The sequence below is a fragment of the Lepidochelys kempii genome, chromosome 1 (genome assembly GCF_965140265.1).
Source record: "Lepidochelys kempii isolate rLepKem1 chromosome 1, rLepKem1.hap2, whole genome shotgun sequence".
Taxonomy (NCBI): Eukaryota; Metazoa; Chordata; order Testudines; family Cheloniidae; genus Lepidochelys; species Lepidochelys kempii.
This window is the reverse complement of record NC_133256.1, coordinates 162,678,488-162,742,927: the sequence shown is the minus strand read 5'-3', so window position 1 is coordinate 162,742,927 and position 64,440 is coordinate 162,678,488. Positions and strand designations below refer to the sequence as shown.

The 64,440-nt window shown below is 42.3% G+C and overlaps 1 protein-coding gene across 2 annotated transcripts; it reads left to right on the top strand.

Annotated features, from left to right (window-relative positions):
* Positions 1-12,424: 12,424 nt before the first annotated feature.
* On the top strand, positions 12,425-63,710 carry CLIC6 (chloride intracellular channel 6). Of its 2 annotated transcripts, XR_012161033.1 has the most exons (9): positions 12,425-13,681; positions 47,689-47,798; positions 48,347-48,472; positions 50,330-50,436; positions 56,215-56,396; positions 59,092-59,832; positions 61,104-61,213; positions 61,430-61,545; positions 62,013-63,710. XR_012161033.1 is itself a non-coding variant. In XM_073361411.1 (6 exons), exons 1-6 carry the CDS (start codon positions 12,503-12,505, stop codon positions 59,251-59,253), a joined length of 1,866 nt encoding a protein of 621 aa, XP_073217512.1. In that variant the 5' UTR covers positions 12,425-12,502; the 3' UTR covers positions 59,254-61,071. The 2 variants fall into 2 exon arrangements, 1 of the variants encoding a protein (XP_073217512.1); XM_073361411.1 differs by lacking the exons at positions 61,104-61,213; positions 61,430-61,545; positions 62,013-63,710 and having other exon boundaries at positions 59,092-61,071.
* The last annotated feature ends 730 nt before the right edge of the window (positions 63,711-64,440 follow it).

The window sequence follows — 64,440 nt, the reverse complement described above, 5'->3', positions numbered from 1 at the left end:
GGGCATATGAATGTTTAGCATCTCTGGCATGTAAATACCTTGCAATGCCAGCTACAAAAGTGCCATGCAAATACCTGTTCTCACTTTCTAGTAACATTGTAAATAAGAAGAGGTCAGCATTATTTCTTGTAAATGTGAACAAACTTGTTTGTCTTAGCAACTTGTTGAACAAGAAGTAGGAATGAGTGGACTTGTAGGCTCTGAAGTTTTACATTGTTTTGTTTTTGAGTGTAGTTATTTAACCAAAAAAAACCCAACCCTACATTTGTAAGTTGCACTTTCACAATGAAGAGATTGCACTGCAGTACGTGTACAAGGTGAATTGAAAAATACTATTTCTTTTGTTTATCTTTTACAGTGCAAATATTGTAATAAAAATAATATACACTTTAATTTCAATTACAACACAGAATACTATACGAAAATGTAGAAAAACATCCAAAATATGTAATAAATTGCAATTGGTATTTTCTTGTTTAACAGTGCGATTCATTTTTTTAATCACAATTAATTTGAGTTAATCACGTGAATTAACTGCGATTAATCAGCAGCCCTAATAAAAATACAAAACTTTCACAGCACGCTATTACTGAAAAATTGCTTAGTTTCTACTTTTTACCATATAATTATAAAATAAATCAATTAGAATGTAAATATTGTATTTACGTTTCAGTGTATAGTATATAGAGCAGCATAAACAACTCATTGTCTGTATGGAATTTTAGTTTGTACTGACTTTGCCAGTGCTTTTTGTGTAGCCTGTTGTAAAACTAGGCAAATATCTAGATGAGTTGCTGTACCCCCATAACACCTCTCCGTACCCTTGGTTGAGAACCACTGTCATAGAGTACTATTCAACATAACTAACTTGTATGGACTTCAGTGGGCCTACCTGTGGGATTAGGTACAACTCAGTGCTATGGGCCACAATGTTTCACAAACTAAGGTCAACAGTTTCACACAGATCTTTAAGTAAGTTAATCACTTAAATCGAAACTGAGGAACCTAACCAAATAGTGCCTGATTTTCAGAGATACTGGGCATCCACAACTCCCAGTGAATTTAGTGCAGATGCTCAGCACCTCTCAGAACCCAATAGGTGTTTAATTTGCTGTATTTAGGTTAGAAAGTTTTGGCCTGTGACTATGTAGCTTCATCAGTGATTGTAGACATCTCTGCAGTAGAAAGCAGAAGTCAGGTGGACAAGGAGCATGCAGGCTGCTACACAATAGTGAGAGGAAGGAAAGTTATAATCTAAGTCAGTAAGGGCTTGTTTACGTTACCCGCAGGATCGAGGGGCAGCGATCAATCCAGTGTGTGGGGGGGTGTCGATTTATCGCGTCTAGTCTAGACTCGATAAATCGACCGCCGAGCGCTCTCCCGTCGACTCCAGTACTCCATCGGAGCAAGAGGCTCAGGCGGAGTCGATGGGGGAGTGTCAGCACAGAACAGAACAGATATTGTTTTTTCAGATATCACACAAAAGATCACCTCCCCCATGACTTTTCGCTAGTCAAATGAATGCAGTTATTCAATACTTTGATCAAATGTAGGGTTAAATTAATGCTGCAGCATTTGAACAGTGGTTTTAGTTATTTCCATGATGCTTAGGCCACAGAACCATCATTTTTATTGACAACACTATAATATCCTTCACAGCAGAGCCTCAGTTTGGTCATATAATGTAATATAAATTCCAGGCTCTCCATTTTTATTCCTAATTCCAGGCTCTTCCAGTTTATTCACTATAAACCATAAACTGGTTAAAGGAAAAAATCTGAGGTGTAATCTAGACAGAATGGCAAAACTTAGCAGTTGGAGTGCTTTCCATACAAGAATCTTCAGTGCTTTACAATCAATTAATTTACCTTCATAAATATGAATGTCATCTTCCTTTCGCAGTTGAAGAAACTGAGGCATAGACAGCGTAAGTGAATTTTCCAAGATCACAAAGGAAGTCCATGGCAGAGCTGACAATAAAATCCTGGGGTCCTATTTTTACCCGCAAAGAATATGAGTAATTCTTTTATGGAAGTTACTATTATCCTGCAGAGAAAGAGTAGGGTCTGGGCTTCCTGACTTCCCATTTTGTATCCCTTATCACAAAGCCTTCCCTCCTGAACCATGAGCAAAAGAAATCTGAATAGGGTTTTGAGATTAAATATTGTATCTCACTCCAAGAGCAAATTGGTGTGGTCTGACAGGTCTCTGTAGGGATATAATATGCATTCTACAACACATTGTAAAGGGATCTTGAAAGTATCTCTCGTTAGGTCTTTCATTAGGATTTCTGCCCATACTTTCGGCTATGTATTAACTGCTGTATTAATTTATTTTCAAAATGAACATAAGGATGCAATAATCTTTTCTAAGCCCAAGATGGCTGAATCATAAGGGCAATATCTATTAGAAAAACCCTTCTTTAGGGTTGTAGGGGCAAGTTTTAGTGACAGACAGAGCATGAAATGTGTGAAGGTTACATAGCAATACAAAAAATGAGTCTGCAGTGGGAGCAGAGTAATCTTCAAGCCATTAAGATGTAGGGCTAAGTCTTTCAGTAAACACAGTTTGTCATTCTATGCTCGATGTAAAGTGCCAGATTTCATTGATTTGGTCTATTAAAATCAGATCCATCTCCAAATCTGACGCCAAGGAACTTGGGGGCCCTCTACTGGGCTGATTGGTTGACTCATAGCTGCCTCCCAGCTCCCATGCTTTCTGCTTCAGTCGTTTACTTACATATACCTCTAAATGCAAGCAATGAGTCATGGAGTTGGGAAGGGTAAAAAAAAAAAAAAAAAGCAAGACATAACAATAGCTACTGAAAAAGCCCTTCAGTGACAGGAAAGGAGAAGATGGGGAAAGGACCAGCGGAGAAAAAGGCTGAGGAGGCAGTGAAATATAAATAAGGGTTCCAAGGAGGAAAGAAAAAGGCACTCAGGACCATGATTAGGAGGTCAAGAGATTAGAGGACCCATGGGACAGGGAAAGCATGAGACATAGGGAACGAGTTTGTGGGGGATGAGACAAAAAAGATGCTAGAGCCAAGTAGAAGACAGAAAGAGGCTGGAAAAGGGGAAGAAGGAAGAGAGATGGGAAGCCAGAGGGAAAGTGAAATAGAGAAAAGGAAAGCAGAACTGGTAGGGAGTGTGGGAAAGATAAATGCGGGATCAGGGAGAGAATGGAAGCATCTAGGATCTATGGGGTAGAAAGAATAGAGGACTGATCTAAAATCCTTACACACAGTGTAGGCATAGAGATTACCCCAGCATGCTCCCTGTGGTCAGGCAGGATACCACAGGTGAGCCCTTGCCTCAGTTTCTCCTCACTCCGAATATAAGCAAGTCCAAGCAGGCCTTGCTAGTATTTACAGTGCACCCTCTTCAGAGGGTCTCATTTCTATAATAAAAACATAAATAAAAACTTCAGTCAACTACTCTACTAAAAACTCTCTCCTCTGGGTTAATAGGTCTTAAGTCTTGCTCCTCTATCCATGGTTGAATTCCCTGCCTGGAGCTTGTACCTCTGCTGGGCATTCAGCTAAATGCTATTTTTCTCCTGACAGTTCATTGTTCTTTGCCAAGCAAGTCTCTACTAGTTCCCTAGGAGGTCCCAAACTCACTTCATTCTCTTGGGTAGCACCAGTCCCTTACGTGGGAACATTTTCTCCCCAGGCTTGTTCCTCTGTCTGAGAGCCTATACTCTCCAGGGAGGCACTGCTGGGAGTAGCTTCCTAACTAGCTCCCATGAGGGGTCTTCCTCCTTAGGAGTCTCCTCTATTCTGGCTTTCTGACTGAACCTTCATTAACCTTTATTAGGCCTAGGCGTTCCTTAACTAATTAACTGGCACCCAGCCACCTAGGTAATTAACTACTCACAGGTGGATCTGGGTTGGCTCATTTTTCTTAACGGAGCCAGTCACAGAAAGGCTGGGTGCCTGATCCCCTCAGGCACCCGCTAGCCTGTGGCACACAGCATGCCACTTACAGTGAGCCAGTCAATAACTTAATTAATTGGTAATTAATTGATCTTTAAATATTCATGGTAAATAGGCCTAATGACCTGTGATGGGATGTTAGATGGGGTGGGATCTGAGTTACCCAGGAAAGAATTTTCTGTAGTATCTGGCTGGTGAATCTTGCCCATATGCTTAGGGTTTAGCTGATTGCCATATTTTTACATATTTTTACAGAGGTTTTTCACCTTCCTCTGTCGCATGGGGCACAGGTCACTTGCTGGAGGATTCTCTGCTCCTTGAAGTCTTTAAACCATGATTTGAGGACTTCAGTAGCTCAGGCATAGGTGAGAGGTTTTTCGCAGGAGTGGGTGGGTGAGATTCTGTGGCCTGCGTTGCGCAGGAGGTCAGACTAGATGATTATATTGGTCCCGTCTGACCTTAGTATCTATGAATCTATAACAAACATTGCAAAAAACTTTAATTGAAAAATAATGTGTCTAATAATCTGTACTGTGTGTTTTAAGATCTATGCATGTGTGAGTTTGTGGGCATAGAGGAGGAGAAAAGGGAAAACATTAGAGAGATGTGAGTGCTAAATTAAGGCTTGTAGTGAAACTCTGATTTCAACCTTAATAAGGAAGCCATGCCCCTTCCCCTCCTTATAAATATTAGATCATTTATCATAGATGAATGTAAGAAAGAATACATTATAGTGGAATATGATATACAGACTACATCGGCATAAATTAGGGAAGCCTGCATTATTTGTGAATGGCTACATCGTGAGTGAGCAGTTTAACACACCATCTGTACCACATTGCTTTATAGTGTACCATACCATCATTATGTTTTTCCCCCATCTGTCAAGGTTCCTCCCCCACTCTGAACTCTAGGGTACAGATGTGGGGACCTGCATGAAAAACCTCCTAAGCTTATCTTTACCAGCTTAGGTCAAAACTTTCCCAAGGTACAAAATATTCCACCCTTTGTCCTTGGATTGGCCGCTACCACCACCAAACTAATACTGGTTACTGGGGAAGAGCTGTTTGGACGCGTCTTTCCCCCCAAAATACTTCCCAAAACCTTGCACCCCACTTCCTGGACAAGGTTTGGTAAAAAGCCTCACCAATTTGCCTAGGTGACTACAGACCCAGACCCTTGGATCTTAAGAACAGTGAACAATCCTCCCAACACTTGCACCCCCCCTTTCCAGGGAAATGTTGGATAAAAAGCCTCACCAATTTGCATAGATGACCACAGACCCAAACCCTTGGATCTGAGAACAATGAAAAAGCATTCAGTTTTCTTACAAGAAGACTTTTAATAAAAATAGTAGTAAATAGAAATAAAGAAATCCCCCCTGTAAAATCAGGATGGTAGATACCTTACAGGGTAATTAGATTCAAAAACATAGAGAACCCCTCTAGGCAAAACCTTAAGTTACAAAAAAGATACACAGACAGAAATAGTTATTCTATTCAGCACAGTTCTTTTCTCAGCCATTTAAAGAAATCATAATCTAACACGTACCTAGTTAGATTACTTACTAAAAGTTCTAAGACTCCATTCCTGGTCTATCCCCGACAAAGACAGACTATCGACAGACACACAGACCCTTTGTTTCTCTCCGTCCTCCCAACTTTTGAAAGTATCTTGTCTCCTCATTGGTCATTTTGGTCAGGTGCCAGCAAGGTTACCTTTAGCTTCTTAACCCTTTACAGGTGAGAGGAGCTTTCCCCTGGCCAGGAGGGATTTCAAAGGGGTTTACCCTTCCCTTTATATTTATGACACCATCTAAACCACATCTTTTACAGAAAATCTATTTTGTGAATGCTTTAGAAAGTTTACAAAATTGTTACTGGTGAGAACATAAGAACAGCCATACTGGGTCAGACCAATGAACAGAACAGACAATCATCAAGTGATCCTTTCCCAGCTTCTGTCAAATAGGGGCTAAGGACATCATCCCTGCCCATCTTGGCTAATAGCCATTGATGGACCTACCCTCCATGAACTTATCTATTTTTTTAAACCCTGTTATAGTTTCGGCCTTCACAACATCCTCTGGCAAAGAGTTCCACAGGTTAACTGTGTGTTGTGTGAAGAAATATTTCCTTCTGTTTGTCTGAAACCTGCTGCCTATTAATTTCATTTGGTGACCCCTAGTTCTTCTGTTATGAGTAAATAACACTTCCTTATTTACTTTCTCCACAGCAGTCATGATTTTATAGACCTTTATCTTATCCCTTCTTAGTCATCTCTTTTCCAGGCTGAAAAGTCCCAGTTTGATTCATCTCTCCTCATGTGGAATCTGGTACCAGGTCCTTGGATGATGTAAATGCCTATAGTTCCTTGTAGTCCAATGGACCAAAACCAACTTATAACAGCTGAAGATCTGGCCCATTATGTCAGACTTCCTTACTCCTGGGAGACCTCTGTGGTAGAAAATAATTCTCACTAACATATTCCATATACCTGTACAAAGGTACCTTCTCCATATATAAGCATGGGGCAAATTTGAAGACTGATATTTCAAGGTTTAATAGGGCTAAACCCAAAAACCTTATCCTTTTGGAAAAGGAGGATTCCTGGCTTTCTAATGTTATAAAGCTCCAGTTCCAGCTGTGATGTGTTGACAGATACTAGTCTTCACATCTCTCACTGGTCCAGGATTAAATGTTGCCCATTCTGCTCTTCCAACTTGGCAGTCAAATAATATTTAACATATGGGTCTGCAATTTATCACATGACTGTCACCATATATATGGTAGGTACATATATATCACATCAACCCTCCATTTAGAGTCCTTTCACTTGTAGATACTAGGAAGAGCTAATATAGAAACTATCAAAATATTTTTTCATTGAAAAAATATATGTGCATTTTAAGAATAGATTACTTGATTTCAGTATAGAAAGAATAGAGGAAAAGTACTTAAATCAGTTTGAAAAAACAAACAAAAAATGCACAAACCACATTGTTAATGTATCTACCCTGGATCCACAAAAGATCTTGATTCAACACTTAACGTGTCCAAAAACCCATCCAAAAATTTATTTTCTTTGCACTCGAAGAATACTGTTCGCTAGATGTCTGAAAATATCATTGCCAAACCTTAGCTATGTCATGGTGAGAAACATTTATGGGATTATAATTAAGGAGAATACAATGGGATTTGTCACAAGTTATTTATCCATTTCTCCATAAAATTGCCAATTTTATTAAATGTTATACGGTACCTATGCTCTTCCCCATGGTACAAAGATAATAATTAACAGCTTTCCAATGTCAGCTTGTAGTCTTTTTCCACTTTGCCTTTGTCTCACTCTCACAAGTATTTAAATAGCTAATCTATTGTTGTATGTAAAATTGCCTAACATTTATAAGCAAACAGTGTTAATCTTTGGAAGTTTTTTTGCTAACCTTGAAAGCCAGTGATTGCTTGAGACCCACAGATCAGCCTTCAGAAAGATACAGAAGTATGGGTAATATAGAAATTAAAACTGATCTACAATGAATGAGCATTGGCCAGAGCCAATTATTTTTCACGTAGTAGGCCAAAATCAGCTTGAAGAAGGTGGGTTCATCTTCCATTGAAAACAATGGGAGTTACACCCACCTAAGCAAAGATATAATTTGCCACACACTCACCATCCCAGAATACCAAACTGGTGTAAATTATCCTTTTTCAGTCACCCACTCATGACTAAAATGGTGTAAATTCTACTACTAACCTACTTCCAACTCACCTATCTTTGGCTGATTTACACTTGGCGCATAACTTATATCATTATTGAATTTGGGCCCATTAGCCAAAATTCATCTCCATTCTAAATCCATTATAAACAAAGGGCTTGATTGGGTGCAGAGCTGATCTTCCATGCTACCATGTTGGAATGGCAATCTGAAGACAAACTGAAATTAAGACTAAAATAGACAATTGGACAAGTGAAGATTTGCTATCCAGAGGACAGTTTGAAAGAAGAAGCCTCCTATAAGCACTTAGAACAAACGAGTAGGAGCTAACAGGATGCTATGGTGCCTATTGCCACACAAAACTAGAGAACCATGCTGATTGAAACTGGATTGTCATGGATACTGGTAAGGAATCACCACTTAAGAAAAGCACAAAGCATGCAATACCCACTTTCAGAAGCAAAGGGACCATTCAGGAGCTACTAAGAGAACATTGCTGAACACAGTGGATTTTTGGAGTCAGACAGAAGCTGAGAAGTGCTGTGCTGAAGTTGAAGGAATACACAGTCAGGCTGAAAGGCAAACAAGACATCTGAAAGGACATTGGAGTGGTCCATGAAAGTGAAAAGCAAGGTCGAAGAACCTGAAGAAAATCTCCAGAGGTGCCTAAGCAAATTCTGCCTCACCCCCTTCCCTCCCTGATAGCGAGCCAGTAAAGAAGTACCAGAGACAGGGGAAGATCCCAGATTCAGAGAAATAGACTAGAAAAGAAAATAAACCGTTAGGAAAATTCAGAGTTCAAATTGTTTGATATATTTTTCAAGTTTAAATTTTAAAAGGGAAAGCAAGCTGGTTTTTAGAATAATAAACTGATAAAAGGTGCAAGGGAAGATATGGATGGCAATAGAAACAACTGGGTTTCACTGTGATATATGAAAATAAGTAATTGTTTTGTATATGTGTATGTGCCTATAAGCAAAACGGGAACAAGGATACAATCAGTGGGCAGCTACCTCAACAGCTTGTTTCTCCTTGTGTGTTATGAAATAGGAGAAATAGTGGTGCTAACATGTGAAGGGGACCCTATTTTGGCAAGATAATTTCTTCTATGTTTAATTATATATTTAAACAAGTGGGGCCTCATTAGTGCTTTCAGTGAAGTCAATCTGTTTACTTCAATGGCTGTGTGTACACTAGCATTTGTCTACAAATTGCCCACTATGACTGTACCATTGATTGTTGCATCACAATTTGTAGCTCTGGTGGGAGCACCACGGTAGACTAATCATCATCCTTTTAGCCACTTTGCCATCTAACCTGAATCCAAGCAGATCAGACAACATGATGGCTAAGGCTAGTGGCCTACCTTTACTATTGTCTTCAGCTGCACTCCATGTAACACCTGAAACTTTTGCAAAATAATTCGGGGAGCAATGTATGGTGTGCATGGTGACTGGGGGACCTGACCAATCTTCAGTTAACCAGAGATAAGACAAATGGAGCTATGGAAATACTCACAAATGACTATGAATTAAGAGGCTATACATTTATCAAAGGATGCTAGTGACCTGAGAAACTAAGAGAGCAAAGCTATTCTTTATCCCACCATTATATATTTTTTTTGTTCACCATTAAACTTACTATAAACACATGGAAACTACTACTAAGTTATATGACAGGTTTTAGAGTAACAGCCGTGTTAATCTGTATTCGCAAAAAGAAAAGGAGTGCATCCGATGAATCGGATGCATCCGATGAAGTGAGCTGTAGCTCACGAAAGCTTAAATAAATTGGTTACTCTCTAAGGTGCTACAAGTACTCCTTTTCTTTTTAATAAGTTATATGGTAATTTATTTGCATCATTACTGAATAGTTTTAAATAGAGTTGAGCTTTCACTTCATCCTGTGATTTATTCCTCCAGATCTTCCACTCTTTCCCAGATCTTATTATCTCTCCAGACTCCAGTTCTTCTCTCTTCCCATCTCTCCCAGAGTCCTATGCTAAGAATCTCTCCTCCCTCTACCCCCGAAACACTGTTACTCTTATTTTTAAACTCAGTTACTCTCCTCTTTAAAATCTGGCATCTCATTCCTGGAGACCTTTCCTCCTAATGAATCCAGCCCTGCATATAAGAAGATGAGAGGATGTTTCTGATAAACTGATCAGCCATGAAATAGTTAATGTTGGCATTTAAATTGTCATCACTAGACTTCTCTGGTCACACCTCTCTTTGGTCACAATTCTCCGAAATCCCTAATTTCAGACCATCTACAAACAAATGTTCACATCAATTCACATTAATTGGAAGGTTATCTTTATAACAAAAACAGCTAAAAACTTTGTAAAACGTTTAAATTATGCCATGAGTAAGAGAAGTACAAAAAAACAAGCAAACAAGCAAAAAACTGCTGAGATACCCTAAATCAGTGCTATATAACCGAATTTATGCACCCTGAATCTTCGTATCCCTATCATAATTTAAAGATACTGGTAATCCCGCCTTACTATATTTTTGTATCCATTTCAATTCAGTCTGTAAACTCACAACGCGTACAGAGTATTATTGTAATATATAGCTAGATAATATCTGAATGCTACTTAGAGTAAGCATTGCAAGGCTAGTGTTTTTCACAGCATGATGCAATGCTCATTCTTATGACTGCATGCAAATTGGTATAAATACTTGAACTGCTTTATGCAAGGTTAATATTAATATAAAAGTAGGTTTGCTTCAGGAAAAAAAAAACTTAGCGCAGCCCACAAACTGTTTGGGAATATACTTCAGCTTCGAGGAAACAATTGAAATTATGTAAGTGTTCTTTAGCTGTCTTTTTTTAAATATTTTTTTTGCACAGGACCTGCGGCGTTGTGCGCTCTTCTGCTTCTCGGTGATCAAGTGGTTATTTTTTGGCACAAGAATTTTGAGAATTTGATGTACGTTGCCAAATAGATAACAATTTGAATGGATACTGGTACGTTTGATAAACTTGGATTTATGCAAATGAAGTCATTCTCCTTGTTCTCACTGCAGCCTGTGGCACTGTGGAACACTGCTGGACCGTGTACATAGCTATGCAGGCAACTCTGGTTCCCTCTAGCTATCAAACCACACTAGCTATGATAGCGGCTCCACTTCTGCACCACAATCCTTAGCCCATGACGTTCAGTTCTGTACTCTCTGCTATCCACCTTCTTATTCTTGGCCATATTATCCAGAGCCTTGAGTTTAGTTCCCATACAGGAGTTCAGAAATGTAATCAAAATGAAAAATCAGATATCCCAATTTAGCTATCAATCACAGTAACCTTGGTGCCATTCTTTCCTCTGTACCCTCTTTTTCCACATCAGCTATGCCTGCAAGTCTGCCTGTCGCCACCTTTGCAACGTTATAAGCATTAGCTTCCCATTTCTTTCCAAATATCATCTGTAGAATTAGCTTTCTTCTTCTTCATTTCCCTCTGCCTTGGCTATTGTTTATACTGTAGCCCAATCGTTTTATTATTGAACTCCGTGAAGCATTTTGGGATACAGTTACAGTTTGGGCTACTTTCTTACGTTCGTCAATAACAGGCCACCCAAAAGGTTACATCCTGCCCAAAGCACAATAAAGGTATGAAGGTTGCTTCAAGGACTTGTGGGCAGGATACGTCCCAAACACTTGTAGTCAGGCAAGGGCAGGATATTTGAAGGGCAGCAAAGGGCGAGTTATTAAAACTTGGCAAGGGGAAACCAGAGCGGGAACCGGAGAAGCAAATGCAGCTCGAGCACAGCGAGCGGATTTCGGTCCCCGGTTGGGAGCTTGCCGGGGAGGCCTGCTGCGCTGAACCCGAGAGTATTTAGGTGCCGAGTTGGGAGCAGAGCAACTCACGCGGCGCAGATTTGACTGCGGCCAAGATCCTCGTGAAGGATCGATCCCTAAGTGTCTTGGCTGCTCTAGCGAACACGTGTTGCCCACTGAGAGCTCTGACCCGCCGGTGAGAAAAAAATCAAGGGGTTTGGTCCTAGAGAAACACGTCTGTTTTGTGCCAGCAGCAGTTCCCCACCAGTTTCCTGCCTGTGCTCTGCATGCAGAGGGGCTACTGGCTCCTCCGCTCCCTCCCCCCAAGCAGTGTTGTTGTAGCCCTGTGAGTCCCAGCACGGCATTGGCCGGGAAGCCTTTTTCACCCCAAAAACCCCACAACAGAAAGTGCTGAGTCTTGGGGGGGGGAGGGGGCTAGCTAATAGCTTAGCTGCCACAGCTCAGTGCAGAGATAAAATGGCTAAGGAGGACCGCAAGCCCAACTACTCCCAGCTAGGGTGACCAGGCAGCAAGTGTGAGAAATCAGGAGGGGGGTTGGGGTAATAGGAGCCTATATAAGAAAAAGACCCGCAAATCGGGACATCTGGTCATCCTACTCCCAAGCCCCCATTTCTGCCCCTGCATCCCCCGTTTCCCCACCCCCACTCCCCAATCTTCTCTATCGTGTCTCCCTTTTCCCTCGCCCCGCAGGGTGGCTGGGACAATTTGTACAGTGGGGGTGCTGAGAGCCATTCCACCGAACTGCGAAGCTGGTCTATAATGGAAAGCCAGGGGGGTGCGGCAGTGACAACCCCCTCCCCCCCCCCCCCGCACCGATAGTTCCAGCACCTATGTCGCCCCCTGGTGTTGCGCCCCCTCCCCCCCCCCCGGGCTGTCCCCGCCTGGCTCGGGGAGCCGGTTCCGAGGGCGACTTAGGGTCGAGCTAGGGCAGCGGCGGCTAGGGAGCATGCGCAGACGGCCCCGTGGCGCTCTGGGGCGCCGAGCAGGTGCTGCTGGCCCTGGGCGCGGGCCAGTCGCTAATCCCCGCGGGTGCAGCGAGGAGTCGCCATGGCCAAGCGGCTGGAGTCCCCGGCGGCGGCGGCGCCTCTCGCAGGACCCACGCTCCGGCCCCTTGCCATGGAGAGCAGCCCCCCTTCTCCCGCAGAAGAGCCCCGCTCCGCGGTGGGGCTCAGCGGGGCGCAGAGCCCGGAGCCGCTCGGGCCAGAGCGCTCCCAAGAGCCGGAGGAGGGAGGGAGCGAGGAAGGGGTGGCGGCGGCGGCGAAGCCCCCCGGGCCCCGGCCGGAGGAGGATGCAGCAGAAGGAGCAGCTGAAGGGAAGGACCGGGAGGCGCCCGGGGAAGGGGGCGGCGAGGGCAGCCCGCGGGAGGGAGGAGCGGGGGAAGAGGAGGCAGGAGCAGGGAGCCCCGAGGGGCAGCTGCAGGAGCCTGCCCCCGCGCACAGCCCAGCTGGGGAGCGCGCGGCGGAAAGGGGCGAAGGAGACGCAGGGGGCAGCGGGGAGGGCGAAAGACCTGCAGAGCCCCCCGCGGAGGAGGGCCCCGGAGGGGAGAGCCCGGGGCCGAGCCCCGCGGAAGGGGGAGGCGCAGAACGGGTTGCCCCCGGGGCAGAACCGCCCCAGGCAGAAGATCCTGCAGAGGCTGCCGAGGAGGAAGAAGACCCTGAAGGAGAAGGAGACCCTGGGGAGGACGTGAGAGAGGAAGAAAAGCCTGGGGAGGTGGCAGGGGGGGAAGGAGCCCTCGAAGGAGAAGAGCGCGAAGAGGAGGAGAGAGAGGAAGAGGACGGCAAAGCAGATGCAACGGCAGAAGCGAAGCCCGAGGAAGGGGAGGACGAAACTGGGGCAGGACAAAGTCTGGGAAGCACTGCACCAGCGGGAGCAAATCCCGAAGGCACTGGGACAAGCGAAGTACCCCCCGCGGCAGGAGACGCCGCAGGCCATGCCACCGAGGAAATACCACCAGCAGCAGAACACGCAAGTACAGAGGACGCTGCTACAGGAGAAAGCCCAGAGGGCACCCCAGGTGGGGATGAACTGAGCAACCACCTAACAGAGCCGCATGCAGCCGGAGACCCCGAGGAGCCTGCGGGAGCGGAGAGAGGCGAGGAAGCCATGAACCTGAACGGCATGCAGGCCAGGGGAGCGGAAGAAGAAGAAGAGGAGGAGGAGGAGGCGAGCACACCTGATGAACCCGGGGAAGAGGCGCAAGAGCATGACATTTCCCTCTTCGTCAAGGTAAAACTGCCTGATCAGTCAATCCGCTTGTACCCTTGCTCTTCCCTTAGACCAGTAGCCGGCTCCCTGCTGGCGATCCTCAAGCTTGGGGAAGATTTGTTGTGTAGATCATGCTTGCCGGTCATGGGCTGGTGTTAGCAGTTTCCTATAATTACGGGTGGTCGGGGGAGATCTAGATAAAGCGATCGCCCTGTGACACAGCCTAAATGAATGCAGTGACTCCTCTGTCCAACCATATGTGTATGCAGTTTTACCAAAAAAGGTGACACTGTGCAGCTCAGCGTTACAATAACGTGGAGTAGTTTGAGGGAGCTCTATCTAGTCGCCCCCCCCCCCAGCCCCATATTCCTTACAGAGCGCAGCTATACGGGAGAGAGCCTTTGGTTGTGCATTTGCTGTTACTAGTGTCATTTAAATCTGCCAGACGCAAATCCAGTTTTGTTAAGATGGTTTGGTTATTATTTAATCCCGAGATAAATTTCCTTTGACTTTTCATTTCTTCCTGGTTAAATAAAGTCATGGTGCAAAGTTTTCCACTCTCCGTTGTGCTGAAAATAGTGGTTTTATCATTCTAATAGTTACAATAATTAATAATAACACCAACAAGAAAGGTTTCAGAGTAACAGCCGTGTTAGTCTGTATTTGCAAAAAGAAAAGGAGTACTTGTGGCACCTTAGAGACTAACCAATTTATTTGAGCATGAGCTTTCTTGAGCTACAGCTCACTTCATCGGATGCATCCGATGAAGTGAGCTGTAGCTCAAGAAAGCTCATGCTCAAATAAATTGGTTAGTCTCTAAGGTGCCACAAGTACTCCTTTTTTTTTTTTTTACCAACAAGAAAAGGGAAAGTGCAAAACTGGCAGTAAGGTCTTTCACCGACAACTATTTTGATGTGTTTTGCCTTTTTTGTCTAGATATCTCCATATGTTTAAATGAAACGTGTATGAGAATCTAGGTATCACTCTGGATTGTTCAGGGGCTTCTCTGTGGTGCTAATTATCGTAGTATCTGAGCACATGAAGTACTTGAATGTGATAATTCATTCTCGCAACATTTTGTGAAGTAGAGAAATACCTGTTAAAGGTCCCTGGAGAGTTTAAAATCTCCAAAGGAGGAGGAGATAGAAGATACACCACAGTTACCCCTAGAGAAAAATACATAAGGTGTGACATTATAGGGACTTACTTGGAAGAAAATAGAAAATTCCTTTTTAAGAGCATTGATAATATGTCACATTTATATAGCATGTTTTATGCTAAAAGATCAGGAAGTGTTTGACAGATACGGAAAATTGAAATTAATTTCAGATAATAAATGTAGATAAATGTGGCAATTCTGGATTCAGAAATTTTTCTTTTTTAAAACAACCAACCCCATGTTGCTGTGTAATATGTTAGTATGTCAGTTAAAGATACACAATTTACATACGTTCAAAATACCTATAATTCAAGCAGGTGAAATCTAGGTTAGAAAAAAAACCCAGGCAAAATAAAAAAAGACTGTAACATTTATGACATGTTACCTGAAATTAATTTCTGCCTACTTGCTCAGTTTTACAAAGTATGGCCTTGATCCTGAAGTCAGACCAGCATGGGTAGACCCTTGGGTCAGCACCATGAAAACCAAGTCCCCCACTGTTGGAGGGCAACAACCACATTTAGCAGGCACAACAGTGAGCAGCATGGAATAGTTTGACCAAGTCAGGGCTAGTCTTATAAACAAAGAAAACAAGGGGCCACTTTGGGTCTTAACTTACTGGAAGTAATATTTCCCACGCAGAATGTGCAACTCATTCATGGGTTGACCCAGTCTCATCCACCAGCACAAGAATGAAGTCAGAACAAAAAACTCACCGTTTGGCAATGAATCCAGAAGACCAAGCAATTTATGCCTTGATTTCTCCCCCTTTCTTGAAGCTTAGGACTGCATATATAAAGCTAGGTCTATAACAAACAGCAAACAAAAACAGGGGAAAAACCCTATTTTTACAAGTGCTATTGAGTTTTGAATATCCAATGTACTGTATAGTGCCATACTGAAAAGATAAATGTTCTCTATTTTTATGTCCCCCGCCCCACAGCTTTTTCTTAAAATACAAGCTTGGTTGTGATATAAAGTTACTGGAAATAACTTATCTCTACCATATTGATCTCCATTAGCTGAATGTGGAGGCTAGAGTTGAAATTAATATTTCTGGGACAAAGTAGAAATCTATACAGCAGAAGTTGTGTAGTACAATTTTACTCTGAAAAGTGACCGTGAAAAAATGTTACCTTCTTACTCAGTAGATCTGCACCCTGTGCATATTCAGTCGTTTGTGCTTTCTTTAATGACAGTTACATTTTTACTGCTGTCAGCCCTGCAGGGCCAACTCAGATCTGGCAGAGAGAACTCCATTCTATTTTTGCTCATAGGTTGAGTAAACTGTTAACTACCATTTGTAGGGCCACTTATGCAACTTCCTTTTTGTTTTGTATTATGATCATAGATCCATCCACAAATGGAGCAGGATTGCACAGGTGTAATTAAGGTCATAATGTGGCAGCGGTTTCATCAGTATTAATGAGAACAATTTCTGATTTTCAAATCCCAAGCAGAGATTGAAGGGCTGCCAGTCAGAAAAACATATTTTTGTATGTCAAAAACTGATAGTATTTGATACGGATTATCATTGAGACATCATAAATGCAGAATCCCATGTTGTCACTTTCATAAAGTCACTTTGCAAAGGCAAACCACACTTGGAGCATGATTCCAGTCCTTGTAGAATATCTGAGGGATCAGAATTGGAGAGCCGGACATAATAAGGATAAGAATGTGAATTTGCTTATAATCCAAAAATATAAGGTTTAAGCATAGTTAATTGAAATATTTGTGAACTTCTAAAAGGAAGGAGGAACATTTTCATGACTGATTTAACATTAGTAATTTAAGAATGCTTTGAAAATAATGCATTCGTCATTCTAATGACTTCACTGGCAGGATATAACCAGATCCGAACATTTTACTGTACACCTACTTGGTAAAGGACTAAATTTATTAGCTAAGACTGGTCTCTTGTTTTTCCACCTCTCAGCCTGGCATCCTAGAGCAGTACTGTATTGGGAGCCCAGCATCTCCCCCTTCACCAAACCACTCACAGCATTCGAGAGTACAGGGAGCCCCGCTCTTTTCTACTGCTGGAAGGAATCATGCCTCTTTCTCTCTACTGCTGTGAGGAGCTGCACCGTCTCTCTGTACTCCTCCTGCCCACTGGGAAGGGATGGGAAAGAGAAGGTGGGTCCCCATCGTGGCTCAGAGTGGGCTCAAGATATTTAAAAATACAGGTACAATAATACAGGGATACACAGGAAGTCTGTTGCATACCTGAAAACATTAGTTTGAAGCATATCTTTACATAAAGTATTAAAAAGTTACCATTGTTACCTATTTTTCTGAATTACCAGCACCATTATCTCTCAACAGACACCTCATAATATTTAAAAATTAAATTGCCAACCTGTCCAGTGTAGTAAAAACAGCTACCTATCTCATTCTAGGGCACCTTCATGCTTCAGCTGGATTCCTTGGTGGCTGTACTGTCACCATCCTCAGGCATACTGGGAGATCACTCATGGGAACCAGGGATCTGTGACTTCAGGGGCCATAAAACAATCATAAAGAAGGGTGAAGGAGATTTTCAAAGGCACAAATGGCTGTGATGCACTTAACTCCCATTGACTTTCTGTGGGATGTGGGCATCTAACCACCAGATGTGTCTTTGCAGATCTTCTCTGGTAAGTTTAAAATTGCCTAGGAATTGAATACTGCTTTTAAACTTACTATTTAGGATATTCAGGACATAATTCTACACCTGGTTCATTTAAAAACATACTTGCAAGTCACCTTTATTCCAGGTAAGATCAAAATTGACAGGTTTCAGAGTAACAGCCGTGTTAGTCTGTATTCTCAAAAAGAAAAGGAGTACTTGTGGCACCTTAGAGACTAAACAATTTATTTGAGCATAAGCTTTCATGAGCTGTAGCTCACGAAAGCTTATGCTCAAATAAATTGGTTAGTCTCTAAGGTGCCACAAGTACTCCTTTTCTTTTTAAGATCAAAATTAAACCTCATAGTTTTAACTACAAATTTCAGTGATTCTGAAGATCAGAGGGTCTAGTAATTTGGCTGTAAGTGCAGAACTCAAACAGCTGGACTACTCATTTCAGTACGGGATCTTCCATCAAATTTGTTCTTGCTCAGATTCTGGTTAACAATAAATGGTGTATCTTAAGAGCTCTTCAAAAGGCTAAGATTAAAATAACAGATTTCATCCAATCTTTGTAACCTTTTTGGTCTCTTATTCACGGGGTGATTCATTTCATTCATCCTTCCAATGGGTGAGGTTTTGATCTCAGTTACATTTGTGTAATCTGAAGTAACTCCATTGATTTCCAGCCTTCATTGCACCTTTCCTGAGAAGTATTGTGCACCAAATAGCTGATTCCGAGGATCTGGCCCTATAGTTTTAGAATTTTGCTGAATTATCAGGAATTCTGATACACAAGAAAGTAAACAAGGCAGACACATTTTGGCCACTGAAAGAAAGAGTAGGAAAAAACTAGCTACTGCACCATGCTTACAGATATTTCACCTGATGCATGCTTTATAATACAGAAGAGGAGGAACCTTTTGTGATGGGTTGGATCACAGAAACCCCTTTGGGACTGCCACCTGATGTGCCTAGACTACCTCTGAACACATTTTCCCTGCCATCTTGGGACTTCAGTACCTTGCCTTGTTAGAGCCAGACACGCTTGCCTGCTGCAAACACAGATCCAAGTCTGAACCATGTCCCCTTACAAGCTGCAGGCTTAACTGAAAAGAGCTTAAGAAGTACTCCTGTCTCCAGCACTCAGATACCCAGCTCCCAATGGGGTCCAAACCCCAAATAAATCAGTTTTACCCCTGTATAAAGCTTATACAGAGCAAACTCAAATTGTTCGTCCTCTATAACACTGATAGAGAGATATGCACAGCTGTTTGTCGTCTCCCCCCCACCCCGTATTAATACTTACTCTGGGTTAATTAATAAGTAAAAAGTGATTTTATTAAATACAAAAAGTAGGATTTAAGTGGTTCCAAGTAGTAACAGACAGAACAAAGTAAATTACCAAGCAAAATAAAATAAAACACGCAAGTCTAAGCCTAATACAGTAAGAAGCTGAATACAGATAAAATATCACCCTCAGAGATGTTTCAATAAGCTTCTTTCACAGGCTGGATGTCTTCCGAGTCTGGGCCCAATCCTTTCCCCTGATACAGGCCTTGTTCCAGCTCAGGTGGTAGCTAGGGGATTTCTCATGACTGCAGCCCCCTTTGTTCTGTTCCATCCCCTTATATAGCTTTGGCACAAGGCGGAAATCTTTTGTCTCTCTGGGTCCCCACCCCTCCTCCTAAATGGAAAAGCCCCAGGTTTAAGATGGATTCCAGTACCAGGTGACATGGTCACATGTCCTGTGAGAACCCAAGCCTTCATTCGTCGGAGCCTGTCTCACAGGAAGGCTTGCAAATAAACAGAGCCATCTACAGTCAATTGTCCTAGTTGATGGGAGCCATCAAGATTCCAAACCACCATTAATGGCCCACACTTTGCATAATTACAATAGGATCTCAGAGTTATATTTCATATTTCTAGTTTCAGATACAAGAATGATACATTTATACAAATAGGATGAGCACACTCAATAGATTATAAGCTTTGTAATATACCTTACAAGAGACCTTTTGCATGAAGCATATTCCAGTTACATTGTATTTACACTCATTAGGATATTTTCATAAAATCATATGGAGTGCAATGTCACACCTTTACTTTCCATGAAATGTTTATAGATCCAGTTATGGAACTGTGGTCTAGCCTATGTATTAAGAAAAAAGACTATCCTAAAATTAAATTATTTGGACTTAATATCTTTCTTTAAGTACTGTGGCTGTGATTTTCAAAGGAGCCCGTAGGAATTAGGTGCTCAAATTCCATTGGAAAAAAAAATCACAGCCTGTATTCCCATCTGATGTACTTCACTCTGTATCTGACGTTTGACATGCAGATTTCCAGGAAAATCACAGAGGAAAGATTTATACCTCAGATTTGGATTTTTGCTCATCCATGGGGTTATATACTGGTGAAAATCAATTTGATTGAGTATGGTTTATGAGGAGAGCAACTGACTTCTGTTACCCAAACAAATATATGTAAAAAAAGAGAAAAAATCACTTTAATCTTTATGATACAGACACATTGTTATCGGGGGCCAGAATTTAGATCACCTTTAAAGGGTATAAATACATATGCAAGTATGTGGGGTTACATTGCCCTGTTTTTTATGGATTTCTGTTCTTGTTAATATATGAAATACAGGGAATCTCACAAAAGGCCTCTTATTGTGAAGCTTTGAGCCCATTTTGCAAACTAAAAGTTTTTGGGAAAGTTCAGATAAGCTTGCATTGCTGATCCAGAGCAAAGCAAATCATTTGAGATTTGCCTAAGGTGACTGGATTTGTTAAATGCAAAGCCAGGACATGACATTGTGGAGTGAGTAGAGGAACATTTGATTAGGTTAGACAACAGTGGAAAAGGTCCCCGGTTCTTTTCCTCAACCTCCTCCCTAATAGGGTTGCCAACTTTCTAATTGCACAAAATGGAACACCCTTGTCCCGTCCCTTTCCTGCCCTTTCTCCAAGGTCCCACCCCTGCCCCACTCGTTCTCTGAGGCCCCACACCCCCACACACTCCAGCCCTCCTACCTCTGTCGCTCGCTCTCCCCCACCCTCACTCACTTTCACTGCACTGGGGCAGGGCTGAGGTGAGGGCTCCAGCTGGGGGTGTGGGCTCTGAAGTGGGGCCAGAAATGAGGGGTTCAGGGAGGGGGCTCTGGGCTGGGGGAGGGGGTTTGGGTGCAGGAGGGGGCTCCAGGCTGGGACCAAGGGGTTTGGAGTATGGGAGGAGGCTCAGGGCTGGGGTAGGGGGTTGGATATGGGAGGGGTGCGGGCTCTGGCTGGGGGTGTGGGCTCTGGGGTGGGGCTGGGGATGAGGGGTTTGGGGTACAGGAGGGAATCTGGGCTGGGGCCAAGGGGTTTGGAGTGCGGGTTGGGGCTCAGGGCTGGGGTAGGGGGTTGTGGTGTGGGAGGGAGTTTGGGTGCAAAAGGGGAGGGAGATTGGGGTGCAGGTGGGCATGTGGGGTCTGGGAGAGAGTTAGAGTGCAAGAGTAGGGTTGCCAACTTTCTAATCACAGAAAACCAAACACCCTGCCCTGCCCCTTCTCTAAGGCCCCGCTTGTTCCATCCCTTCTCCCTCTGTCACTCGCTCTTCCCCATACTCATATTCACCAGGCTGGGGCAGGGGGTTGGGGTGCAGGAGGGGGTCAGGACTCTGGGCTGGGGGTGCAGGCGCTGGGGTGGGGCTGGGAATGAGCAGTTTGGGGTGCAGGAGGGGGCTCCAGGCTGTTACAGTGGGTTGGGGTGCAGGGGGTGGGGTGAGGGTTCTGGCTGGGGGTGTGAGTTCTGGGGTGGGGCCAGGGATGAGGGGTAGGGGATTGGGGTGTGGGAGGAGGTGCAGTGTCCCGGCAGCGCTTACCGCAGCTCTGAGGATGCAGCTGCCAAGTCCTTGCGGTTTCTAGGCACATGGGCGACCAGGTGGCTCTGCGTGGTGTGTGCTGTCTTTGCGCCTGCAGGTGCTGCCGCATCCCCGCAGCTCCCATTGGTTGCTGTTCCTGGCAAATGGGAGCTGTGGAGCCGGCACTGGGGATAGTGCACCAAGCCTCCCAGTCCCTGGCTGCCCCAGCGCATAAGCGCCGCAGGAACCTGGCAACCGCTTCCAGGAGCGGCGTAGAGCCAGGGCAAGTAGGGAGCCTGCCTTATCCCCGGGCCCCCGCTGCACTGCTGACTGGACTTTTAACAAAGTTGCCACGGTCCCTGTTGGACCAGGGGTTCCGGTCAAAAACCAGATGCCTGGCAACCCTACTCCCTAAAGTTCCAACTTCCCTCTTCCTTCCACATTCATTCTACATGCTCTTCTTAATGAATATAGCCCGTCCCTCCTTCTCTTGCATCCTACCTGTTCTCTACATATTTAATTAAAATCACCAAACCTCCAGGGACAAGATGCCTTTATTTGGTTCTGTACTTCCACTCTTCCTGGTGCTGCTAAAGCACGGGCAGCCCCTGAGCTAGGAGCAGCAGTTCGGGTGTGTAGGAGGGGGCTAGGGGCAGGGGGCTGCTTACCTTGGGGTGGGGGGCTCCCACTGGCATGGCTCTGCAGCGCCTAGGCAGTGGAGGGGCTGGAGGGGGGTGGGAAGAGCTCCACCCTGCCTGCACCTGCAGGCCCTGCCCCCGCAGCTCTTATTGGTTGCAGTTCCCGGCAGCCTGTGCCCCTCTGCTGCTTAGGAGCTTCAGGGACTCGGAGCCGGGTAGGGAACCCTGCCAGCCCTATCAATCCTCCCCACCAGCACCAGTGGGGTCCCGGGTCACCATACCAGCTCCTGCGGTGCCCCCTGGTCTGCCATTCCCCCCGAACCCCCCACCCAAGTTTTAGTCACAGGTATTTTTAGTAAAAGTCCTAGACAGGTCACAGGCCATGAAGTTTTGTTTATTGCCTGTGACCTGTCCAGGACTTTTACTAAAAATATCTGTGACTAAAACGTAGCCTTAATTGTAGGGTCTTCCAATCACGCCCCATAATTCATATCATAGCAGCCAGTCTAACTTAAAAAGGAAATGTAGCCTTAATTGTAGGGTCTTCCAATCACGCCCCATAATTCATATCATAGCAGCCAGTCGAACTTAAAAAGGAGGTAGCCAGAAAAGAGAATCATTGCCCCAGGCAGAGCATAAGCACAGCTCAAGCTTACATCAGGGAATGGGTGAGGAAAGGGCAACTATCCATCAACTAGCTTATTTTAATGAAACCAGAACAAAACCAAATTGTGCTTTCATTCAAACTGGCCACCTGGGGCTGTCCATCACAACCAGGCAATTCCTGTCAAATAGCCATTTATAAAATATTTGTATTGCAGTTTCAAATCTTGTATATATTTTGAAGTGCTGAGTTTGCAGAGGCAATTGTGTGCAGTAGTTAAACACTTTAGCCAGGGATTCTGTTTTGTTCCCAAGACTCTCACAAAGCAGGAAACTGGCCAACTTCCCACAAGCATTTGCCTTTTCTCAGCTATTTTGTTGGATGGAGTGTGGCAATTTAGGATACCATAATACAGCTTAAGAGGAGCTGGCATTATGAATTCCTTTCATAACTCTTCAGGTTATTGTGTGTACTCTGTGCACTGGTTGCAGATGCTTATAGAGTTGACTACTTATTTTGAGGTCTTTTTTAGTTTATTAAAATGGCACACTTTTAGAGAAAAGGATCAACATAAATTTGGCAAACAAAAGCTACACATGTTTTAAGGAGATATGAAACTGAAATCCTTTGTTTCAATGGCAGCAAAAAACAGTTTATTAATTCTAAAAGCACGGGGAGAGGTTCAGCTTTACTTATGATTACAATTGCTCTCCCCCCCTTTTTTGGGGGGGCAATTCTGAGCTGTTTTTAGCACTTAAAATTATACAGATAAATTTACTCCCTGAACCTGTTCACTGAAAAATAGCTTTAAAAGCTATACACTGAAATTCCTCATTTTGCAACTTTGATCTTGAAGGCATGCTTACACATTATGCAGCAATTTAGTGCTTTGTTGAGGTATACTAATGCCAATTCTGACAACATACACCCCAAACCCTGCTCCAAAAATAGACAAATTAAAAGACACAACCACAAAATTATAGAGGTATCATAATGTGGTCACATATGTAAAGCTGAATCCACCCCGTGTCGATTTTTTTTCCCCCACAATCCTTCCAAACATCTTGAGTTCCCTTTCTGTCCTGTAATGTGAGGATTGCAAATGATAAGATGTATAAATTTTGTTTATTTGGCTGAAGTCTGTAAAGGCCCCAAGAGTAGTTTATGCACATAATACTGTGTCATTCTCCAGCATCTGTCCTCTGTAATGTCATTGCAAATGACTTCTTCTTGGTCTAGAATTATTTTAGTCAGAAAGTATTAAAAATCAAAACCTAAGCATTTTATGTCCTCACAATTATGTTCTTAAACATTTATTGCTTTCACTTATCAAATTAGTGTGTGTTTTTACTTTAAGCACGTGCTTTAGTCACATAGGCCTGAAACACTTTGATGAACAGAGTCAGGGTCTGAATCAGTGTCTAGGGCTTGATCCTTGTAACTGATACTAGTGGTAGTTTTAAATGTTCAAGGAATGCAGGATGAAGTCCCTAGGGGCTCAATCCTACAACCTTTGCTCCTCATGTGAGCATTCTTCTAGGTAAGAAGGTCTATTAACCTTACTCTGGGTGTGACTCTACACTCTTCACAGACAAAACTCCCAGGGCAAAGAAAAGAGTTCTCCTTATCTCGTTGCTGCCAATGCCCTGAGTTTGGCAGGGACTAGCCTTGGTTTTGTAAATGCATCTGGGTAACAGCAGCCCTCCCTAATGTCCTGTGGCTGCAGAAAACAGCTGTAGGGCTGTGCTCAGAGCTTTGCATTCTGCTAGTTGTTTAATTTTATATGTTTTTGTAGTTTAGGGCAGGGAGAAGAGGATCCACTTTTTATTTGTGTAGAAAGAAAGAAAATACCAGTTCACACAACTTCTGCTGGCATTCCGATCTACAGCATCACTATTCTATTACTGGGGGAAAAGTTAGATAGCCTTATGGTTACTACAGAATGTCACACAACGTTATCTTGCTTTACAAGTGTCTCACATGCATGGTGTGTGTGGCATTGCTTACAGTCATAGCATGCACAGTAGCTGTGCTTCATTTTTTGTCTCCATTTTTTTATGGTTCTATGATTTTGTTTGTTTTTTTACAGTTCTCTCTCATGGATTCTGACGTTGCACTCCATAATGTTTTATGGAAATATGCTTATGAATGTGAATATCATGTAACTGGAATATGCTTTATGCAAAAGGTCTCTTGTAAGGTATCATTACAAAGCTTATAATTTCCTGAGTGTGTTCATCCTGTTTGTATGAATGTATCATTCTTGTATCTGAAACTAGGAATATGAAATATAACTCTGAGGTCCTATTGTAATTCATGCAAAGTGTGGGCCATTAATGGTGGATTGAAAGCTTGATGGCTCCCATTGACTAGGGCAATTGGTTGTAAATGGTCTGCTTACTTGTGTGGGCCACCTCTCGAAGAATGAAGGCTGGGGTTTCACAGGACATGTGACCATGTCATAGGATACTGGAATCCATTGTTAAATCTGGTGCTTTTTCATTTAGAAGGTGGAGTGGGGATCCAGAGAGACAAAGGATTCCCACCTTGGACCAAAGCTATGAAAGGGGGTGGAGCAGAAGAAGGGGGGTGGCAGACATGAGAACACCCCTGCTTTCCACCTAAGATGTCTGCTGGAACTAACAAGGGCTGTACCGTGGAAAGGATTGGGCCCAGACTAGGAAGGAGTCTAGTCTGTGAAAGAAGCTTATTGGAACATCTCTGAGGGTGAGATATTACCTGCAATCAGTTTCTTAATGTATTAGGCTTAGACTTGCGTGTTTTTGCTTGGTGACTTACTTTGTTCTGTCTGTTATTACTTGAAACCACATTAATCCTACTTTTTATACTGAATAAAATCACTTTTGTTTATTAATTAACCCAGAGTAAGTGATTAATACCTGGGGGAGCAAACAGCTGTGCATCTCTCTCTATCAGTGTTATAGAGGGGGGACAATTTAGGCATTCACCCTGTATAAGCTTTATACAGAGTAAAATGGATTTATTTTGGGTTTGGATCCCATTGGGAACTGGGTGTCTGGGTGCTGGAGGCAGGTAACCTGCTGAGCAATTTTCAGTTAAGCCTGCAGCTTTGGTGTGTGTGGACCAGACCTGGGTCAGTGTTGTAGCATGCTAGTGTGTCTGGCTCAACAAGGCAGGGTTCTGGAGTCCCAAGCTGGCAGGGAAAACGGGTTCAGAGGTAATCTCAGCATGTAAGGTGACAGTCCCAAGCAGGTGTCTGTGACCAAACCTGTCACAGACTCATACACACAGCCCTATTTTTAAAAGTTAAAAAAAAAAGTCTTTCTAGTGATTGTGAGGACATGCAGAGGGTATGCAGCCTTGCATTGATTATTATTATTAATAGGACAATAGAACTGAAGTCCATCTGAGATCAGGGCTCTATTGTACTGTGCACTCCAAGAGACAGACCTCACTCCAATGAGTACCATCTTAATACATGCAAATATTGTTATCCCCATTTTACAGATGGGGAACTGAAACAAGTAGAGATTTAGGTCTTGATCCTCAAAGGTATTTAGGTGTCCAAATCAATGGGAGTTAGAAGCCTAAATATCTTTGAGGATTCTGGACCTTTCTGACTTTCTATCACTGTTAGTGTCCACATAGTTTTCTGCATATTTTGATTCCTTGGACTAAAATACAATGTAACCCCAGGTGGTCTCTAATGCCAGTTTTTCTGAAGAAAAGAATCACATATCTCTTGGTTAGAACACAGGTTATTGTAAGGAGCATAATTAAATGGCATCTGAAGTTTATATGATTATTTTTTTGCTGCTAACTGATAAAACGTCATGTGATAAGGAGTTGTTTGCATTTCCATTTGCTATGTTTATTTACTGATAAAAGACTGAAGAAGTTGAATGATTACGTACCAATTGATTTTTCAGTAATTTCAAACTTTTTTTTAGCATTTAAGCAAACTTTTTTTAGTTTTCCAAACTAAGTTTCTCTAGTTTTGTAAACAAAATGTTGATGCTTTACACAGTGCATGTCATTTTAATTAGTTGTTTAAAACCTGCTTATGATAATACATTTAAATTTATATAGCATTTTATATGAATGAATAGTTTGAGGCTTTCAATGGTCGTTGACAATGTGTGACACATGATATGCAGTAATGTGTGACGCAGAAAGCCCAAGGTTTCCTGGAGAGGGCCTTATTCAGAAATAAACACCGCTTTCCATGATTATGTATTAAGTGAGCCGTGGCATGTGTGGGAAGGAAATTGTCGCTCAGATCATACAGGGAGGAGTTTTGCCCCTTCCAGTTCTTCTTTTACAAAACATTAGGGCTTGGCTACACTTGCAAGTTAGAGTGCATTAAACCAGCCCCGGGAGCCCTAGGTCACTACCTGTCCACACTGGCAAGGCACGTAGAGCGCTCTGACTCCGCACCTAGAGTGCTCCTGGGACTCCACCTCGGTGAGTGGAATAACGTTTGCTGCGGCTTTGGCTACAACGCCTGGGCGTCAGCATGAACGAGGTGTTGCATTACTGCGCTCTGATCAGCCTCCGGAAACGTCCCATAATCCCCGTAAGTCAAGTGGCCACTCTTGTCATTGTTTTTGAATCACTACAGGAATGCGGATATGCCCTTTCAAAGCTCTGTTTCTGACAGTCAGCTGCTTATCTGCTCCGAGAAAAAGTAACCATTACTGTGGAATGCTGTGTGTGAGAGAGAGAGGTGGTGGTGGGGTCTGCTGCTGTCTGACCTTACAAGATAGCATGCTGACATGCTCTCAGCCCCCCAAAAACCCACTCTTCCTTCCCCCCCATACACACAACACACTCCCTATCGCTCTCCACCTCCCTCCCCCATTTGAAAAGCACGTTGTAGCCACTTGCATGCTGGGATCGCTGTCCATAATGCACTGCTCCCAATGCCACTGCAAGCGCCGCAAATGTGGCCACGCCAATGCGCTTGAAGCTGTCAGTGTGGACAGATTGCAGCACTTGCCCTACTGCACTCTAAGAAGTCTGGTTTAACTCAAAGCACTCTACGTCTGCAAGTATAACCATGCCCTTAGAGACACAGAACAGTTTTAGATCATTAGCTTAATGAATGGGGGATGCGGGGGGGGGCGCGATTACTTATTTCTTTTTCCTCAGAAAGGGTAGTGTTGGCACTGGCAGACTGACAGTGCTGTGGTTGTGATGTTTCCCTCTCTGGTTCTGTTTCCATTCATAAACAGAAATTTCAGAATATAACAATACTCTATTTTTCATCTGGGATGAAAGTGGATCAGGACTATAATCGTTATTAATGAGTTCAACAACAGCAGAATAGAATATCTTAAATGTACATCATTATTTACATGGGACTTGGTTTCTCAGAAACGCGAAATAAAAAGAATCCTGCCACTTTCTTTACTTTAGACCCTGTTCACATTAGGACATATAATCATGTCTGGAACTATTTTCAAACACTTTTAACCCCAAACCAAGTCGTAATACAATTTGGTTTCTCACGAGCCAGACTACAGGCTACTTTATACAATGTTGTAGACTGAAGGTGTGAGGGATTTGCAGTGTTTCCAAGTTCTGCAATATTGGGTGTTTTTTCTTGAACCTCCAGCCCCTGGAGTGGAGCAATTACATGAGAATCTGAGATTTTATTACGTAAATAAGGTTCCTAGCCCTTATGGTTATATACAAAAGTTTAAAAATGTGTGTTGAATGAACCCAAAAGATTTAAAAACCAGCAGGCAAATACACCTTTTCCCCCAAATTTGTCATTAATATATATTTAAACCAAACTTACAACGTTTTGGGGCTTGAATCCTGATTTTTGAACACTTGAGGTTGGTTAGTCTGTAGCAGGATTTCTAGAGCATGTTTTTACTTAACAAAATTGTTTATTTAGCAATAATTGATTCCCACAGATTACAAAGTATTTCAATAGGGGTGGGGGGGAAGAAGAGGGGAGAGCATACTCTGCACTGGGAGCCTACAGTGGAAAGGAGAGGAAAAAGATCACTTCCACCAGATCCCCACTATCATTTTGCTTCTTGGGCTGGTATTTTTCATTACCAATATTTCACTGGGTAATGTACCCAGCTATTACCAGTGCTTTGTGGGAGGTTCTGAGCCAGGTCCCTCTGAAGCCAACAGGGTCCTTTTTTGTAACATTCTCCATGAATGTTTGTTTTGAGTAGAAAATAAATGAACCCCCCCCCCCCATTCAAAAACAACCAGCCTCTTCTTTCATTTTCCCTACTTGGACCCAAGTGTAGGAATTAGGATTATCATTGCAAGATTGCTTTCTTGTCCACCTCACCACCCCCTCCATCTTTTTCCACTCCGTAGCTTATTAAATGCTTTTTGTTTTCTTACAAGGCATATTATAGATATTTTATAAATGTAGGTTTTGCATGTAGATTAAATAATGTGGCTATACAACATGTTAAATATCATGTTAAACAGGATGTGTCATTAAAATCCCAGTTAATCTGTTTTTCCCAGACCTATAATGTGTTCCAGAATATAATGCTCTTTTGTTGCAATAATTCCCTGTAAGAATTTAACAAGGATACAAGTTTTTTGTCTTGATGTAAAATGTTCAGCTGGTATTTTGCCATGTTATTAAATACGGATTAGAAATAGCATTGAGGTATTTAAACCATAATTCTTGTAACAGGATAAATAGCTAATAGCATTTGGTTTGTTGCTTGTGCACTTGTGACCTGGTTATCGTTATTTTAACACAAACAGACAAAACTAAGTCTCTCACTAGCATTCAAAGTGAAGGGACATTCAGGTTTTGAACTATGTGGAGTAAAAATATCAGACCCTTTAATCCAGTGATCTATAAATGGGTACAGCATTTCCAAATGTTCACAGAACCACAGATAGCTAGCCATGTGCAGGTTCAGAGCATTCAGTTTCTTTGACTGTCATTGCCTATATTTGTGTAGGTTTTTAAATCTAAGAATACAGCCAGGTGAAGAGAAGAGTTAAACAAAGCAACCTAGTGTGGGTCTTAAAAAGAACACAACTTTCTTTTCCAGTAGGTTTATTTTTGTAGTGGTTAAAAGTAGATTGAAAGGGGAGGGCTCCCATCTCAGCAGCTGAGAGGAAGCAGGGAAGCAGTGCTTACCAAGCCGGGGAGAAGAAGACATGTTGCTGCTACCACTCTTACGTTAAACCTGCCTCTATGAACGAGCCTCCCGTCAGTCTATGACCAAGCAGATTGTATTGTAAGCTGTGTAAGGAATTTAGCCACATATTTTCCACTACAATGAAACGGCTTCCGTTCTGAATGATTCATAGAGTCCAAGGCCAGAAGGACCCATTATGATCATCTAGTATGACCGCCTGTTTCACACAGGCCATAGTACTTCCCCAGAATAATTCCTGGTGGAACTAGAACACGTCTTTTTAATAAATCTAGTCTTGATTTAAAATCTGTGTTGAATGAATGGCTAAATCACCTACACTGCTTTGAAAAAGTCTTAACCCCTGTGCTTGAACACTTGTGGAACCCATTGTAAAATATGTTGAAAACAGTCATTAAAAGAAATGCTGGTTTGACAGGACCTACAAGCAGCACCATTAACATGATGTACAAAGTCTTTTTGTAATTAAACTATACTTGCAAGTTTGGCAATATTTGTTTAATCAGCACTGAGGTGTACTTGAGGGCTTCAGCCTTTATTAACTTACTGGCAAATTAATAGAAGGTTATTTAAAATATTCCATGCACATTTCTTACAGATTTTCTAAATACAGTCTAAAAATCATCTTTGTAAAAGCAATCATAATTGTTTAATTCAGGAGTTGTCCATAAAAGAATTATGGAATTGTCATGTAAATTACTAATGGGAGAAAGATACTTTATTTGCAGACAGGATTGTTAAAGCTGCTTTGAGAAAAAGAGTAATGTATTACAAACTTCTGATTACTAGATCCAAGGGGTAATCAGTTACATATTACTGATTACTTTACTATTACAGTTTGCTCAGCACCTACCAGACCATAGAAAACACACTGAACAGTTTACAAGCTCAGGACAACAGAACAATCCTCAGGAACAAGACTTGGGGGAGGAAATCGCTGCAGAGCATGGAATTTCTCTCGAGCGGCTGTCCTTCCCCTTGCAGAATGGGCGGTGCTTTCATGCGGGCTCTTGCCCTCCCATTCTCCCCACTACCCTCTGGCAGACTGGCTTTGCTGGAGGTGTTCTGCCTAGTTTCTTCTGGCTGTTGCTGCCCACAGACCTCCATGAGAGGGAGGGAGACAGCAAAAAAATGTACTTCGGACCTAGACTGCATGACCGTTTTTTGTGTAACCTCCTTAAGAGCGGTGGGAGAATGGTGGAGACGGATTCATTCCCACCATGAATCTTGACCCTGTAGGTTCCCGCGAAGGGCTAGCACTGCCACAGAGGCAGCGGGTTGTCCCTCTTCCCCAACATAGCGTACGAGAAATCTGCATGTAATGGGAGCCCTCAGCAGAAAGATCTCCCAGGGCTGAACTGGGCTTAAGTTACTGATTTATATAAGTTACTAATTATTTCTCGGTCAGAGAAGCAGCAGATGACTATGTACTGGTTACTTCTGCGTCATGTACACTGTTGGATTTCAGCTACCAGAAGTAGAAGGCACCCATAGGATAGCAGGGTTGGAAGGGACCTCAGGAGGTCATCTAGCCCAACCCCCTGCTCAAAGCAGGACCAATCCCCAATTTTTGCCCCAATCCCTAAATGGCCCCCTCAAGGATTGAACTCACAACCCTGGGTTTAGCAGGCCAATGCTCAAACCACTGAGCTATCCCTTCCCCCCTAAAATTAAACTTAAAAATTAAAAAATTAAACCCACTTTACATTAGTTTGACCTCCCATCATGAGAGATACTGGGGGTTTCTTCTTGAATTACTATAAGACCCAACATGAGTCCAATACAAGTTCTGCGTGTTCAGTACGTAGTAGGTCACAATATTGACCCTATTTGACCTGAGCAGCCAGTCAAAGTTTGGGGCCCTGAGGAGGTTTCAGCCGGAAGCAGAAATTGTTGAAGCCTGGTATTCCTTTGATGCAATCTTGTTTATTTATAAAAAATTTACAAAAGTCCTGATATCTGAATGTAGAAGGAATAAAGAACAAAAGGAGCAATTTCCTTCATTTACAGCCCCCCAAGTCTTTTAGCCAACACCAAACCCCCAATCACTCCCCCTAGCCTTTTCCAGACGCACTGTGCTTACAGGCTCCTGCTTGGCTTTTGTACTGCTTTCCTTCTCTGCTCTTGCCTCTTCTCAGTTTGTGTGGTCTCTTTCTCCAACACCCAAAATAATACTCAGCCACAGCTGATAGGTGGGTCACACACCTCTTGTCTTGGGTGGGGGCTTATGCTTACAGTTATGCTAATTAAAGGGTGAGTTCACACCTATCAATCTCAATGGGGGTTTAATTCAACCCATAACATTTCACCTAGCTCATATAACAGTACCATAGCTAGCATGGTATCATTACTCATACACAATGCAGGACCGCCAACATACCCAAGAAAAGTAATTTAGTAAATCACATTCCTTTTCAACCTGTAAAATAATCTGATTCTATCGCAGGATTAAATCTTTTAAAAACTGCCTGCAGTTATTTTCATAGCCCTGCTGTGAGCCTCAATTTTAGATGAAAATATCCTATTTGTATGACAATATTTAGGGTCCCTGCTCTGATTAAAGACACTGGTAAATCTCCCCTGGCATCATTGATAACAGTATTGGCCCCAAGGTTACTATGTTCACAACTTATTTGTTTATATTTCATTTTTGTTATTTCTCTGGACAAATCTTTCCGTTTGTAATGGGGTGGAAGGTGTATATTTGAGAGCAGCACATGTTTTAGTAGTAAATAGACAAGTTCTATACTATTATTCATTTTTGATTTTTATGTACACTGTCTGGTCTCTTTGTATTTCATGGAGTAATTATTTATTGGTTTGCTTTATGTAATCCAGATCAGAATAGGATAGACTGTTTGTAGACAGATTGGGTAGGTGCTGGAGCACTGGGTAGGTGTTAAATATTTAACATCAAAAGTGAACGATGGTCCCAAATCCAGCTCCCATTTAAGTAAATACGAGCAGCTGTAGGCCTCTTATTTCTAGAAAAGAAATAGTAATGAAGGCTTCTTAATAACTTCATTGGGAATTATACTTTCATACTAGCAACACTATAATCATTAATGGTTATAGAAACATTTGCATTACAAAGCCATATATCTTGGTGAGTATAACTGAAAAAATTATTTGGTTGATATTACTTGTGCTTATTTTAGGCTTAAAGATTCCTCCTTCCTCTGCCCCACCCCCCACACATTTGGCAAGATTTGCTTCTTATTGCATTTGATTCAGTGAAGGTAAAGAAGAGTTCCCTCTTTAGCAGTAAGCAAAATCTTTAAAAGTGACCCTATAAAGGAAGAAAGTGAGCTTGTGACCTTCTGTAAAGAGAAGCTAGAAGATTCTTTCAAAAGTTCTTTTTTTTTTTTTTTGCCCCTTTTTTTAAACGTTAGACATTTAGATTCTGACTAGCCTGGATGACTGGACAGCTAATGAAATGACCACATCACAAGTGTCAATAATGATAACAATTAGAGGGGAAGAGATTTTTAGTCAGACAGTTTATAATTTTGTTTTGTTAACGCCTATTTAACTTCAGTTGCTAGTTAACATTTGGAACAAAGGCTATCTTGTTAAAGTTGAATTCAGCACCCTTGTCCCTTCAACCAAGTTGTGAGAGGAAACAGTATACATTCTCTGAGCCTTACACAACTCCACCAGCAAAGCCATTCATACCCCCCTTTCAATATTATACAGGAGCAAAAATAGTTGAGGGCACAGTTTTTTGTTTTTGTTTGTTTATTCTTATTCTATGCCTTCTTTTCCCTAAATGTGAATCCAACCCTTAGCAAGGCCTCTATCCTGCCTTGGAATCTGCTAGTGTGGATCCCTGTGCCCACGCGTCAGAGCATGAGTCAGGGGTCCACGCTGGCAGACCACAATGCGCAAAGGTTTCATGAACTGCCAGTCATATTTTACATTTGTAATTCATCAGATAAATAGAAGCTGCACACATCTGTATTAAACAAGTTTGATGTTAATCAAGTAGATGAAGATATATGGCTGTTTAAAATAATTTTTGATAGCTAAGAAGCCCAAACAATTTTACTCCTAGCTATTTCAACGAAATATTTTTAACCTATAGCAGGATGTTTTTTGACTTCTTTAGCTCAAAAGTTTTATGATGAATTTAAAATTTCTACAGATTAAGATCAGTATTAGCTCTTATATTTGGAATTCAAGGCCAACATCTAAGGTTTTCTTGAGAGGGAACTTAATAAAAAAGGAAAAGAATCTGCATTGGGACTTTGCTCCCAAATGACAGATAAAACCTGTTAATATTGAAGGTTACCATTGTACAGGGTATCATATGAATGGAAGTAAATACAACAAGGTGGGTGACCTGAGGAAGAGCTCTGTGTAACTCAAAAGCTTGTCTCTCTCACCAATAGAAGTTGGTCCAGTAAAAGATATTACCTCCCCCACCTTGTCCCTCTAACAGCCTAGGACTCTCACAGCTACAGCAACACTGCATGCAAGGAAGTAAAGATGTTCATTATAAAACCACTAGGTGGCATCAAAACAGTTTGGCAAAATTTACAGAGCACTTATGCCCTAAGCCCCCAAATGAATGTGTTTTACATACAGAAAAAATTAGGTTGTTTGCCTCTGCCTCACAAAAAGCTTTAGTCTGAACATGTTATTACACAAACAACAAGCCTATATGATGCCTTTCTGATCACCACAATGTATTACATGCGACTAATATGCATTATATTTACAGTCAAGTGAACCAAAATGATTTCTAGCTATATTTTCATATATTAGTACCATTGGAATATGGTAAATTTTGCATTTTGGAATGGTACAATTCTATCACTACCTGCATAAATAGTACTGTATCAAACATCTACAAATATTTATAAGGTTTTGTAAATTCAGGGCTAACTATATTTCACATATTGTTCAATGTCTGTTACAATAATTTATACTGGAGAACAACAAAATTTTGTATAGAAATAAAAATTTAAACTTAGAATTATTGTTGATTTTATATATATATATAGAGAGAGACAAAGCTCTGTCCTTGTCTCTGTGGGTCCCGCGTTTCCTGGTGGACTTCACTAGCCTCACAGGCTCACTGTGATCCTCCATGTAACCCTTCTCTCTCTAGAGACAAGGGTCACAGTCTACTGAGCCATTTTCATCATAAGCCAGCAAGGGAGGTGAGGAGAAGCTATCCTCCCTTGCACAGTCTCTGTTGTCTCCCAGTCTCAGTGATTAATCAGGGAGCAGGCAAAGGGGGGAGCCCAGGCCCACCCTCTACTCCGGGCTCCAGCCCAGGGACCCTAATGGTATCAGCTATGGCAGCTGACCTTTTAGAAACAGGACACGTACAATTCCCTGGGCTACTTCCCCACAGCAGCCCCCACTTCTTCAGGCTCCACTTCACCCTTACGTAAGGGCCTCCTTCCTTGTGCCTGATATGGTGTGTACTGCTCAGTCTCTCCAACAGCACAACTTCCTCCCACAGCTCCTGGGAGGCTTTTAACTAGTTTCAGCCAGCCCCTGATTGGCTTCAGGTGTCCTAATCAACCTAACATTCTCCCTGCCTTCTGGAAAGTTCTTAATTGGCCTCAGGTGTCTTAATTGACCTGAAACTGCTGCCATTTAACTTATCCTGGTCTTATTGGGATTTGTTTAGCCTAGAGCTAATATATCTATCTCCCACTACTTTTCTATAGTCATCTGGCCTTGCCTCATCACAATATATATTTATTTAGACAGATGGTAATGTAAATTACCAGTTATTGTAAAATCTCCTAGCAGTCTAGGAGCTCATAATATAACTCAAGTGCATATAGGAATCTTACCAGAGCAAAAAGAGAATTTTTGTGCCAGGTGTAATAGTAGAGATTGTGATTGAATTATTTCTTTCTTTCTCTGATAATTATCATTAGTGTTTCTTTATCTCTGTAGCACTAAGCTAGGCAGGAAGGGGCTGGGAAAGACTCTAAGCAGAAACTGTACGGTGAAGCGAACAACATATCTTTAGGGATAGTACTGTTTCTTATTCTAATAAAAGTCTTTGCTCAGAATTAGGACAAAAAGTTACATTACAAAAGTAAAGAATCACAGAAAAAGTGACATTGTCAGAAACCAATTCAGTTTGAACTAGCATGAGTAAGGACCAGAAAATACTTTCAGCCTTTCAAAAGACTCATTGTGAGAAGCCAACAGACAGGCCTAATGAATGGGACACTTCACCAGAACCACAAAGAAGATTAAATGCAGAGAGCAGCAAAGTATTGGCCATTGTGTTAACTTAGGGCTTGTCTGCACTGGCACTTTACAACCTGCAACTTTCTCACTCAGGGGTGTGAAAAAAACACCTCTGAGCGCTGCAAGTTTCAGTGCTGTAAAGTGCGAGTGTAGGCAGTTCACCAGCACTGGGAGCCGCGCTCCCAATGCTGGTAGCTACTCCCCTCGTGGAGGTGGGTTTTTTTAGCTCACTGGGAGAGCTCTCGTCCAGCGCTCTGCCGCGACCACACAAGCCACGTTAAAGCGTTGCCACGGCAGTGCTTTAATATTGCTAGTGAAAATGTGCCCTTATGCAACAAGTGAAGCAGAAGATCATCTGTTAGTCATTTACCTTTGGTGGTGATAAGGAGATAAGACTAACTGGGATATCATTGTTAAGAAGTTTGAAGAGAATTTCTTTTCAAAAGGAACGTAACACATAGATGGTCATGCTTTTACCAAAGGGTGCTAAGAACTGGAGAATGTGTGGAAGCATTTATAGAAGCCCTATATGAAAAAAAGTATTGTTACTTTGGTATCAGTAAGGAAGATTACATAAAAAGTTGTTTAACAGTTGGAGTTTAAAACAAAGCACTTCCAGAAAAATTGCAGTCAATGTCTGAGCTAAGAAGCAGGGGGACAGATCCAGCTCGGGCACTCCCAACTTGGACAGTTCTTTTTCTCCCATCAGGTGATAGTTCTGCTCCACCTCCTGGATGAACTCCCCAGCCAGGCACCAGCTCTTCCTGCTCCCACTTCAGATTCTTCTTCCTCCTGCAGCCTCATTCAATCAGCCACTGCTAGTGGGAGGCGAGAGAACTAAACTCCCTCATCTCAGAGGGAGGAAGGGGAAGGGCCCCTGTGCTCTTCAGTGAAGGAAGGGAAGTTGTGCTGCCTGGTGTTCTTCCTTACTTTAACCCTATTAAGAACTATTTGAGAATAGGGGGAAAAAATTTCCCTCACACTCAAAAGCCAAACCATTTTTGGTCAAACTAGGGATGTCAATTAGTTGCAGTTAACTCAAGCAATTAAAGCAAAACAGATTAACTAGCTTTTTTAAAAATAGTTGCAATTAATCACAGTTTGAATTGCATGATTAAGCAATAGAATGCCAATTTAAATTATAAATATTTGTGGGGTTTTTTTTCTTTTTTTACATTTTCCAATACATTGATTTCAATTACAACACAGAATACAAAATGTACACAGCTCACTTTATATTATTTTTTATTACAAATATTTGCACTGCAAAATGATAAAAGAAATAATATTTTTCAGTTCACCTCATACAAATACTGTAGTGCAATCTCTTTATTGTGAAAGTGCGACCTACAAGTGTAGAATTTTTTTCACATAACTGCACTCAAAAACAAAACAATGTAAAAAAGTTTAGAGCGTACAAGTCCACTCAATCCTACTTCTTCAGCTGATTGTTAAGACAAACAAATTTGTTTATATCAATGGGAGATAATGCTACCTGCCTCTTATTTACAATGTCACCTGACAGTGAGAACAAGTATTTGCATGGCACTTTTGTAGCTGGCGTTGCAAGGTATTTACGTGCCAGAGATGCCAAACATTCATATGCCCTTTCATGCTTCAACTTGTAGATTTTTAAAAATCTTTTTACAGTGCAAATATTTGTAATAAAAATAATATAAAGTGAGCACTGTACACTTTGTATTCTGTGTTGTAATTGAAATCGATATATTTGAAAATATAGAAGAACATCCAAAATGTTTATAATAAATGTAAATTAATATTCTATTAGTGTTTAACAGTGCCATTAAAACTGCGACTAATCCTGACTTTTTTAATTTAGGGATTAATTGTGATTTTTAAAAATTGTTTGACAGCCCTAGTTCAAACTTCAAACCAAAAAACACAGGAAATACAAAATTTCACCCTCAGGCATTTGCTAGAGGCATGGAAAATTTTAGCTCAATACGTGAAAGTTTCAGGAAGTTATGAGTGACTGAACATCGAGTGGTGCTGATAGCAGCTATTATGGAACTTTAGTTGCAGCAATTTCTGTGGTCATGCAACTGCAGAATACATGGAGCCTTAACTATTAGATCATAACCATATATACAATGTAACACAATAAAAAATACTACTACTTAACTCTTATATAAAACTTTTCATCTGCAGATCTCAAATCCTTCACAAAGAAGTGCACTATGAAAATCTCCATTTTACAGATGGGGAAACTGAGGCACTGGGATGGACATGACTTGCCCTAGCTCACCTAGCAAACCCATGTCAGAGCCAGGACTTGAACTGAAGTTTCCTGAGACCCCCTCCAGTGTCCTATTCAGTAGGCCACATTGCCTAGTAGAAGCCCCTTTGTTAGCATGTTGAAAGTTTAAAACAGGATTACACCCAGCCCTGTAAGCTTAAATAGAAGAGGAAAGAATGGTGCATGGAACATTTCCCTCCACTTTGGACCTTTGTGCTGGTCCCATACACAAAGCAAACAATGGGAGAGAAGAACAGTAAAAAATTGATGAAAATAGTAGAGCATAAATTAATAATCCCATTAAGCAATGGCTTGTGATTACAAATAGCAATAGTCAAATGACACTGTCACAGTATACAGATCATTGCATAAAAGGGGACTTAATGAAAGCTTTTATGTGGGCTTTAATATTTTCCTTGTCTGCAGACACAGCCTTCATAAATGTTTGATTAATGAACTCATTAAGCCCTGACATGACTAGGAAAGACATACTTACCCCGTGACCCATCATAATTAAAACGTGAATGCCATTTGTTCAGGATAGTAGCTGGAATCATTTATTTAAGTAGCAGAACAACACAAAAAAACAGCTTTTGACTTAGCCTGATGAATTAGCTCACCCTCATGGACAAAACAAAGACATTGGGCTTGTGTTACATCAATCACAGTGATTCACATGTAGAAGGCAACTTGCAATACCACCTGGCATTCTATCTATATTTACATGGATATTAAAATTATAGCTGCTTGGAAAATTTCTATGAACTATTTTCTATGCACACCAAAAAAAAAAAAAAGAAAGAAAGAAAATGTTAGCAATTTTTCACCCTTTCCTAATCCGCTCTAAGTCACAGTGATAGCAAAATGCGGAAACCCATTCGGTCCTTTAGAGGACAGTGAGAAAGTAAAATGAAGTTCTGTACACACACCAAGCAGAGCTTGCAGTAGTAGAGCACTGATCAGCACTGCAGAGAAAATTACAGGGATTTCTACTTGCAGGCTGCAAAATTCCATAGCTACACTACGTGTCTCACAGCATTAGTGAGTCAGGCAAGTGGGCCATACTTGGTTCTCTTACCACTGCATCAGGTTCCTGCAGTGGAACACAGGGAAAGAGTCTTACCTTCCAAAAGAAGCAGCACTTACTATACAGAAAAATCCTTCCTCACATCAGGATGGCATGGTTCAGTCAAAGCTGGATTGCTTAAGCCACAGGGAGACATACATATTTTTTAAAAAACATGGTTAATAAGAAGTGTACAGGCACTGTGGATGAATTCAGTCCTTTGCAGAGGGCCTGCAGATGACTATATACCACTTAGGCCCTCAAAATAGGGTTTAGGTGACGCATGGGCCTTGCGTAGACCTGCACAGAGGTGAATGTAGGATATACCATTTTACAAGGTGAGTTGAGGAGCATGATGCATTGGCAGGTCTCTTGATTTTATTTTATTACAGGTCTGATATTTGGTGCTTTTCTTAAAATCTCAGCTCCAGGAGTTATACAATTTGTGATTATCACATAATTATTTTACCCCTGACAATTTTTAATCCTCTATTTACTAAACCTTAGTGTCATAATTAAGGATTTCCTTAATAGCCAAAATATCTGATGGACTGATTAAATGAATGATGGAGGTTTTATTTTATTGTGGTATTTGTTAACCCATTCTGTTTCTAACTTGTGAAAGTGACCTTGTAAACACTATTAGGCTGTGCAGATATACCAAAAACATGTTAGAATAAGATACTGTACAGTGTACTAAGATGTACAATTATGTTAGCTGTGATATTATGTATGATGGGATTTTTGTCTTTAGAGGCAGCTTAGACAACATTGCATTAGCATTTTAGTGAGGGTGATGACATGTAATCTTTCTGTGCTTTGGTTGCTCTGGAAGCTGTGTGTGTGTGTGTCCTAGCACTGTGGCAAGCTAGAATGAGGATGCATGTGTACAAAAGTTCCTGCTACCAGATTCAGGGCAAGCTGCCCTGGAACCAGTATTGCACATAGATTGAAATTTGACGGCAGGGGCCCATTTTAACAACTTTATTGTCAGAGGGTTGGAGTCTGGACTGTACAGAGCCTTGGCAGGGGTTTATAGGCTGACACTGGTACTGTGAATTAAGCTGATTGAAAATGAAATGAGGAGAAAGTGAGGCACATGAGCTGGTGTGCCATACTAACATCTTTAGCAGGGCACTATACCAGAATTTTATTTCTCTGCATTGCCACTCAGCTCCCCTATGCCAGGGGTCTTCATTTGTGTCTCACTCTTCTTTGAAGACGGGGGTACAATCTCTAGTGGTAGCATTCTGCATTGTTACACAGGGGTCCCAGGTGTTTGCGGTTCTGTGGGTATGCCTGCACTGGGGCTAGGGGTGTAATTACCAGCTCAGGCAGTCATAACCAAGCTAACTCTGATCAAGCTAGCATGCTAAAAAATAAAAGGGGACCCACAGAGGCACTAATGGCAGAAGGGGCTAGTGACCTGAATACATACTTAGGGTCTCAGATGTGCTCACGTTTGGGGTGGCTAGCCCCTCTGGCTGCTTGCGCTGCCGTGGCTACACTTCTATTTTAGCATATTTGCTCAATCAAAGCTAGCACATGTACGTCTTCCTAAACTGGAAATTACACCTCCAGTGTAGACATATCCTTGAGTCTCATGTCAGGGTGGATGGGAACAGGGAATGCTGAAGACAACAAATTCAGGCCACTGAGGGAAAGCTAGTGATATTTGATTTGGTTGCATTTTTCACGCTCTTTGCACTGGTGTGTATGACTATGTAAGGTGCAAGGCAGTGGAGAATCAGGCCTGCCTGGCATCTCTGATTCACTAAAATGTGAACGTTTTTGTTGTACTTTGAATGTAATGATATTAGTACTAATTTGTTCCAGTGTCTAAAGATTGGTATATATTAGAAGGTATATTGGCAAAGTTTAGCTGGAGAAAGAATTTAAAATTCATATTTACAATTTGAGGATTATGATTTTGTCATTATTAGAAATTATATGTTTGGATGGTATCTTCTGTTGAATTTTCTGCTTATAACATAGAAATGCACTGGTAACAGGGTTCACTCACCACTGCTGCGCTTCCTGTTGGCTGTCCTGGGGATTAGCTCTGCTCGCCAGTGCGCCCTCTTCTGCTGATGTCTTGCCACAGTCATGCCTGCTCCAGGTCCCACGTCACTCCAAGGATCATGGTGTCCTCTTCAGGACACAACCCACTGGCTGTGGTGCACTCTGTGCTCCCCCCTTCCACAGTCCCTCAGCCCAGCCCCTGCCTCAATTCATTTCCTTGGGCCACTTCCCCACGACCCCCAGCACATTCTTCACCCTTACCTCAGGGCTTCAACCTGCCAGTCTTCGCAAGAGCTCTCTCTAGCTTCCCCCGTCCCTGCTTGTAGCACTCCTCTGACCAGGTGCTGGCACTCCTGCCTCCTGCTAGGGGCCTGATTTTCCCTTCTCAAGCTCCAGGCAGCTACTGAAGCTGCTCTGCCCTGCAGCCCTTCTTATATGGGTCTGCCCAACCCCCATTGACTCGTCCTCACTGCCCCTCTCCTATTAGCTGCTTTCTGCGTATCCTCTCTAGGGCTCCATTAACACCTTACAAGCCAGTCTGGGGCAGACACTCCAACACAGCACCTTTACACTAAAGATGAAAAAAGATTCAAAATCAAGGTTTCTGCTTGATCATCTCCATCCTACCCTTATAATAAGAAGTCATCAGTTGCTATGGCATCTTGGAGATTTCAGGTATCTATCATAGGTTTTTCTAAGCTTCCTAGGAACCTATTGTGAGAGTACAGCATAATATTTCCCAATACATGTAGGTGTAGCAGATTGAGCACTCACTGCCATGGCGCCTCCTGCTGGTTGCCTTGGGAATTAGCTCCTCAGCCTCGAAGCGCCTCCTGCTGGCCAGTGTCTCTCCTGCCTCACGTCCCTGTGTCTCTCCTGGACTCCAGTGCCCCTTGCCTTGGGGTGCTGCCCCACAGGAGTGCCCCCATGCTCTGGGTCTCCCCGCCCAGGGGAACCCCCTCCCCTTATGCCCATCTTACCTCAGTGGCTACTGCTAGTCATCATCTAGCTCCTTTTCCCTGGGGCAGACTGCAGTCTGTAATGGCCACTCATCATTGGCAAGGGGGTTGGACCAGCTGCCTCTGCCTATCCCCAGGCTGCACCTTTGCAGCCCCAGTACCTCCTTAGGCCTTTAACAAGGCCTCAGCCTAGGGAGTTGCCAGGCTGGAGTTCCCCAGCTCCTCTTGCCCTTCCCCAGCAGTGCTGTGCTTCAGGTACCCTGTGCTCCCAGGCCGCTAGGTCCTTCTCAATCCAAGGCTGGAGTGAGACTGACCCAGCTCCTCCCTTAGCCCTTCTATCCGGCTGTGGCTGCCTCCCCAAGCAGTCTTTTCCCCTAGTAGTGGGGTAGCTGCCCCACTACAGTAGGAAAATGGAAGTGGAATCTTCACAAGGTTTTCCATTAACACTTTACTGCCATCCTCAAATAGAACATTGAAGCACAAAAAATGAAGTTCAGGTTTCAAAGGATGTTAAGTCTGCATCATATTCATTGACTGTTAAAATTACAGGAAAGAACTTAGACAACCTAGGGCCATCTGCCTCAGTTCCTGTGTTCCACCTCTTGCCGTAGCTGTAGGTCAGTAGCTTCTTGTGCTGCTGATGGCTTTCAAGATTTGCTGTCTCCTGCCTCCGACTTTGCTGTTGTTAGAGGCTGACCCTGCAAAATTGGAGGCAAGCTACTGGCATCCATAATTGTATCAGAGGTGGCTGATGCAGAGCCCCTGAAGGCCCATGACAGCTGGTCTGCTCCCCGTTCCATGAAGTTGGGGCTCCCTGCGGCTACCAGTCTTTCAGGCCTTTAAATATGGTGCTGTCTACATGGCAGTCCTCCCCAGTAATAGGAAGAGACAATGGTTTGGGTATGACTACATGAGAGACTGCCTCTCTCCTTGCAGTAGATGAGATCAGTTGGGACATCTAGTGAGTAGTTCCCCGGTGTAGGCAGGAGATGGCTGTTGGCAGAATATTCTCAGTTTGGGGCCCTCAGCTCTAGAACTCACTTCCCTGTCTTGGGCTTGCATAGCCAGAGTCTGTGGACCTTCAGGACATGTTACATTACAGGGCCATCGTTTCAGAAAAAATTAGGAGAGACGGGGAAAGTTTGGTCAGCATTCTCACTTCATGGCTGCTCTTGGGGTATTAATGGGCTGGTCCCATCTTGGAGGGGGGTGGGACAGGAAGGTGGCATCCTGGTACTATTCCGGACATTGAGAGGAAGATGGGCTGAGGTGTATGTGTGTCACCGATGGCTGGCACAGGACAGAGATTGGGGCCTGACCTGCTCCATGCTGAGCTCAAGCCCAGGGCACCACCACTGCATCCTGTCCAGCCAGTGGGGAGAGAGAATGGTGCTGACCCAGCTGGCCCAGCCTGCCTCACAGTGGCCCCCAGAGACCTGAGGGAGATACCACATCACCAGCTGGCAGTGAGCTATGAAAAGTTAGTGGGAGGGGCAAAATCAAAGTCTGGGGGCATAAGGTAACTGCTCCCTCTGCCCCATAGCAAATGACACCCCTGTTGCACAGCCTGTATGCCCAAGCTTTTGGGTCAGGAGGAGTGCATTGATGTGATGCCAGTGTTTTGCCAAGGAACTCCCACAAAACTTTTTAGCTTGGGAGCTTTTTAACTTGTTATAAAACTTGTGTCCCAAAAGGAAATGGAGAGGCACTGGGAAACAATTTAATTTATTTTTGGTTTTAAATCAAAATGCTTTTTTTGTAACCACAGGAGGCAGCACCACTGGACAAACACAGTAAGCTACATTCACTAGAAAATTTATAGTTGGTTCCTGAATATATATAGACTAATATCATGCTGCTAATACACCCTGGTGTTCATCTTGCACAATATGGAAAGGGACAAAACCTGCAAACTGTTGGACTTCAGTGGGAAACAAAAAGCCCAACAGCATACAGGACTGGGCCCTAAAATTATTGAAAAAAATATATACATTATTTCCAAGACATTTCAAGCTTGTTGTATAATTCTTTGGCAATGTTTTGTCATTCATTTTAGCCATTTCCCCATTATTTTAAGTTCATCTCTCACTGGTGGTTACCAGCAACTTGATAGATATGTAGGAGAAAAAGGAAAGAGGTCAGCTATTCGTTATTGTATTCATAATCTGTTGCAAAATGGACAAATGGGAAAACCAGTATTATTCCCCTAAATCAAGCTGATGCCCCCAGAACATAAAACTTTCTCAATCATTAAAACATTGCACTTATAAATAAGCCATCCTGGTGCTTCTGTAGCAGTTCCAAAAGCTGCCGATTCCTAAGCAAACAGATAACTAGGTTGTTGGTAGACTATTTGTCATTCCAGTGTAATAACAAATTGATGGACTCATTGTCTACTTCGCTTCTGCATTTGTCATGGTAACGTGTCTGTCTTCATCTGGATCCCTGACTCCACCTTATGGAAAGTTACACAGAAGAGCAGGATGGAAGCTGCTCTTCTGAGTCCCTGAAATTTACTGTTACCACGGTGATGGGAGACAAAACAAATTGACAGCCTGGCTGTCTATGTTCCCTCAGCTTCAGTAGCAAAAGTTAGAGGGACCCAAGCTTCTAACTTTTATGTCAAGGGAAATTGGTACAGGATCATGAAAAGAAGTTCATTCTATTGTGACTGTTGATCACTTAACGATCTGTAAAGTTCTCTGAATGCAACAGTAAGCCTGACAAGGGGATTTCTTTTGCTATCAAAGCCCTAGTGAACACAGTGTGAATGTCAGTTTGTTTGGAAAGAATGGATATATGTTTTGCTTTTCAGGGGAGATGCCCCTTGTTTCCTCAAGGTGCAACAATTTACTATCATTTGAGATTATTTTTAATTATTTTTTATTCTGTATAAATCAAATTCCTTTGTCATAAATATACATCTGCTTTTGATGAGTTTAAAAGCCTTTGTACCTTACTTTTCTGCACTATTCGTAAAACTCTAGAATTCCATTTTCATTTTCATTTCATTTTGAAATGCCACCATTGATCATTATTTAGTAGCAGGGACAGGTGTGGTGTCCCACCATCCCCAAATAAAATAAAAATTAACTGACTTGTTCACCATTCTCACACCTCCCTCTGTACTATCTGGGTTTTTTTTATAAATAAATAGGGTAAACATGTGTCCCTAAAGACAGGCATATCCCTGTTTTCAGGGCTGGTCCCATCAGTTTTTTATAGAAAATAGTGTTTTGTCCCTTAGGCGCCGACTCCATGGGTGCTCCACCTACCGGTAGCCCTGCCAAACAGCTCTTCCCTCTCCCTCCCAGCACCTCCTGCCCATGACGGATCAGCTGTTCAGTGGCATGCAGGAGGCGAGGTGGGGAGGGGAAGGAGTGAGGGCAGGGCACTCAGGGGAGGGGATGGAATGGGGTGGAAAGAGGCAGAGCGGGGGTGGGAAGAGGCAAGGCAAGGTGCGGCCTTGGGGGAAGGGGTGAAGTGGAGGTAGGGCCTGGGATTCAGAGAGGGGTCAAGCACCCCTGGGGAAATGAGGAAGCTGACGCCTGTGTTTTGTCCTTACTTTGGTAAGTCATGGCAGACTGCTCACTTGAGCTGGTGAAATTAAAAGCAGCCTGGGTGGGCAGATAGGCGTCCCCAGCTCTGTTATACAATAGCACCCTTCTTCAGTCAGAACTTGAAAACAAGAACTTGGGCTGATGTATAACTTTGTACTACAATATTTATATCTGATTTAACTAATGCTTCCAAACAAAATTCTCTGTGATATTATGGTGGTGTTTATCAGCTTGATAATCATAGCCTTTATTACTGTTGATGCATGCTAGCAATGGAGCATAATGAAGTCAAGAAGTTAGGTGTGCCAGTAACTCCTATCTTGTTTTTGTAAAACCCTCATGTGACAGGCATGGAGTCTATTGTATTAAAAATGCAAAGTTTATGTATTATTGTGAGATTGTACATAACTTTTCTAGGGAGGAGATGTGTCCAGTGTAAACCTTGGAAAGTGTTATAAGCTTCAAAGAACTATACTGAACAGTGGGCCAGACAAGAATGACAGAGTTAAGAGGGAATCTCTAGCGGGAGGTAAATACAAATGTAACCTGCTCTAGTTATGCAAAAAACTAGCCTTTTGAAGCTCAGCCCTGAAGATTATTTGTTTCCTGAATCTGAAGATCAAAGGCCAAAGCTGTATAAAGCAGTGGTTCTTAACCAGGGGTACGTGTAACCCTGGGGGTACGGAGAGGTCTTCTAGGGGGTACATCAGCTCATCTAGATATTTGCCTAGTTTTACAACAGGTTACATAAAAAGCACTAGCAAAGTCTGTACAAACTAGAATTTCATGCAGACAATAACTTGTTTATATACTCTGAAATGTAAGTACAATATATTCCAATTGATTTATTTTATAAGTACAGTATATGGTAAAATGAGAAAGTAAACAGGTTTTCAATAATAGTGGGCTGTGACACTTTTGTATTTTTATGTCTGATTGTTGAAAGCAAGTAGTTTTTAAGTGAAGTGAAACTTGAGGACGCACAAGACAAATCAGACTCCTGAAAGGGGTACACGGGTATAAGGAAAGACAGAGGGCATAACTACACTACAAACTTTTGCCACCACAAATTACATTGGAATAAAGCCACCACAGTTAGTATATTGCTTGTGCACCTACATACTTTGCTTCTTTCATCGGCACTGCTCATACTCACCAGGAGCGCTTGTGTTGATTCACAGTGCAGTGCACCGCAACTCGCCACCATCCAGTACTCTATCTTTGGGAAGTCTTTGCAACGCATGGTGAGGCAGAAACAGATCACACAGAGCTGACTGGGAACAAATGGTCAACTTCGCAGCATGCAACTTTCTCCCTCCGATACTGTCATTTCTATCCCACAATTTTCATGCCGTTTTAAAAAAAGAAAAATCCCATGGACCTGCACGACCCTTCTCGCTGTCCACCGTCTCTGACAGAAGCATGGTGCCTGCACTACTCTGACTGTTGTGATGAGCATTGCAAGCACAGGACGCACAAGAGATTTATCTGATTTAGCCTCCTAACTGCTCTTGGCACTACATCTCAATTTATGACGTAATATATTTTGCTACATCTTTTCGGACTGGTGTTTCCAGAAGTCATAACTGGTATAAACATATTAAGAATACATATAATTATTTAGAGAGATTTATGTTAATATGGAATCTTTCTTTTCAAGTAATGCTATGATTTGAATTTTGTTCACTAGTTTATAAAAACATTAGTTATACACTAAACAAACCATTTTAGAACATCCATTTCTAAGGAGACATTACAAGTGTTTGGAGGAGTATATAAAGAAACATTGTATAAAACTATTTCATTATAAATGATTACAGTGAGTTGCACCTGCTTTCACCAGATCTCGATTTTGTCCATATCCTTTAAACAGCAGACAGCTGACTGACTTTGCCATTATAAAAATAGTTTTGCTAAAAGCATATTTTATTGTTTTTCATTGTAGGCTGGTAGTGATGGGGAAAGCATTGGAAATTGCCCATTTTCTCAGCGTCTCTTTATGATTCTGTGGCTAAAAGGTGTTATATTTAATGTAACAACTGTAGACTTGAAAAGGTAAGATTACAGTATATATTTTCATTTTCAGAAGAAAATTACCAAAATGATTCTTTTAAAGAATGTATTGCTTGTGGTAACTTTGAAATACACATGCAAACTGACAGACCTTATTTATACAGCTAATTGGTATTTTCATAGCTCTTTATAGGCCTGATTATTATCTGATTTAAACTGATGTAAAACAGTAATAATTCCACTGAAATTGATGGGGTTAACATGGTGTAAAATAGGTGTAAGTGAGAGGAGACTCAGGTTCTATGTGGTCAATGCATGGAACAGATATTAATTAATTAATACTAATGAATGCTCACAACATCTCTATGAGGCAGGAGATTATGTCTTACCTTTACAGAGAGGTAAGCTGAGATAGAAAAGGGGAAGTGATTTGTCCAAGGCTACTCAGTAATTGCAAGGATAATTTAAACTATTTTATTTGCTTTAAATAATACCAGTATACTATTGCAAAAGTGGAACAGATTACTACTACTACTACTACTGCATGTCTCTCACATAGCTACTTACCCAAGGTGTTTGTACCCTTTTAGAAAACCTGCAGACTTACAGAATCTAGCCCCAGGAACAAACCCTCCCTTTATGACTTTTGATGGTGAAGTGAAAACTGATGTCAATAAAATCGAGGAGTTCCTAGAGGAAAAATTAACACCACCAAGGTACTGTGCTCTTGCGTGTCATGTTTTGCTTTTAGTCCTTCAAAGTGCCTTCACTGCACTCCCTGACAAAATTCCCACTGGTTTCAGTGACAGCAGGATCAAGTCCTTGGTTACTTTCTTGCCTTAAAAAATATGTATGAAATATATTAGATTTAGAAATACTGATTCTGCTCCAATTGAACTCAATGAGCGTTGCGGTTGACTCCGATGGAAGCAGTAGTGAGACCTAGCATAATGGTGTTGTTCCTGTGAGCTCGTGAGTGTTAGATGCTGATTGCTAGACTCCGAATGACTGAAGTAAATGGGAATTGACAGTGTTCAGCACCTCACAGGTTTTGATACAATTATTGTAAATTAAAGAAACATTTTCAGTGTTAAAAAAATCTCTATTTAAATTTGCTCTTCCAGCAGTATTTCCTCTGGGCCAAATCCTCAGTTGGTGTTAATTAGCACAGGTCCATTGACCAAGGATCTGGCTCTCTGCATGTGCTGTTAGTTAAGGGCAAGTCATCAGAAATTATTAAGTTTTATCATCCATGCAATGGAGATTAACTACTAATTTGCTTTGTGTAACGTGCAATAACTGTCTGCAATTTCAGTATCAAAATTTCCTTTTCAAAGAGATGGCAAAAATAGCAACTCCCTAGAGTTAATAAAGGGTCTGAGCCAACACCTATTGAAATCAATTAAAAGACTCCAGTGCCGATTTAAGTCAATAGGAGCTGTCCTTTATGGCACTAATCAACTGATTATATCCCGCAATGATGCAGACATGCCAACTCTCGCGAATTGATAGTGAGAGATGCAATTTGTAAGTAAAATTAAGCCTGGCTCCTGCTGCCAGATTGGGAAATAGGAGAGGGGACCCCACTGCAGCCCACCTTAGGCATGGGGAAGGAGAAGAACCTTAAGAGGAGCAGAGGTAAGGCTGGTAGGGCTGAAATACTGCCTGGAGGCTGCAGGGGGGTTGGAGTGTGTGTGTGTGTAGGGGGAGCGCTGATTGTGTGTGTGGGTGTATTGATGGTAGGTTCTGAGCAGATGTGGTAAATGCTGGGAGAGCGAACTGAGTGTAGTGGGGGTCAATGAGGACTGAACTGATGGGCTGATGATGGGGATTGGGGGACTGAACTGAGGGGGGCTGAATTGAGGGGGGTTGGGTGGGGACAGAACTGATGGAAGATTGGGTGACAGGATTAATTGTTGGGCAGGAGATGGACAGATGTGGAGGTGAGAGCTTCTGCAGCAGGGGCCAAAATCACCATCTCCAGTACATGTGGGAGAGTGAGCAATACTAATTGTCACATGCACATACCCTTGCAAAGAGCAAGGGGGAGTTCAAAAATCAAGATTCTGACCTAAAACACCACAATATTATCTTTAAAAAAAATAAAAATCTCATGATTTTTGAGGGTCTGACTCACCATTTTTGATCTCTTGAAGTTGGGAATGCTGATGATGTCACTACAGTAATTCTCAAAGAGTAAAATTCACTCTAGTGCAGAGGGCTCATGCAAGGACCTCCATACCATTATAGTAACCTACTATTTCTCTGTATTTGTGCTTTGAGATTTCCCTCATTTTCTTCAAGTTGTAAAACGATGAAAGTGATGAGTAATTATGGCAAGAAATAGAATTAAACTTCTGGATACTAGGAGTAATTGAAAAACATTTGACACAGTATATATTTTGTATGGTCTAAGTGGTTTCCATTTTAGGAATGTTTCCTATGAAAAATATCTAGCCATACTTTGTTCGCAATGGGGTGGAATAAACTGCTGTTCATATAATACAGGAGTAGCTGAATGTCAGAAAAGAACCTGCTAGTTATATGACATCCTTGTATTTTTAATTCCTCAGGTACCCCAAACTTGGGCCAAAGCACCCCGAATCTAATTCTGCAGGAAATGATGTGTTTGCAAAATTCTCTGCTTTCATAAAGAACACAAGAAAAGATGCTAATGAAAGTAAGAACCTGCAATCTCTACATCATTATCGTTGATAACTTGAATGAGTTGAAGTTACATAATTACAGCATAAAGTTTTGCACGAACTTTCAATGTAGAGTAACAAAACCTATCTGTATTTGCACTAAGGACTCATTCTAAGCAAAAGCTATCTATGGCTTTCCAGGACATGAAAGCTTTGGAAAGCTGCAGATCCTGAGGAGGGTAATCTGTTCAAGAGAAAGGCCAACACATATGCACTATGGTGAAAGGAAGAATTAGTAGCTTGTTGTTTTTGTCAACAAACTTCACCATACCGCAATGGCTTGGCTGAATAGTATTTAAGGCCCTGATCGTGCAAATGCTTAACTTGCTGAAGGTGAGTAGTTCCACTGACTTAAATAAAACTACACATGTCCAAAAAGCTAGGCATGTGCCTAAGAATTTGCAGGATCAGACCTATGAATGGAATACAAAAAAGCAAATGCTTTTTTCTTCAACTTTAAAAGAAGGGGTATAAATTTAATGAAATGAACATACTAAGTAAGTATATATAAGTATCAAGTATCAGGGGGTAGCCGTGTTAGTCTGTATCCACAAAAACAACAAGGAGTCCAGTGGCACCTTAAAGACTAACAGATTTATTTGAGCATAAGCTTTTGTGGGTAAAAACCCCACTTCTTCAGATGCATGGAGTGAAAGTTACAGATGCAGACATAAATATACTGGCACATGAAGAGAAGGGAGTTACCTCACAAGTGGAGAGCCAGTGTTGACAGGGCCAATTCAATCAGGGTGGATATAGTCCACTCTCAATAATAGATGAGGAAGTGTCAATTCCAGGAGAGGCAAAGCTGCTTTTGTAATGAGCCAGCCACTCCCAGTCCCTATTCAAGCCCAAATTCATGGTGTTAAATTTGCAAATGAATTTTAGTTCTGCTGTTTCTCTTTGAAGTCTGTTTCTGAAGTTTTTTTGTTCAAGTATAGCTACTTTCAAATCTGTTATAGAATGTCCAGAAAGATTGAAGTGTTCTCCTATTGGCTTTTGTATGTTACCATTCCTGATGTCCGATTTGTGTCCATTTATTCTTTTACGTAGGGACTGTCCGGTTTGGCCAATGTACATGGCAGAGGGGCATTGCTGGCACATGATGGCATATATAACATTAGTAGACTTCCAGGTGAATGAGCCTCTGATGGTGTGGCTGATGTGGTTTGGTCCTCTGATGGTGTCGCCAGAGTAGATATGGGGACAGAGTAGGCAACGAGGTTTGTTACAGAGATTGGTTCCTGGGTTAGTGTTTCTGTGGTGTGGTGTGTAGTTGCTGGTGAGTATTTGCTTCAGGTTAGGGGCCTGTCTGTAAGCAAGGACTGGCCTGTCTCCCAAGATCTGGGAGAGTGAGGGATCGTTTTCCAGGATAGGTTGTAGATCGTGGATAATGTGCTGCAGAGGTTTTAGCTGGGGGCTGTACGTGATGGCCAGTGGTGTTCTGTTATTTTCCTTGTTAGGCCTGTTTTGTAGTAGGCGATTTCTGGGTACCCGTCTTGCTCTATCAATCTGTTTCCTCACTTCCCCAGGTGGGTATTGTAGTTTTAAGAATGCTTGATAAAGACCTTGTAGGTGTTTGTCTCTGGCTGAGGGATTGGAGCAAATCGGTTGTATCTTAGGGCTTGGCTGTAGACAATGGATCGTGTGATGTGTCCTGGATGGGAGCTGGAGGCATGTAGGTAAGTATAGCGGTCAGTAGGTTTCCGGTATAGGGTGGTGTTTATGTGACCATCACTTATTTGCACTGTAGTGTCCAGGAAGTGGATCTCTTGTGTGGACTGGTCCAGGCTAAGGTGGATGGTGGGGTGAAAACTGTTGAAATCCAGATGGAATTCTTCAAGGGCCTCCTTCCTGTGCATCCATATGATGAAGATGTCATCAATGTAGCGCAAATAGAGGAGGAGCACTAGGGGATGAGAGCTGAGGAAGCGTTGTTCTAAGTCAGCCATAAAAATGTTGGCATACTGGAGCCATGCGGGTACCCATAGCAGTGCCACTGACTTGAAGGTGTAAGTCATCCCCAAATCTGAAATGGTTGTGGGTGAGGACAAAGTCACAAAGCTCATCCACCAGGTGTGCCATGGCCTCATCAGGGATACTGTTCCTGACAGCTTGTACTCCATCCTCATGTGGAATATTGGTATAAAGAGCTTCTACATCCATGGTGGCCAGGATGGTGTTTTCAGGAAGATCACCAATGCATTGTAGTTTCCTCAGAAAGTCGGTGGTGTCTCAAGCAGAGGGTCTGAGGAGAGAGTCCAAATAGCCAGATAATCCTGCTGTAAGAGTGCTCTTCTCTTCGTGTACCAGTATATTTATGTCTGCATCTGTAATTTTCATTCCATGCATCTGAAGAAGTGGGGTTTTACCCACGAAAGCTTATGCTCAAATAAATCTGTTAGTCTTTAAGATGCCACCGGACTCCTTGTTATATATAAGTATAATATAGTCTAATTTTTTTGACAGTGAAATTGAAATAGCTAAGAGAATTAATTTGGAATAGTACTTTTTGTGTAGTAATGACTTTTCTAGGATTTCTCTGAAACAATTTGACTAGCTCCAAAATGTGGGAATTTTCATTCCAGTGCAGTTTTTTAAATCAAATAATTAATTTTTTTCCCAAGATTATGGAATTATGATACATAATTCTACAAATGGTCATCATGTTTCCTGGCCTAGAGATAGATGAGAATTTGACAGAAATTCCTCACTCTCTGGACCAGCCATCTACATTCACTGTGGGTGAAATCCCCTCCCCTCTCCCTTCACAAAACTGAAATCAATAAGCTTTAAGTAGGAAACCAAGCAAGGGTTGGAATTCACCTTTTTCAGCCTACCAGCATTGCTGAGGGGCTACACTGCCACATCCATAATTCATAGCTCCTGTTTATCCAGCTACTGCATTCGTATAAGCAAGGGTCCAGTGGCTGAACCTTCCTTCAACACCTCCCTTCTTCTGCCAGGTGGTGAGGAGCCCACCACCCATTATCCAGGGCACACACAGTGTGAAGGTGCCCGCTACCATCTCTCTGTTGCTCTGAGCTGTTCTCCAATATTCAGGGCCTTGCTGGATTGTTTCTGTTAGGAGGAAAAATGGGTGATACAAAGCAGGCATTTCTTTGGTGCAATTCTGTTTATTTACAAAGAATGTACAGAGTCCTGTTTCCTCGAACACAATAGAAACAACCAACATCAGGCAGTTTCCTTGCTCACAGTTTCCAAGTCTGTCTCTCTAGTCAGTTATGTGCCCCAAAGGGTTCTGTTTTTGCTCCTTTTCAGGGCCATGCTCACAACTGCTTTTCTCACTGTCCCCTAGCTTTCTCCAGGCATTTCTGCCTCTGACATACACACAGCTACAGCCAATCCCCAAGACCCTGCATTTGAAATCATAGAACCCTTAAAAGCACAAGTCTTAGCTTCTGATCAGGCCTTACCATGTGTCCCATTGCCTTGAACTGTGGCTTCTGTTTTCAGCTGTATAACTGCATAAAGGGGCTTAGTTGCTCTGCCTGAAATAAAGGTGCTTAGCATACCCCATTAGCTTTATCTAGGCCTGTAAATGTCTGTGGGTCAAAGATCCACTTGATGTCAGCCATTAACACCTTCCAGTATAACCATCTCTATCCTTAATGTCCCAGTATGCTGACATGGGGGCTTGAGTGGTGTGGAATGCTTTGTACTTGTACCTGTCTGTCTGCACTTAGGGAATTTTCACCCTTCTTTAGAGCTGGTTGAAAAGTATTTTTTTCCCCCCCGACAGGAAAATTGTGATCTTTAGCAAAAATTCAAATACCAAAATAATTGGGCCAAAAACTGAAAGAGTACAGTTTTTGGAAATGCTGCCCTAGTGCTTCATAAGATTTGTATTTCAGGTGCTTCATGACCCCTTGCTCCTCTAGAGACTGGGCTCCCTGGTCATACTACATTTCCCTTGATGCACTGTGGTCTTCCCTCTGGGAGAGAGAAGGGAATTAAGGGGAACTCTTGCCCATATTCTGTTATTGGAGATGTAGTCTGCCTGGGTAGCCCGGTTCATAGAGGAGAATGGAGACATGAGTCAACTAAAGGTATGTCGGCACTACAATTAAAAACCCATGCCATTACTGGTCCATGCCAGCTGATTTGGGCTCGTGGGGCTCAGGCGAAGGAGCTGTTTAATTGTGATGTAGACATTTGGGCCCGAGCTGAAGGGTCTGAGAGCTGCAGCCCAAGCCCAAACATGCACACAGCAATTAAACAGCCCATTAGCCCCAGTCCCACAAACCTGAGTCAGCTGGCATGGGTCAGCCATGGGTTTTTAATTGCAGTGTAGACATACCCTAAATTACAGCTCTCATGAGGCACCATGGCAGCATTTCCAAATCAAAATCTTTGGTTTTGGCTGAAATATTTAGATTTTCAGGTGTTTGGTTTTTCGATGAAAAAACAAACTTTTTCACAGAAAGAAAACACTTTTCACAAAAAAAAATTGTTAGTTGCAAACCCAATTTTCTGTCAAAAACTGTTTTGATTGAATATTCTCAATCAGCCCTACCCTTAATGCTGAAATTTGGCATAAACGTGTCAAGAAGGATATTTTGTAAACCATTTCAACTCAATTGGTTTTACCATTCTTCTAAAGAAAGAAAAAAGAGAACAGTTTTTGTTTGATTTGCAGACAGACATTCTCCACCCCCATCCACCACTCTAAGAAAGAAAAGGGCAAACTTTGTTTTTTAAATTGCACTAATCTAATCCTTTGAAGTGATGTACTTTTATGTTAAAGTATGTTTCAGGGGGTTTGAAGGGTGTGTTGGGGTTGTTTGTTTGTTTGTTTGTTTTTTTATAAATACACCTTTTTAAATGGGGGTAAAGGTAAATAAACATCAGCAGGAATCACAGAACTGAATTAATCTTTAATGTAAATCCATTAAGTTTAGCTACACCAAACCTGATTTTGGCAATTCTGTACCAATTGACCTCACTAGCACTTTTGTTATTCCCTTATTACATTAGCATTTAGCAAGCCCAGTAAAGGATCAGAGCCCCATTGTGACAGAGATGGTAAAGATACGGCAGCTATACTTAACAAACATTATATCCCAGAGAGCTCTATGGACAGGTACACACTTAAAACATTTGCCTCTAGAGTATTACTGGTTATGGGGGAGGTGATTTTTAATGACATTTCTATCCCAGCAAAATCCCTAGTGTAGATACAGTTAAACCAGCATAAAAGTGCTTTTATTGACACAGCTTATTTTGCTTGAGGACCAGTGTGAACTATACCAGCAAAAACACTCTTCTGTCATGCCAACAGGAGCTGCATCTACAGTAGGATGGTTTGTCAGTGTGACTATTGACTATACCAGTATAGCTATACTGGCAAACCTTTTATGGTCTGGACTAGGCCTACATTTCGGATAGGATTCAATTGATGGCGGAAACAGATAAACAGTATGGATGGTTTCAGAGAATGGGGTAATAATAAACTGAACAGATTAGAAAAAAAACAGAAATCACAGCTAACTGATGTCAGATGGAAATGTTTTATAACCATCATAGCACAGGTAGTTCTCAGGAGGGATTTGAATTAGGACAAGGGGCAGCTTTTGGAATATGACAGAGTTTTTCCTATGCACTGGGGTTGGCATGGGAGAACCTCAGTGTGAGTGGGCTTAGTGTTTGGAAATATCTGATCTCCTGGGATTCTTCTACTTTTAGAGAGAACTCAGTTCACTTTTCTCTAATGTCTATTTTTCTGAATGTAGATTTGGAAAAATCCTTACTTAAGGCTCTAAGGAGGCTGGATAACTATTTAAATACCCCCTTGCCTGATGAAATTGATGCCTATAGCACTGAAGACATCACTGTTTCCAGCAGAAAATTCCTGGATGGAGATGAGCTCACCTTAGCAGACTGCAACCTCTTACCCAAGCTCCACATCATTAAGGTTTGGATTTTCTCTTTCATGATGTGCAAAGACTGGCAACACTGATGCACAAGTGCATTTAAAAATGACACAAAAATTGACACATCTTTACTGAAACAGACTCACAAATGCTATCTCAACCCAGGGTGAGAATGGAGTCAGAGTAAAATTTAGCCTAGCATGTCTAACATCCTTTGGGGACACCCAAACAACAGCATAATGACCTAGTTCCATTTTTTATCTGACAATGTAATTCCTAATGTCTGGATTCCACACTTGTTAGATGGCCTAGCTAAAAATAAATAATTTAGCTAAGAGTACTGCTGCTGGCAGATAGACGCTCTGCAGCCTCTCACATTAGGCAGCTGTGGAGGCTTATGGATTCCAAGATAGCATTACTGCCTTGGCTACAGTCACATTGTTATGACCATCTCTGAGATTCTCCTTGTGGTTGGACACAAGGGCCTGGATGCACAAAAGGAGTTAGGAGCCTAAGTCCTTATTTTGTGTGTCTTAGTTCCAGTTTCGGGACCACTGTGTCATCATAAAAGTCACGCTGAAACCCTGTAAGTGCCTAAACTTGCTTGACGCCTAGATTTTTGCGGTAAAAGTTCCTTAGGCACCTATGTTTCATGGTAAATAGGCCCAATGGCCTGTGATGGGATGTTAGATGGGGTGAGAGCTGAGTTACTACAGAGAATTCTTTCCTGGGTATCTGGTTGGTGAATCTTGCCCATATGCTCAGGGTTCAGCTGATCGCCATATTTGGGGTCAGGAAGGAATTTTCCTCCAGGGCAGATTGGAAGAGGCCCTGGGGGTTTTTCACCTTCCTCTGTAGCATGGGGCACAGGTCACTTGCTGGAGGATTCTCTGCACCTTGAAGTTTTTAAACCATAATTTGAGGACTTCAATAGCTCAGACATAGGTGAGAGGTTTATTGCAGAAGTGGGTGGGTGAGATTCTGTGGCCTGCATTGTGCAGGAGGTCAGACTAGATGATCATAATGGTCCCTTCTGACCTTAATATCTATAAATCTATGTTTCTGTCTCTAAGCATGCACGCTGTTGCCTCCCTGTGGGCATCTGGATGCCTAGTTTCTGCCTATGCCCCAGAGTGATTCATAAACCAGGGGAAGACATGTGTTTGGTTGTTTAACTCACCTGTGGGACCTGAAAAAGTACATATGCTCTCTCGCTCACTCGAGAGTACAAGCATGAGCATGAGCATAGCCTGGTGGTTAGCAGACTTACTGAGGATGTGGGAGACCTAGGATCTGCACCCCCGGTCCAGTGAGAGTTTCATTATTTATCCACTATGCAACAGCTTCAGTAGGCGAGTTTGAGGGACACCCTACATCACAATATTTCATAGCCCAATGGTTAGAGCACTCTCCTGAGAGGTAGCAGATCCCTGTTCAAATCACTTTTCCCCCTGAGGTGAGGGGTCTCCCTTATCCCAAATGAGTATCCTAACCATTGGGCTAAAAGTTATGAGGGAGGTCCTCCTCTGCCCTCATCCCTGATTAATGCCTTTTGTGCATTCAGGCCCGGGCTGCTTTATTGGACTCCACTGCTGGATCCCAACTGCTTCCTAGTCTACTTGGCCGGAGCAGCATCCAGCCTCTCCTAGGGTACAGAGTATGTGCCTAGTATCTCTTCTTGGGCTGTGGAACCCTGAGGTCCAATGGCCCTAGGCCCAGAACCATTGCTGATCCTTCAAGTCTCCCCAATCGCTTACGCACCCCTTCATAAAACAAAATGAAATCCATAAAACAGACAGATTCCCCAAACTCTCACACACATAATGACATTTTAGCCTTACATGCCTTCCTAAGTCAGCTCGCTTCCCTCAGGGGGACTGTACCCACCCAATTGCCATATATGGACTGATTCAGAACATTTTTCACTCTTTCATTATTCCCTCATAAATTTGGGGCTGAAATTTGACATGTGAGTTTTTCGGTACTTCTCACAGGCAATGAACTCTCTCTGTAGTGCTCTTTTCTGTCAGTGCCTAAGACCATGCAGGTTGACTGCTATGTCAGTTAGCAGGACCCAGAGGTGCAGGAGTTGCGCTTTTACCTGACTGGGCAAAGTTTTTCAGTAAGGGAGAAGGTACAGTTGACACGTCATTTGTGAGTACGCAAGTGCATGTTTTATTCAAAATTTGGCTTCCATTTTGGTTTTTAGATCACCTCTGCTAGGGTATATTCCCCTAATATCTTTTATCTCACGTTTCAGTATGTGAAGTAAGTATTAATTAAAACTGGAATGTGTCACAAGTTGTGTATGTTCCAAATAAGATGTTTGCTTTAAAATATCAACCAAACATCTATTAAAAGATTTCCCTTCATATTCGGTGGGCTTTTCAAATCCACCTATGGAATTTGGGTATGCAGGTAGAAATGTATGGGAAATGGGCAACTGAAGTCCTTAAGTAGCATTGAAACTCTCAGTTATTTGGTTTTGTAAAATCTTTTCATCCCAAAACCTACATTTTGAGCTTAAACTACTTGACAGTCCCTCTCTAACTAACCAGCCCACCTCCCCCACATCTGATATCTTTCTCCTCTTTGTCTTTTTTCAAAATTTAAAACGTCAAAAATGGATTGCTAAGACAGAAGAATGGAAGAAACCTATTGATTACAAGCATTGTGTGCACTTTGTTTACACAGCTCATGCCTCTAGCAGTCTCTTTTATTTTTTATTTTTTTAAGGTTGTGGCAAAAAAATATAGGAATTTTGAGTTTCCACCTGAAATGACTGGGATCTGGAGATATTTGAACAGTGCTTATGCGAGAGATGAATTCACAAATACTTGTCCTGCTGATCGAGAAATTGAGTTTGCATATTTGGATGTTGCAAAAAGAATGAAGTGATGGATTAAAAGATCTCTCTAGTCTACATTTCTTCGGAGAGCTGGATGGGAACAAACCAAGATAAATACAGAGTACATTATGCAGCATAATTTTAAGTTCTGTGACTGGCCAATTCTTCTTTCTTTTCTTGCGTTATATTAAGCTCACCCTTAAATTATATGTATGTATGTCTGCTTATTTGTGTGTACACACACACACACACACGTATTACACATTCTGAGTTAAAGGTTTCAGATTAAAATTCAAACATTCGTTGAAATTACGGTAATGGGCTTGGCACACAATTATTACAATTTGGCTGGTTACTCTTAGTAAAAATATTGAATTTTGATACTAAAATTCCCTGCTTCTTACACATTTAGTGTGATTATTACTGCCCCTAATTTCTCAGTTTATTTCAGCACTCCTGTCAAAACTGACAGTTGACTTAGAGATCTGTCTGAGAGGCAGAGGAACATTTTTCTCTCAAGATATAGCTAACCAAAAGTATCTGTGACCTTCTGGGCTGCATAAATCTGGGAAGACCGCACAATTGCTGTTGGCTGCACAGCAGGCTGGTTTATCCAGAAGAAAGATCAGGTATGATGTGTAACCAACTCCCTCTTTCAAAAACAACAACTCTATATTCCCGGGAGCTGTGGATCAGCTCAACAAAAGCCCTGCTTCACACTGCACAAGTCCCTATTCTGTATATGTCTAGCCCTCGTCTCTCTAAGATCTGCACAACCCATGGGACTTCCTCCAGCCCTAGAGGAGAGGAACAAATATTGCAGCTGACCTGTGGACTATGCAATAAAGTTACTTGGTATAAGTGAAAAGAGAGGGGTCCTGCCCCCTGCACTGGGAGAGGAAATGGAAAACCTCTCTGCCCCAGATTACTGAACTGAGGCCCCCTCCTCGACTTCTACTTGGTATTGGAAAGCAATGAATATGGGGGCAGGAGGGCTATTTAGGAGGTAGCCCTTTCCTTGTTCCTGACTGAACTGCGGAATGTGCTGTACAACCAGAACCAGTGAGAATACCCCATTCCCTTGGAACAGGGAACGTACCATCAGAAGTCCATGGAACATGAATGGGCTATAGCCACAGAGGCTGCTTTCTGCTGGTACAGCCCTCAGAAGCACAACCTGTGCAAACCACAGCCCCTGCACTTGCCTGGGAGCAAGAGCTCCAGCCCAGCTACCAAAGCTGCGTTATCCCTACAGTCACCAGGGAGTCAGTCTCTGATGCTTTTGCACAATATATTTTTGATAGGATTATGTGTATCTAAAGATGCAGTAGATCTATGCATACTAGATTGATCTATTTCATATCTAAGTGTCTAATATAATATCTAAGTAAGAAACCCCCCTCTATTTTAGAATAGACAACCTATTCCGTATCAAGCAGACATCTACTTTTCTTACAATTTGTACTTGATTGTATATTTCAGGTATACTTTGTCTGCACTGTTTAATTATAAAAATACTTAGTTCTGATGCACATCTTGTATCACAGTTATTTTTAAAGTGTTAAATATTGAAATTTTTTTTTATTTTCTTTAGAAAAAACAGACACTTAACCTGTTTTGCAGTACAGAGCTTAAATATTGGGGTTGATAGCTGAGCAATCACTCACCAAATGTTACTAACTGCTGCTTTATATTTTCCAATATACATATATATATATATTCTATATAATCTTTTCACATGCCTTACAAATTTGAACAGAAAATACACAAATTGATAAGTAAATTGAATGATATCCTGTGTTTATTTCAGTGCCAGTGTCCTGACTATGTGCAGTCTATCATTAGCCTGGATTTTGAGAGAGAAAGATGAAATTTAACAAAACCTTGATTTGTCTTTAAGAACTGGAAGAACATTTTAGGCCCTGTCCTGCAATCAGACCCACCCAGGTGCAAGGATGTGCACACACAGACCCAATTTCAGGACTCAATCCCCAGTCGTTCTGCTCAGAGGTGTGTCATATTGCTATTACTGACTTTAATTACGCTACCCAGCCATGATTCAACTGACAGTGGTTTACTGTGTTAGTCTTTATTGACTTAAAAAATGTAGCTATCAGCTGTTATCCACCTTTAATCAGTATGAAATTCAACATTACTGTGTAATATGGCCTGTTGTACAGCAATATTGTACGTGCTTTACTTCTTTTTTTTTTTTTTTGCCTTGAGGTCACCTGAGGCCCTCATTTAGACACAAACCACCCTCAAGTTTGTGCCCTGTGCTGTCCTGAGCCTGCAGTCTCAATCCTTTCAGCCAAAGGGGGCATACCCTGGATATGTAGAAAGTAATGTATATTTAAAATCCTACATCATTTTGAAGTATATTTTGCTGAGATGGAGGGGCTTTGGCCCTGGATAAGACTGAAATCTGTTTTTTGTTATTCCCATGCTCCTCTCCCATCCACCTGGAGGAAGAGTTTTATGGCCCCAATCCTACAATTAATTTCTCTTGGTGCAGTAAATTGCAGGATTGGGGCCAACCTCAGCCTCATATATAGTGCTATTGAAGCAACAGAATACAACTGGGATTTAAAGACTTCAGGAAATATAGTTAGATGATAGTATAAGCAGGGATGGTCAAAAAGTGGGGGAAACTGAAAAAAAATCATTAAAATTTTTAAAAAGGTTTATATTGTATAATGATGGTCAAAAATAGCAACAACTTTTCACAAAAAATGCAAAAATAATTTCACCTAATTTTCAAACAATGGAAAGTTCTTGACCAGCTCTAATTAGCTGTCTGTCCCATTAGGATTGCCAACTTCGGTTGGATGAATTCCTGGAGGTTTCATCACATGACATTATCTTTAATTAAAGATGAATCTTTAATTCCTGGACACTCCAAGACAATCCTGGAGGATTGACCATCCTATGTCCCATACATGTAAATGATACACCAGATTGCAACAAATGAAGCATTCACGTTTGTGATGGGCTTTAAAAGCAGAAGGAGAAAGACATATTCTGTTACAGGCCAGCTGGGACAGGAAAGGATTCCACACAGCTCATTGGGGCATGCCTCATGCTACAGCAGAAAACTAAACGTAATGGATATGCCCTGCTCCTTTAACAGCCAATTGCAACAACAACAAAAGGTTTTTCCTTCAGCCAAAGCAAAGGATTGCTTTAAACAAATCCCAGAGGGAGAGACAAGACCTCACCTCAGCACCAATCCCCTTCAGAGATCCATCTTCTCACAACTACATTCACCTCCCAGTGGGATAAACCTCTCTCCTGCACTAGCAAGGGGGATTAATAAATTTCCCACAGCTGGCTGTGCCCTACTAGCCTACACATAGGAAATGCCCTAGGCTGGGAACTCCACCTCCCCCATTAACCTACTTTAATTCAACTGCCCTTTTCAGTGCTTAATTTTCCTATTTATGGGACATAAGTGCTGCATAGTCTCATGTTTTTGTAGGAGCTCAAACCAAACTAACAACAGAGAAACACTCTTACCACTTATTCAGGAGCAAACTTAATGGGGAATCTGGGGTAGTTCTCTGGCAATACATACGTGATAAGGTGTGGTCCCAGTCTTAGCCACAGGGTAATTGTAAAAATAAAAGAGTTCTTGTTTTGTGTTTCTTACTGTTTTTGATTATATGCTGGGATCTGTTCATTGAGATGGCACCGAATATCACTGCAATCAGAGGTGAAACAGCTCCCTGTTTGGTCCAGCCCACTCCCCGGTTACTGTTGTTATAAATGATTTGTACTGAAGTTGTGCCAGGAGGTCCCGTTCTACGAGGCACTGTGAAATGCACTGTAAGAGACAGCACCTTCCCCAAAGATCTTACCGTCCCAGGCCCCAATCCTGCAATTAATAAAGTGTGGATGGACATGCTGCACAGCCAGGGAAACTGAGGCAAAAGGTGTTGCCCATGACCACACTGCATGTCCGTGACAGAACCACTCAGATCTCCTGATTATCAGGTTGGTGTGCTATTCATTTTAGATCGTGCTGCCTCCACTCTTTCTTGCCCAGCAGCACTAAGCCCCACATGACTTCCTCCCTTCTCTTACAGCATCTGCAAGAACGTTTATGGCTCTGATCCACAAAGGTACTTAGGCACTTAAAACATAAGATTTAGGCACCTAACTCTTCTGTTCAGGCACCAGATTTCCAGTTTTAGGCTCCAATGCGATCCACAAAACTTCTGAATCCTGTGGGTGCCTAAACTCACTTGGCACCAAAGTTTTCAGGGTAAATGTTTCTTTGATGCCTATGTTTCTGGTTCTTAGGGTACACCTGTGAACACTGCATGTGGAAGTGCAGTTCCCAGCTTGGGGAGACAGACAAAAGCTAGCTCTGCTCGAGCTAAAAGTAGCAGTGTAGCTGGGGATAGCCCAGGTAGCAGCTTGGGCTAGCTGGCCGAGTACAAAGCCACCTGGAACCCCGGGGTACATAGTCGGGTGGCTAGCCTGTGCTACCCCAGCTTCCCTGCTATTTTTAGCATACTACTCAAACAGAGCTAGGGCTGTCTGCCTAGCTGAACTGGGAAGCACACTCCCAGCCACAGTATAAACATATGCTGAGCATGTGCATTGCTGCCTCCTGCTAGGCACTGGGCACTTATCTCCTGCCTAAGGCTGGTGGTTAGGGCACCCACTGTTTACATCTGTCAGTGCCTCAGCTTCAGCCTGAGTGGGTACAGCTACACTGTTACTTTTAGCTCCATAGCATGAGTGGTCTACGCTTGAGTCAGTTGATTCGGGCTCTGAGATGCGCTGCCTTGAGGGTGTTTTTGGAGTGTCGATGCACCGTACATTTTTAGATTTTGCTTCTTAAACAAAAAGCTGCAGTAATGTCACTTGCTAAAAGCCTAAAGGAAAAATGAAACACTCTCATCTGAAACAAATTTTCATAGGGCTTGATTTTCAGAGGTGCTGAGCATCAGCAATTCCCCTTGACTTCAAAGAGAATTGTGGACCCTCAGCACCTCTGAAAATCAGGGTCATGGGGCCTGGACCTCCAACATTTAGTCACACAAGACGTTCCACTGGCTCACTCCCTAGATCTGGAAGCGTAGATCCATCTCCTCCTTGCCACATTTCTCCACCTCCAGACCCCCTGGAGCATCTTCACCCATCAGAGAAGAGGGTGAGAGTTGGCAGAAGGGGGAAAGGAGTGGGTGGGCCAAAAACCCCCACAACAACGATATGACAGCCTTGGTAAG

What these genes read in the sequence shown, in the direction of transcription:
- CLIC6 (XM_073361411.1), top strand. Translation starts at nt 12,503, where the DNA reads ATGGCCAAGCGGCTGGAGTCCCCGGCGGCGGCGGCGCCTCTCGCAGGA. An exon ending in ACAACTGTAGACTTGAAAAG is followed by an intron (nt 47,799 to 48,346) that starts GTAAGATTACAG and finishes GTACCCTTTTAG; the next exon opens with AAAACCTGCAGACTTACAGA. An exon ending in CCAAGCTCCACATCATTAAG is followed by an intron (nt 56,397 to 59,091) that starts GTTTGGATTTTC and finishes TATTTTTTTAAG; the next exon opens with GTTGTGGCAAAAAAATATAG.